Source organism: Amblyomma mixtum, chromosome 2 (genome assembly GCF_055824585.1).
Source record: "Amblyomma mixtum isolate Tamu chromosome 2, ASM5582458v1, whole genome shotgun sequence".
Lineage (NCBI taxonomy): Eukaryota > Metazoa > Arthropoda > Arachnida > Ixodida > Ixodidae > Amblyomma > Amblyomma mixtum.
This window is the reverse complement of record NC_143013.1, coordinates 3,639,453-3,711,541: the sequence shown is the minus strand read 5'-3', so window position 1 is coordinate 3,711,541 and position 72,089 is coordinate 3,639,453. Positions and strand designations below refer to the sequence as shown.

Sequence of the window (72,089 nt, the reverse complement as noted above, 5' to 3'; positions counted from 1 at the left end):
CATAACTACTTGAACGCTAACACATAGTAGTTTCGTTGCATTACGCAGACCATTATAAATGAATGCTGCAACAGCCGAGGGTGTTCTGGCCTCCAGCCGACCCTTGGATAGGCACTTGAAAATTCATGCTACTCGAAACGACTGGTTAACTATTTAGTTGAACATAGCACTCTCGCAACTAAACGGCTTGCTGTATCGCGCTCAAATACTTCACAGATGTGAAGCACTCGAGATGGCTTATATAGGCTCCTCCTCAGCCGGTTAGAATGTTTGGCCTCAGCCAAGTTTCACCCACGTTTGCCCTTTTCACCACGCAGCACATCCATGTTTCGGCTCCGAGGCACCATCAGCTTCTCGAGGCGTCTTACTGCGACTACATAATGTAAAGGTTTAACGTGTAAGGCGGAAACAAAATATATTTTGTTTTGTATTTTTTTAAAGGCTCAGCGGACACTTTAGAACGTCATCATTGGGCATACCCACTCAGGAAACTATGTGTGTAAGACTTCTTAAATCTCAAAGGCCTGTCGATCACGCCAGCGAAGTTCTGCTCAAAAAGCCAATACATGCGCGGCACCACGACGCCACTGCACTTCAGCGTTCCTCATTTACCTACGGGATATCAGTGCACCCCTTTCACTTTGTGTAGCGTTACGAAACGCGTAGAGAAAAAGTGCTGTCACCTTTTATATAATGCGACTGTATTTAGTTTGTGTACAACTGTACACAATGAAGCGAGTCACTCATGTTGAAATGAAAGGGCATAATTCAACTCAATTTAATGTCTATTTCAGCTCCAAAGAGCATTGTGCGTCCGGAGAAAAAAACTAGAAAAAGCTTTACAAACTCCTGAGATATACAATACCAGCAGCTTTCTAGCAATAAGAGAATAATTTACTAAAAAGTGCAATAAAGCCCAACAATAAAGCTTAAAGTAAGAAAAAATATCTGGTTAACACACTTTGATAAACAAAAACAGAGCACTGCACATTGCAAGTGCATTGCTTATCACAATATAAGGCGTCTATAAAATAAAATGTTTAAGGAACACCTTGAAGCAACCACTCCCGTCACATATACAGTAGCCGCCTTGAGATCGGCAAGGGTTTCTACTGTTGGGTTGGAAAAAATTTACCTCCGTTTTTTTTTTTTTTTCACTGAAATTATCAGACAGCAAAAGTTACCTGTCAGTAACAATATTGATCTCCTTCCAATACTTAGTATGCAAAAGTTAAGCGCTACTTTTCGTAGGGGCACACTAATAATTACTAATAAAAATTAAATGCTTTATCCGGTACTAAAACCGCCCTACATCCCCCATCCCGCGAAAAAGATAAGTAAAAAGATCACTTCAATTTTTTTATTATTAATATTTCTTTCCGCCCGTTCATGCATGGTGCAAGAAGGACAACACATCTAATAAAAATACTGAGTTCATCAAATGGATAGCATCTATTAGGACAGTGCGCGGTGGAGGTGAGAGCGTTACCCATGACACTGCGTTAAATCAGACACAGAAAAAAAGCACATCACTTTTCAATCCTTGCTGGCGAAGCTACCCACTTTTTTTTTCTCCTCCTGGCATTCTTTCTTGACTTTCAATGAGAAATAACACCAATGAACGCTCTTAAAAGGGAATTTCATTTTCCAAGAAGGCGAAAGAATGTAGTAAGGCCGATTTTCATTTTACTGAAACTGCATTTTCCTCCAGCAAGAAAAAAAAAGGAGTTAGTTCGCTTGAGAGACTCAATCTACAGCGCAGCTCTCACTCCAGCCAGCTGCCTGATTTTGTTCTTACAAATTCTGTGCACAAAAGGAAAACGGAGGGTCTTCATACTGCTCCCTCCACAGAAATTTTGTCCGCCCAGGCGGTCCTTCAGGATGGCGGCGATATCGGCAAAGAGATGCTCTGTTCCTCGATCATATTTTTATTACAAACAGAAATATTCAGAAGTGCAAAGTGCAAAGATGCTCGGAGTTCATCAAAAATCTTTAGATGATGTATCAAAAATCAAAGCGCAAGCCTTCAAGGGACATCGAGGACAGTTTCATTCAATTCTTATTCTAAGGACCATTGAATTTTTTTTCTCCGGCGCTGAATTCAAAAGCGCGAAGTTGAGGATGACGATGAGACTTTGCGATCACTGACTGAATCTGAAGGGCTCTGTAAGGTAAGCTAGCCTGATGAATTCAGCTGACAAAAGAGTATTGAGGTTGTTGTTTCTTATATTATTGTAATTTTTTTGCAAAAAAAAGGCTGTATCTCTCTTTTTTTTAACTTTATAGTTTTTGAAAGCTGGGCTTTTCGTGGAAGTGCCCTCTTTGGCATTACAACGCGGCAATCAATTGATATAGGTCAACCTCCGTTCGCCCTCAGGGCCCTTTTAACAAACGAGAGGCTGGTTCGCGACAATCCTTGTTAAAATATTGCTCTCAAACAAGTTCCTAAACACTGTAAGGGGAAAACCAGCGGAAAGGACGCGTTCACAAGCACAAGAAGTACACAGGTCAACGCTGGAAACGCTGTTGTCCAGCGTTGTTCTGTGTACTTCTCCTCTTTGTGAACGCGTCCTTTCCGGTGGTTTTCCACTTGCCATGCACAAGCTACACTTCTTCAATCCTAAAGACTGGATTAAATTAAATGCTTTTTCGAAAGGCCTGAACGAATTTCACCTTTTCTATCGGCATCAGCAGATTTTATCATCACCAGCATTTGTACTTCCCTGAGCTCCCAGTTTCCCATTTTCGCTCCGTCTAAAAACATACATATGCATTTTAATAAAGAAACGGGGCACAACACAGCGCCCTAGCAAACTTAGCCGCTGTGTTTCTTATTGTTCTCAATAACAGCGATAGGTAGATAAAATATAATGCAACTCCCTATACCAAAAACCTAAGTGCCGCTTGTAGTTACGAACGTCAGTCTTGGGGTGTAAAGAAGTCCTACAGGACAAATCAGAACCTAAGGCAGTCGCCACAGTGTCACGGTGGCTACGGTTTTCGAGTTCTGAGCACAAACGAGAAATTCAATGGGGGCCCTGTTTTGTTCGGTGTCAGTGCACGTTAGTAAATGTGTACGATTCAAATTGCGAATCGAATATCCTAACATGCCACTTGCAGAATGAATCGAATAGTGCACCCTCACAATTACGCGAAACGAATAGAATTTCATCTGAAATGCTCCAATAGTTTACGAATAATTAGCGTGAAGTTCGAGCAAGACACGCGGTATAGTTTTCATCGACGACTGTTACGAAAACAAGGCCCACACCGCAGCTGCACAGCATTCTGCCGCGACTAGTCCGCGCTAGAGATGTAAAATTTCAAGAAATTTTGAATGCCATGAAAAAAAAAACGTTTTTTTTTCAGGGTTTTTTTCATGAAAAATTGGAACTTTTGCAAAAAGTGACAAAAACAGATTTATTTGCAACAGCACAACGATCAATAATAATGCTCCGAAGTTCAGTCGAATATGCAGTTATAGATGACATACTGTGAAACGAACTTGCTGTTCTATTGCACCGAGAAGATAAATAATGATTTCCACTTCAGGCGAATATGGAGATATATCATATTTGTGGAACGAACTTCTTGTTCTATTGCACCGAGAAAGGGAACATGAAAACTGATCTACAAGTCACTCCATATCAGACTCAGAGTCAGTGTCACTGGATGCGGCACTACGCGCAGGAGCATGGATTGAAGCTGGGTCCACAGCTACGTTCGACTGCACATACACAAGCTTTCGAATTCGTTCCCCTGAAAGCCTGTTGCGAATCTTTGTATAAACGTGTCCGAAACGTGACCAGTTTCGTTCGCAGCTGGCGGATGATGGTGGTATCTGCAGCAGTCGGCAAGCCTGACGAGTTAGCGGCTGGTTGGTGCAAAGGCCTTGCCACCAGGTAGATGGGGCCACGTGCTTCGCTGAAGACCTCTGTCCTGGACCAAATTCCTGCGGATGTCCTGTACTCTGCTACGTTGTAAATCAAGAAGCTAGGCTTGTATTTGGCTAAAACCGCTTACGTCCACAGCAGCCTATGTTATTTATGCCATGTGCGTAGCGCTGTAGAACTTGCAGCCATTTTGTTCTACTTCAGCTGTGAATTCAAGTATTAGTGTGTTTTTAAGTCAAGCCTGGATCTTATATCTGACCTGGCCTTCAACCCGCGCACTCGCAGCACGAACGTTTTAAAAGCACTACCTGGCACCGGCAATGACGACTGCTCTCCAATCGCTCAACGATGCACGCTAAAATGGTTTTGAAAGCAAAAACAAAAATCTAAACTAAAAGCAAGCAGTCATAAAACCTTGAAATTGCATTGTGAAATTTTGTGTGTTTCTTTCCATTTTTCCTCGTGTGAAAAAAACAAACAAAAAAACGTTTTTTCCCCAAAATTGCAGTGTTTTTTCCAGGCCTTCACATCTCTAGACCGTGCGAGATTGGAAGGTCCGTGACGACACAGTCCATTCGTTTCGCGCCTTTCACAGTTCTTGCACATGGCGTTTCAATATTGGATGACGCAGCAGTTTTCATAAGCAAACCACGCGAACTCATAGGCCAAGGTTGATAATAGCTCTCACCCAACTAATCAACTGAGATGTGGCGCTAGTTTTCTCGCTGTTGTCATCAGTAGCAGACGGTAATTTTCCAGTATGCATAACGTCATGGTCGATTAGTCGTAGAGTTCCCTTGTCTACACTGAATTCATGTTGCCTATTCCTTAGTTAAATGAGATCAGTTCTTGCGTGTTTTGAGGGCTAGAGCTGTAAATCCTTAAGTTTAGGGCCATTCCACACCGAAGCGGCTGGAGCTTCGCTGTTTCTTACGATTATTCGCTTATTACGAATATTCTTACTAGTAGAGAATATTCGTAAAAATAATCTATTCGTATTCTATTCGGTTCGATCACTCCTCAGTTCGTACTCGATTTGGTCTTTAGCTACACTATTCGTATTCAATTAGGTTTTCAGCTGTACTATTCGTATTTGATACGACTTTGAAAAAGTACTACGTTCGCACACTCCTAGTGGTTAAAAAACTCTAGGTGGTCGAAGTTATTCTGGAGCCCTCCCCTACGCCGTTACTCATAATCCATGAACATCTTCCAGACGTGAAACCCTGCATACGACATGTCATACCAAATCCCAAGGGATGAAACCTGTCCGGCGGAGACCATTTAATAATGAACGTACAATGGGGCATATTTTTCTTCACTGTTTTCCGGCTTCTTTTCTTCGTTCTCCTCTTGCTGTAAGCCTCGAAAATGGTCTTACTTTTGTTCTCATCATATCGTAAACACATTCTATGGGAGCTGTGTCCTAACCCTGCAAGACATAGAGTTGCAACAAGCGCATGTAATCAGATGTCAGCAGGCCTAACGTGGATTTCCTCTTAACGATTCACGATTTCCTGCTTGTCAGATGTTACGAAAGCCGTGGGCCGAAAGAGCTTTTGATGGTGCGTATCGTGAACAGCGTTAAGAGCCCTGTCTGTATTGGAGCACAGATGGGCTGTTTCGCATGGCTCTTTCACCGTGGGCAAAATCCGGATATTACAGAACCCAAACATGATTTGTGGCATTTACAGCGCTGCAGCCTCCGGAAAAAACGTTGTGCTGCTTACTTACTGTTTGTCTAGAATAGCAATAGAAAGGAAGCAAAAATCTGAAAGTCTAAAATATAGTAACCATATCTTGAGTTCTAATCCTAAGAAAGGTAGGAACACTTTGCGCTTAGCCCAGACGAGTGAGAACTTGGTCTAGCAGCTTAAAAGTGACTTATATAACGCGATAAGTAGTGATAAGTCACCTTAACGACGATAGACACAAGGACACTGGTCTCCGCAATGACTGACCCACTTCCCGTTCCGCCACGTCACCCGTAGAATCTGCAAATGTATTATGGACTTGAGCTCATTATTGTGCTTTAAGTAAGAAGCCCTTATTTCTTACTTCCGATCCCAAATATCACAATGTATTTTACTAAGGCACGCATAATCCTCGTAGCTGTCCAGCTTGCGATTAATCCCTGCCTACTCCGTCATACCAATTTTCCTTTCCTGTTTCTGGCCGCTTCCGCTCTACGACAGGAAAACATAAGCCCCGTAGTCTCTGTCTCATTGAGAATACAGCGAGCATAAGCGGATTCTCTTGAAACCGGGAAAGATTTGCTCGGCTTGATTCGCGTGCGAAGGGAGCTGTGTGTATCCTCCGGAGTGGATACAGAACCTTCTCTTCCAACTCTCGCGCATGTGCGGATGGGGGTCAAGGTTGTAGGGTCTTCTTAGGCACCACGCTCATTACCCAACGCGGAATAAAGCAAAACTGGGCCAGCAAAAGATGTATTCCCTCTCTCTCCGAAGCGGAGCCTTGTCTTATTCAGGCTTTGCTGGAAGAGATGGTGTTCGACTAAGCCATCTGTTGCAGAATCCCCTTGCGTTTGTGGAGTGGTGGCTTTTTCTTCGTGTTGTCTATGTTGCCGAGACGTCGACAGCTGCCTACATTGAGCCTCTCCCTTGTAAAAGTTAACCAAGCGAGAACAGGATGAGAGAGTATAGTTTCCATGAATAACTTGTGCTCCGGAACCTGCTGTGCTTATGCGGAGTGCACATTGTTTCTCACGCCGCTGCTTATTCAAATGGACGCCTTAGAAAGAAACATTTGCTCTGTCTCTTTTCGCGAGAGAATAGGAAAGTGGTCACTCTTGCTGGCTTGCTCAAGACGGAGAAACGAAGCACTCATATCAGAGAACTTCCCTGATAACAGGGAAGAAAATCTCAAAGAGCATATAGCAATGCGTATCGAGTCAGAAGTGCTGAAACCCGCTTGTATATGAACACTGCAACCTGACACAAACTGCCCTCGAGCACTGTAAGCAATAAGTGAAGATAAATGCCCATGGTTTTACAGGAAAAGGAAGCTACAGATGTAAAAAGTGTTTCAACTGGGCATAGCTGGTGTCGCATGACTCCTAACAAGGTTGAAAAAATACCATTGTGTTCCTTGCAGTTTTTATCGGTTTTGTGGTCTCATTTAATATATCCTAAAAACCTTCCAATTAATTTAGCGTCATTTAAACATAGAAGCTTTTATTAGAGACCATTGCTGACATGGGAAGCATTTTAAATTATTAAAAGGCAATGTGCATATGCAATGATCGATAACTTTTCAAAACAAAATACACCGTGGTTAAGGAAATGTAACGCGAAATTGAGCCAAAGCTGGAGGCGTAGGAGATGAACCCGCTTGTGTAATGCTGAGGTGTTCTACTGCCCGCGTTCAAATCGCACATGAGAGAGAGCACTAAGCAACTGGTTTATTAAGTAATATTGACGTCTCCCCTGTCGTACTGTGCGACGTCAGAGCCAACCGCATCTGGCTTCCGCGTTTTTCACCCCTCTCTCCGCATACCATGACAGCCGCGACTCGCTCTCCGCTCCCGGCTTCCACATGTGGCGTCCCTATCCTCGCATACCACTCTTGCTCAACACAGCTGCCTAGAACGCGGACGAGGCACCAGCACAACCTCCTCTCCTAGGCGGTTTGTCACAACTGTGAGATGGTAGTGAGGGTAAATGTGACGGATCCAGCCTACCAGCCGCATGCCTCCTCTCGCAGCTGATCGTGCTGCGGATGTCGCCGTAACCGATATCTCGCTGAAGGGCCCCTAACAGCTCTCGCTGTAAAAAATAATGAAAGTGGGTGAGGAGAGTGTGTGCTAGCAAGAGTTACGCAGGCGGTGATGGCGACGTGTAGCTGCCGAGCACAGGAGAGCTCCCTAATTTCGAGTCAATTCCATGAGCAGCGCTTCGAATCGTGCCCGTGCAGGATTTTCATAGGCAAATTTAATGGTGCTTGACATCATTTTTTCTGCAAGAAAGCACACTAAACGCGTTATCTTCGAAAAGCTCCATACTGGCAATTGTTTACATTTCTGAGGTTAGCAAGGTTGGACAGCGTGCTCCCACAGTGCAGGGTGTTTTAGCGAACACTAAAAAAAATTCCTAAAAATGTGGACTTTATGAAGAAAGAAAACATTCCTAATAAAAATGTGGAGTTTATAAAGAAAGAAAGAAAACATTTTTAGGAACTAAGTGTCATGCACGGCGGACGTCATTTACTATAAAGATTAGCCTAATTAAGTTGTTAATCAGCTAATGTTCAAAGTTAACTTTTTAATCGATAGTCAGTGGTGCAAAGTCATCACAATACAATTGCAATATCAGGTTTTGAAACGAAGAAGTCATTAACTGACGCTCATTACCGCGAGAAAATCTAGCGCCTCTTTCTGATTAAAACCGAAATTGAGCCCATTGGGCGCACAGGCAGCTCGGCACATGCACAATTGCTTCTGAGGTTGGGTTACAATCAGTACGGCGTCAGATTCGAACCACTTGATTTAATGTATCGTCCATGGCGTGCCCTTTCTACTTTATTTGGCTTCGCTTCTCTCGAAATTAACGAATGCTTCATGTGCTCGATTTCGGCTTCTTGTGCGGATAAACAGCCCCGAATTTCTTCGCGCCGCAAAGCTTCAGAGAAGAATTCGATACGAGGTTGCATAGCGCACAACATGTCGATTACCCACTAGCCCGAACCCTAACCCTTCTGAGAAGTATTCTTCGTTTCAAAAATTGACATGGTCCAAGGCTTCGAACTCCCCATTGGCACTTACCAACAGAATGTATTAATTGAAGAGCGAATCGATGAGGAAGGTTAATTGACTGCATAGTTATTACGGTGCTCAGAGTAATTGACGTAGATCATAACTGAGAGATTGTTCCTGAAAATACATTTTTCCATTCCGAACTCTTTATTTTTAGGCTGTTTTGAAAGTGGTCCCCGAAACACTCGGCAGAAATGGTTGGTTTTGTTCACCCCAAGTGCGGAGGCGATATAACGTTATAGCTGCAATAAATTAGCTTAATTTATCCTGTTTTAAAGCATCAAAACCGTTTTCTAAAACGTCTGAGCCGCTTATAAGATTGTCCGTTCTTTAGGACCAATGTCGCGTTATGTATTCCTGTAAAAGTAATTGCAGGATTGTCAGAAATCAGCGCGTGCGTGAAACTTGCGTTGATTTACGAAACGAAGTTAAAAACGAAAGACAACGCTCCCGTATGCGTTTAATGCACCTTTTCTGAAAAGCTGGATCAGGGATATTCCTGATGTTTTTTTTTTCATATAATTGCCGCAGTCAGTGCGGAAAACAAGGCACGCACAGCACAAACGAAAATATGAGGCCTGGAAAATGCAGAACTTCATTTCTTCTTACTTCTGGGTTTGCCATTAAATGCACATTTTTGACCTATGCCTCCCTTTCCTTTTCAATAGAGGCACAGTGGTCGTGGCAGAATTTGGCACTGCGGTCGATTTTGTACCCTCAACGCAGCAGCCAGCGTATATCATCGGCTAGGTCGCTGAGTATAAATTAATCCTAAGTGCCAACCGTTTAGGACTGTGTCAGCAGTCTAGATAATATTGACATGTGGATTGGAAGTAGAAGAAGAAAGAGAGCGCAATCGATAGAAGTAGACGACGTGGAAGTGTAGGTCCGTTTTTTGGTGCCCTCGTTCCATTGTTCGGCTCTTCGTGCCCTCGTTCAGCCGCTGCAGTTCCTTTTCAGTGTAACAACTGTTACACATCTGGTGGAGCAGTGCTGGGTACACTTCCCAACCTGCGCACCCCGCACAGCGTCACTACGGACCTCACACCGGTTCACCAGCGACCCAGCCACCGTCTCCGGGGAGAGTCGCCTGAATTTCAATTTCAATTTTCAATTTCATTTATTTTCCAGAAAATTCTGGCGGCTGCCTGGACTAAAAGCTGTAGGCATACAGCTTGACGAGGCCCAGGCAGCCGTTACAAGGCATAGGAGCAGACTTTGTTGAGAACATTGACATACACACAAAAAAAAATAAAAACGAACACATAGTCAGGTTACAGTTTTCACAAAACAGGACATCCAGAAAGTACAAAATCATCAATAAATTAGAATAGGGAAATACAGAAAACATATTTGCATAAGATACAAGGGAGCAGCTGTACTTGGGCGCGAATTATACGTCGGGAATTATTTTTGAAGAAATAATTCACGCAATGCTTTCTTAGTAGGGTTATTTATGTTTTTATATCTATTTAAAATTACTGGAAGATTGTGCTGTAATGCTTGGAACTTATAGTGCGAAAATGGGGAACAAACCAAGTGTCTGTGTTGCGAGTATTAACTGTGTGATCGTTCTGTTTTAATAGCGCAGTGCCTTCAATCATAGACCTAAAGAATGACGACAGATGAAATGAAAGCAATATTCGAAATTCATACATACTTTGAATTTTTAACACACTGAATGTTTTAAAAGCTTGCCGAGTGTGGCTTAGGTAATCAATATTGGCAATGTGACGTATAGCTTTCTTTTGCAGAAGGTAATTTTTTTCTAGGTTGGCCTTAGTTGTTGTCAACCAGACTAATGAGCAATAGCTTATTTGCGAGACAAATAATGCATTATATATTTGTAGCTTTATTTTACCAGGAAGGAAGGCGCGGCAACGAGCAATTGCATCTGTTACCAACGAGAGGTTTTTTATTAACTTCTCAACATGCGAATCCCATGTAAGGTGTGAAGAAAAAGTTACACCTAGTATGGTGTGTTCGTGAACAATTTCAATTTCTTCACCATCACAAGTGATCTTTTTTTCTAGACGAAAATTTTTGTTTCTTGCACAAAATAACATAACTTTTGTTTTTGCAGGATTAATTTTTAGTAGATTAATATCAGACCATTCATGAAGCCGATTAAGAAGTTGATTGCACTTGGTGACTAGTTCATTCACATCAGGACCAGAGAACAAAATCGTGCAGTCATCAGCGTAAATAATGAATTTTAAACCTTGGCCAATGTTCACAATACTGTTTATGTAGACATTAAATAGTAGAGGGCCTAGTACACTTCCCTGAGGTACGCCTCTGATTATAGGTAGTAGAGATGATTGGTGGTTTCGAATACATACACACTGTTGCCTGTCAGCTAATTAAGATTTTATTAAAGATAAAGGGTTGCCACGAATCCCATAGACTGAGAGCTTATGAGTTAGGATACTATGATCAAGGGAATCAAAAGCTTTACTAAAGTCTATGAAGAGGCCAAGGGTTATTAGTTTCATTTGTATATTTTGCAGCACGTGTTCCTTTAACCCCAATAAAGCTAGCTCAGTTGAACGTCCTTTTCTGAAGCCGAATTGTGCATCAGAAATGAGATGATTCTTCTCAAAGAATCGGTTAAAACGATAGTGCAATATCTTTTCGAAACCTTTAGCAAACGTAGGTATTATTGATATTGGACGGTAATTTTTTGGTAAGTTTTTATCGCCTCGTTTATATATAACTGACACTCTAGACTTCTTCATTGCAGCGGGAAATTCTCCCGATTCAATAGATAGGTTGAAAATATATGTAAGTGGAGCAGTTATGTACTCTAAAATATATTTAATGGGTTTAATTTGGATATTATCAACATCAAGCGCTTTACTATTGTTCAGGGACATAAACGTTCTTTACACTTCTGTCTGATCTGTTGGCTGAAGAAATATACTTTCAGCCCGTGAGTGTCCTATATCTTCGCTAGTTATGTAACTGCTAGCGTGTGCAGAAGATCCGATGAAATGTTTATTGAAAAAGTCGGCAAGAGCACGACCGGTAACTGGGTGGTTTCTATAAATCATTTGATCAGCGAGTGCATCTTTTTTATCTCTTCCTAGTGCACTATTTATTACTCTCCACGCTGCAGCTGGTTGGTGTCTATATATGTTTACAAAAAGTTTTTCATAGTAAGCAACCTTTGCTCGTCGGAGTTCAGCATTTAATTTATTTCTGGCAGTTTTAAATTTTTTTAACGCCTCAGGACTTCGCATTTTCAGAAATGTATGAAAAAGAGCATTTTTCTGCTTTATAGCTTTTAAACGATTATGGGTCACCCAAGGTTTTCTTATCTTTTTTGATACCTTAAAGGTTTTTATTGGGAAGTGTTTGGAATAGATTTGAGAAATAATTTCAAGAAAACTTAAAACTTTGGGCCCCTTCCCCCGCCAACAAGGACGACGCAGCCTCGACCGCCGAGTCCAATTGACATGGCCACTGACACCGGGCCCGCGCCGCCGATCCAGCCTCTCTACCGTCGAGTCCAACTGTCATGGCCGCTGACACCAGGCCCCTGGCGCCGATCCTTTGCCACCCACCGCGAACACCGCCATCTTTTCACGGTGATATGTTCGAAGACGCTGAGGATTGGCTGGAGACCTTCGAGCGGGTCGCCCGCTACAACGGCTGGAGCGACGACCGTAAGCTCCATAACGTGTATTTTGCACTCCAGGACGCGTCTAGGACATGGTACGAAAACCACGAGAACCACCTGTCCACCTGGGAGACATTTCGCCGAAACCTCCTAGCTACATGCCCCAACGCAGACCGCCGGGAGAAAGCTGGAGCTGCGCTTCACTCCCGTAAGCAGCGGACTAACGAGAGCGTCCACATGTATGTGGAGGACATGACGCGCCTCTTCAAGCGTGCTGACCATTCCATGGCGCAGGAGGCGAAGCTTCGCCCTCTCATGCGCGGGGTCAAGCAGGAGCTTTTCGCCGGTCTTGTGCGCAGTCCAACGCGTACTGTTGCCGTATTCCTCGCTGAAGCGACCACCACAGAGACGACGCTCCTGCAACGAGCCCGGCAATACAATCGGGATGTAAGCACGCTTGGGCCCGCGGTTTCTCCGATGCCGCTAGGGAGTGATGGGGCCGTTTTACGTGACCTAATCAGGTCGATCGTCAGGGAGAAATTACAAGCCATCCAGCTGCCGCCCAGCGCGCCATCTGTTACATCGCTGTCTGAAGTCGTCCGGGACGAGGTGCGCCTAGCAGTGCAGCAGCAACAACTCTCTGAGATTCTTAGACAGACTGAGGTCAGACCTACCTATGCATCTGTCCTCTGCCGAGAGCCAGCACCAGGCTACGACGTGAATACCGGGACTCAAGCAGTACAGCAGTCTGGTCTTTCCCGTATGCCTGCTCGACCAGTATATCAGCGGCCACAGAAATGTGATGTGTGGCGTGCACCGAACCGGCGGCTCCTCTGCTACCACTGTGGTAAGGCGCGTCATCTTTACAGGGCCTGCCCGTACCGACGAGTGGGTCTGCGTGGTTTCGCGCCCGACGACCCTTGCCCACGGAACGGCGAACGACCACTCGAAATTGAATCTCATCTGTCGGCCCGTCAGAGGCCTGGGACATACGGTCGCAATGATTCTAGGTCGTCATCTCCGCTGTGTTACCGTTCCCCAAGCCCTCGCCGAGACGCCAGCTATCCTGAGCAGTGTTCTCCCAGTCCACGCCGGGAAAACTGATTCCAGCGGTCTCCGGAGGCAAGGCCGCTGTTGTCGGAAAAATTGAAGATCCTCCGCCGCCGATAGACCGATACGCTGTTTTCTCACAGGGCAGGGTAGCGACAGCATCCGACGCGCTACTTCTGATTTGTGCGTGACAATTTACAGAACTGACGCGATCGCTTTACTTGATACTGGTGCAGACTATTCAGTGATGAGCCACGCCCTCGCCCAGGAATTGAGCAAAGTTTTGACGCCATGGTTGGGCCCTAGCATTCGCACGGCTTGAGGTCACCTCATTAGCCCGACCGGAAGGTGCATAGCCCGAGTCGGCATCCGTGGTTTCGTCTACGTCGGTGAATTCGTTGCCCTGCGCGAGTGTTCGACGAGAGATTTGATCCTGGGCCTCGACTTTCTTCGAAAACATAGCTCAAAAAGGACACGGACGACACAGAAAAAACGACGACACAGAAATTTCACTTGGGAATCACCTACAGATGGCCGTATTCAGTTCTTAGATATTGAATTAGATTTCACCAACCTTAATATCTGCTGGATGTACCATCCACGAACCAAAAACGTCTGTTACGCTTTGACAGCGCGCACTCTAAAGTTGTTAAGTGGGGTATCGTGTCTTCCTGTCTACACGGAGCAGCTACAAAATCCTGCACGTACCGCATGGCCGCTAGCATCCATGGGCAATCCAGGCGCCTGCAATAGGCGGGATTCCCCGTAGACCTTATACTGGCAGTGTGTGAAAGCCTTTTGCAAAAGCTGAAAGCCTCCAAGGTTTCCTGTAGTGAGCAGGGGAGGGAAGAGATCAAAAGCAAGATCCTGTAAACTTTTAAGGTCTGCACTAAGAAAATGGAAAAACGAGATTACTGCACGACGAAACATCAAACGAAATTTACGGAATGTAAGGCGAACGTTGTGTACATAATTCCTATCAGTTGCGGGTGTCATTACATTGGGCAGACAAGAAGATGCTTCATTGAGAGGGCGAGAGAACATAGATTATGCGTATGCAACAAATCAGGAAGTAACCTAGCCGACCATTGCAAAGCATGTGAAACAGCAAGAAACGGATGCTATCCGAAAATAGATAAAACAGAATTCTTAACATCAGCTAAAGGAAAAACAGAGCGTGAAGTCATGGAGGCGTATTTTATAAGAAAAGCTGGGAAAAAGTGCGTCAGCGCACCTTCTATTCATTTACTTGACAGTGAAGTTGAATTCCTTGATGGTTATCTGTAGGTGTGAACCATGTCTTAAGACTGCTTTCCGTAAGCACCCTTTCTTGTTGTTGTGAACTGGAATAGTCCCGCTTTCCTTTGCGTTTTCTTGCTTTTATTCCTTGGCGTTTTATTGGATTTTACTTCATTTGTTATTTCCATTTCTATATTTGCATATCCCATTCAACCCCCCCTCCCTCGTTGTTTTAGCGTGGAGCCCTCTACACTCGTGTTTTTACTTCTCGTTTATCGTTTTCTGTTTCGTTCTCTCTTTATTCTTCACATACATATATTTTGTAGTTTCCTAGTTTAAAAAAAGAAAAATTCATTTTACTATATATAGTATCACAGCCCTTGTCTGTTTTCGGCCTAATTTTCTGCTACCTTTTACTTCCATTGCCATGCCCATAAATGTCATTTCCCCATTGTCATTCTGCCTTTCTTCACCACGTGTTTGTCTTAGTGTGGAGCCTTGTACACTCCCTTCATCTTTTATTCGATCTATCTTTATCTCCTCATTTTTGCCGCGTTATTTGTTAGGCTCTTAACCTTGACAAGCTTGAAAAGCGCATTTTTGCAGTAAGTTTCAGTACGCGATGTCTCTTTTCTGTTCGTTTGTTCCCCCGGCACCGTGTTTTCCTTTTCCCGTGCTTATTTTCCACACGCTGTAACCTTGATTGTGCTCTTCTTTGCGCATGCTCATCGCTTGATGGTGGTGATCGGCTCCTATATATTCCTATATATTCCCCCAGCAATAAGACCGTGAATGAGGTTGCTCTATGCACGTACAGGTGGCCATCACGGGACCAGTACCCCACAAGGCTCCCGAGCACGCGCGCTCATAATGTACCCGTGGCCGCTTCGCCTTCATTGTGCCTTAGAGTGCAAGTCACGCTGGGCGTCCATCGGCTATGGCAGACGCGGCGAAGCCTGACGGCTTCTCTGCCAAACTGACCCTCTTCGGCAGATGGCCGCAGTGTGTATCTTAAGGAGCGCGAAGCACCGGAATCATATCTGTCCATGGACCGTGGATGGAGCCGCAGCCGGATATACGTGTGTCAACGGATGATCATCATGCTCACATAGTCAACAGCAGCTGAACACCACCGCAGGGAGAGCTTGTCGCTTACTTGTTCGGGTTAAGCAGTTAGCCTTTTTCGTTCTTTTGGAAATGCGCCGATGAGGGTGCTCTTTTCTTCTCTTGCATAAGAGGTCTGTCAGTGACGGAGTCCTATATTATTTGACAGAACAGAAGTGAACCTGGAAAAAAAAATTGGGTCCTTCTTAACCACATTCTTAAAGAAGCAAAAGCGATATGTTTGGAAGGTGCCCCATCCAAACATTTCAAATAACCTCGAAGTCTCGGAAGTATGCCCACTCCAGAAAATTAATTAACGTGCATTTGTGGGTAGATTAAAGTAGAACAGTTGGTCGCATAAGCAAAATCTCAAAGAAGAATCTAATGGAAGGGGCTCAAACATTCTAGCCCTCAGATTCTCAAATTTGGAGGAGTTGATAACGCTGTGACCCTCTCGAGCAATCAAGAAATTTCGTTGCGCAAAAGCGCGATGGCTTCTGCAGGAGGACGACCTAAACGATGCCGCGTTAAAACTGAATCGCACCTTGCTCTGAAACATTCGCCTAGCACACTCGTTTGCATGCCACGATTTTAATGCGATAGCATTAGTACCAAACCCAATGGTCTATGTATGAGGCAAAATTCTCTGATTGGTGGAGGCAGTGATGATGTCGCAGGAGTCACGTGACGACCACTGACCAGTGAAAGCGCACCGTCAGATATGAAAATCCGTGACAGCTGGAGGAGGTGGGACGCTGCGAGAGTAACGAGATCGCTACGGGAGAGGGCAAGCGTAGCAGGGGGCGTCAGACTTTCTGGTGGGCCGGTTACGCAATGAGTATATATAAATAAAAAAAACACACCATGACCGTGAGCTAGATTGAAGCCCGTGACGGTGCGAAAAGATCAGCTTCGCTTGCCACTGTATTTGACCACCTTGGTGGCACCGCCATTTTTTGCGCTGGTTACGTAACAACTAAAAAGCACGCAAACCAAAGAGATACAGAATGCACTGTACGCAGTATAAAAGGACTGAAAAAACTACCGATGATTGCGTCATTTCCTAATGCGAAATTTGAGCGCAGCTCATCAGCTCTTTCCGCTTTTCGATAGATTGAGGCAAAGAATGCGAGCAAGACATGTATGCACAATTACAGACAGCTTTTTTATTTTTCAGACATATTCCTTCTTCAAGAAACACCCCCCTAACAGTAAAATTACATTTGAGAGAGATTACAATACAAAAGAATTGTTTGCACTTAAAGTGCACTACCACAAGACAGAGAGGCAAATAAACAAAACACAATTTGTTCACTGAAGTTTAAACGGCGGCTCGGGCGGTAAACGCCCTTCTTATATAGGCTTGCTCCACGTCTGTCTGTTCTTCGCGCCAAGGCAGGCGTGCGCATACACACAGTGTCGGCTGTGCAGTCTCCTCCTTCTCGCGCTGGGCGCGCGTCCTCATGGGTCAAAGGCCGGGAGTGGCTTCGAGGAGCACCTGAAACTTTCTGTAGTGGCGCTGCTGCTGCGCGCGAGGGAAGAGGTGGAAGGCACCTCTTAGCTCACGCAACGCTACGCCCTCTCCGTCAACGTCGCGTAGAAACGACTCGGACAGTCTAGAACAATCGACGGCAATCCTCCCGCGCCCCGCGTCGTGAGCGGTGGGAGAAGAGGCAGCCACACACAAAAGCCTAGTCGCTCTCTTGGGGTTCCTTCTCCGCCGTTTTACGACGCGCGCCGGCGAGAGCCGCCAGCGCGGAGCTGTTCTTTCTTTGTTTCTTGCTAAGGAGGGGAGGAGGTTGTGTTTTTACCCTCTCCTGGTTACAACAGACGACGGCGACGCCGCGAAACGGAGAAACGGGCGCCTTAGAGCTGCGCTCTAAAAAAGGAAAGAAAAGGCAAAGACCGCCAGAGTTGAGCTGGTGAGGAGTTGGCTAAAGATCCCTTAAATGCATGAGTAATTCCATGCGATCTAGCCACTCTTGAAAGGGATTCGAGTCCTGCACTATCTGAACTAACCAACGATCTTGGCAACACCCCCGGGCCGGCTGGGCAGCAGTATCAACGTGATGCGCAGCCTTACGAACACGCCATACGCCGCACAGGCCCAGGAGTATTATCGCATTAAAGGCAACGCTGTCTTCAACTTTTACCAATAGGAACCGGATTCCTTAATAGTTAAGGGGTTGGATCTTTCTTAATGTTCTTCGGAGGATGTCCCAAAAGAACACTCCGTCCCCTAATCCAGGAGGACGGGCTCTACCTTTTCTCGCTTTCTAAAAAATGAAACACAGCACCCCCAGGGAAAGAATTGTCGTTTTTCCTCCATTCATGTTTTACCTACAAAGTCCGTACATAAAGCTTAAAGAAAGACACGCCTCTTTCATTGGTTTAGTTTGGTTTATGGGGTTTAACATCCCAAAGCGACTAAGGCGATGAGAGACGCCGTAGTGGAGGGCTATATAGGCGGCCTATAAGGAAACGGGAAAAACAATGTCGATTATGTGTTTATACAGCTTCTTTCTGTGTACTGTAGATAAAGGCTTTTTAGATAGCCTAGCACGTAAGAAAACTGAGGCAGCAAAGTCTTCCCTTAAATAAACACCTACGGCTCCCGACATGCGGTCGGAAGCTACAACGAAGTCCGACAGCAGTCTTCCTGATATTAGTTGGCCGATTTCTCATTAAAAAAGGATATTTCACGTCGGTAAGGAACAGAGAACGGTTTACGAGTTGTTCACCGTACAAATGGGATAAACCGAGGCAATCCTCTCGACCACGTCGGCAAGATTCGTTCGGCTTGTTCTTTTCCATGAAGACCCCCCTTTTGAATACACCAAACAATATATATAATTTTCGCTCATTAACTCTACAGCAATGCACCACACTAAGCACATACCAGAGTTTGGAAACGAAAAATAAATTACACAGGTTACTTCGTGCAAAAACAGACAAATCCCGCCCTCTTTCTTTCAGAGGTACGCTCGGTCTCTTCCAGTGGGGCTCGCTGTCACTGACGTATCTCAAAGGAACACCCAAGTACCTAAGAAGTTCTGTCAGCCTAGGCATTTTTGCGGTAGTGCCTCGGGTTGCAGGCCATCCACCAAGCAAGAAACCTAGGCATTTAATCCAGTTCACGGCGCTCCCTTTCACAGCGCAGAAACCTTTTATAATTGGCAGAGTTTTCAAAACGTTCTCATAATCCACACAAAACTGGGATTTCATGAGAGTACGCAAGGATGCGCACTTCTCTTTGAAGTGCGCACATTATTGCATTGAAGCATATTATTCCAGGACATGGCTAACAAGCAAAGTTTTTGGCACCGGCCTTTCCTTAGTATTTCGTAACGTCGTCGCTGCAGCTGTGTCGTAATCGGTGCAAATGAGCTGGAATGTGCCGCAAATTTTTTTAGGAACGCTCACTCTCCACGTGGCAGAAAACACCGTTACATGACGACCGCCTCATATTTCTCTTGCTACTGTCCGCACAAACAAAAAATTCAGGAACATGCAGTAGGCACAAATAATTATTATAATCATGTAGAGCTTGATGAGTGAAGCATAAATGCTCTTTAATTAGAGACAGGAAGGAAGGCAAAGGGGCGAATGAAATTATGTACTTCTTTTTTTTTTTTTTGGCACAATCTCCTAGTTTACTTTTCTCTTTTTTGCGCCTCAGTATTTCAGGCAAAATTGTATATTTTTACGGGTTTTTCTTTAAACTTGTTACTTACCACGCCGTATTGCGCCCACGAACTTAAAATGACAGGCAGTCCTTGAGCGCTACTTTGGCAGAGGCGAATAAAATTCATATTCATGAACAAGACCTTTGCAACAAGAGGGATAAAGGATCCAAATAAGAGGAGTAAAGAAAAACAGTTTTTCTTTTCCTTTCCTTGTGCCTGTATCTGCGGCATTACTACTTTTTTCTTGCACTTAACGAGCAGTTAACAGTACGCACTGTCTTCTAAACAGGTTAAGAAAGCACTGTACAGAATTTCCTTGTTCCATATTTTCTGAACTGACGTAATATATTTTGAATCTCCTTCGGGAAAGTTGGGAACCTCGCAATACTCACTTTATGCTCAGTTTTGGGTGGTTGTAGAGCGGCTGTCTCAGTATTGGCCCAGGGCGTAATTAAAAAAAAAACGCACTTTGAGACCTCGAGCAAACACGGCTCGAGAAATGTTGTTTCGGGTCGTTTAAAGGAGACAACAGAACGTAATTTTTTCTTTGCCTAACTAATTTATATATAAACTTTTCAGCGACATTGTTACGTGTCCAGTTTCAATGAAAAGCCCGAAGAGCATCAAAATAGCACTCATATATATCGCAATTTTCGTTGCGGCAGCTTGACAGCACAAGTGCTTTCCGCGGTATCAACAAAGCCACTGTGCATGCTGTTGTTCGCGTCGTTAACGCAGGTATTCAACAGCCCGTTACTGACACGTCTTCCGTGTACTGGCTGCCCACGTGGAACGCACATGCCCGAGCAGCCCCTGTTTTCTATCAACGGTCTCGAACGACTGCACTGTTATTTAGATGCTAGAAGCGTTCATAATAGAAATGCTAATTTTGTTTTTTTTTTTAATTCGCCTGTGCTGATTTTTAATTGCAAGCTTTTCGCATATGAGGTAAGTAGGTATGCATGTAGCGTTTGGTGTGCGCTGTGGTGGACTTCAAAATAATTTTGGAAACCTGAAGATATTTAACGTGAGCTAACATCTCATAGCAGGGGGCCGTGTTTAAAGTTCACCTCTATTAAAATACGGCAGCGGTGAACGGGATTTGATTTAACTACTTTAGTTCACTAGCCGCACATCACAACCACTAAGCAACCGCAACGAGTTTTGGGTTCTCAAGCAGGCTTGAAGAAACTTATACAAATGGTGCTAATTTGAATATAAAATGAGAATTCGAATCAATTGGATCAATGCATTCGAGTCAACTTTCAGTTGCATTAAATAGTCGCAGAAGCTTTTTTTTCAGCTCGACTCGTGAAATATGCAGGACGTACTTTTAAAACTCTCGCCTCCTGATACGTAGAAAAAAATATGAGTACGTTTGCGAGCTTTGTCTAGAAATCAACTCAAAGCAAAGCACAAGTGTAGAGCACTAGTAGCGCATGTTTGGTTTGGCGATTATTTTACATCCAATGGCTCTCATCGAAAAGTAGAAACAAGAGTCCGCTTCTAGAGAAGTTATATTTAAAGTCATGTTTCTAACTGATGCCTTACCGTGCAGCCATGTCAATCGCGCTAAATATGAGGCCATTTTTACATGGTCGAATTCCTCTGCTCTCACTCCATTTCTTTTTTCACTTTCAGACAAAGAAAGAAAAAATTAATCGAAACGTTTTGCGCGGGGCGCTTAACCACCACTGCCAGCTGCCTTGCGGGCGATCTCATTATGGTTTCGACATGGTCCCTGCAAAGGGGCGCCTAACAACCTCACTACTGCGAGTTCACAACCTGCATCGATAATGAGCATGGCCCCTAACCAACATAATTCTTTTTTATGCCATGGCGTTAGAAGCCTCGTCGAGAAAAAAATGCGTCGTCGGTGACATAGTTCTCGAACAATACACCTTCGTGAAACTATATATAACCGCGAGCTAGATGACTCCAAGAGATGTCTGGCTCAGTGCAGACAGACGTGTAGAGGAGCTCGAACACAACCATGAAAGAATGACGCAAAACTCGATATAAAGAAATCAACAGCTTCTAATGTTATCGCATTGCCAATAAATAATGTGATTCGGTGTTCCGAAGAAATTTCGCATTTCCTAGAGGACGAGGACAGGATTGTTTTCTGAAGGAAGCATCCCCAGATCATGTTTCTTGCTGTTAAGTAGTCATGGTTTACAGTGAGCTTAAGATGCCATTCCGTGAGCTTACAGGTTTCTGTTAGAAGCGCTTCCTGCAGACTACAAGAAAAGACTCGCTGAAATATATGGCGAACTCACTGGTGGCAGTCGCGATAGAGTAGTCAGTCTCTAACGCGTTCTTTTCAATCCCTACTTGTGGTCTAACTGCTAACTTGTGGTCTAACTGCGACAGTTGTACAATAGTTGCTATCTGCGTTGCTCCAAAGAAACCAAGGGACCAAGGAAGCAGATTGATTTCATCAGATGAACATGATTTCTAAATCAAGCGCTTTTTGTTTATTTTCGTGGTGGATGGAGAGGGAAGGCGGAGAGCAGATCCAAGAGCACGTGGTGGTTCATTTCTTTATGAGCAGATAAATCGTTAAGGTGAATTCACACGACGATGAGGCCGCGGACGAACCCATCTTTTTTCTTTCGCCCGTACGATGATGGAGTGGAATTAGTTATCGCCGTCGTCTCTTTCTAGCGGTAATGCATATCTTATGCCTTAGAACCGATCATTGAATGACTTGCTGCTTTTAATAATTTTTTTTCATATTTATTTGTCATTGATGACGTCCGCCCTGTTAGCGCCCTTAACTGGGCCTGCGGTATGTTGGAAACACACCAATAAATTATTTTTAATTCGCTTACGCCATCACAGTTACTTCAAATGCTTCTCTATGAAGGTGACTTACCTATTGAGAGTGATACTGAAGGCCGCTTTATATAATGTTTAATATATAAACTTAGGTTCTTAATCTGTCACCTTTTAGGCGATCGAACCGCTATCGATTGGGCCATGGCCGTTTTTTTTCCTGCGCAAGCTCTCATCGCAGCATGTTGGTGTATATGACAACAGCACAAACTTTTATGTGAAAGGCTCAGTTGGTACCTGCTGGTAATCATGGTTTTAATTTGCCATATAGAGCGCTTGGTAAACCGACATACCGATGGCTGGCCTAGAAAAATGGCTTGCCATTGATGAATACATCAAGAGCAGTAGTAAACCTTGTCATTAAAAAGGACGCCCACACATTTTGACACTTTTATTTATTTATTTATTTATTTATTTATTTATTAGAGATACTATCAGTCCGGTCAGGACCAAGATAGGAGTGATACAAGGTACAGATTACAAAAGCGGAACACGACAAACAAAACACCAGCACCATCCAGTCGGTGCCAAGTTTTAACATATCAAAAAATGGAACTGACCTCTAAGCAACAAATAAAAATGCGCAAAAATATCGCTGCAACGAAACAGAAAACAATGTGAAAACACCATGCCCAACACAAATGCAAGGCGCATTATATCAGGCACTATACCAACCAATCACGAACTCCAGCAGAGAACACATCCACACCCGATGCGAGCACCACATTCTCTGGCAGTCTGTTCCATTCTCTCGCTGTGGACAGGAAGAAGGGATGCTTGTAGCAGTGCTTAGAAAACTTTTGTTCTTTTACGTGTCTGCAATGTTTACCCCGAGTGATACGTGAAGTAGTTTCGCTTATGTATTGCTGCTTATCGATATGTACCATGTTGTTCATAATCTTATAGAAAAGAATGAATCTCTTTTGTTTCCGGCGACATTGAAGAGGGCGCAAGTTCGCTAAAGTGTAAAGTGGGGTTACCTGATCTTGTCGTCGGAAGCGAGAATAGATGAAGCGAAGTGCACGTCGCTGCACTCGCTCCAGTTCAGCTGCAAGTGTTTGAGTGTAGGGATCCCACTCCTCACACGCATACTCCATTATCGGGCGTACGAGCATCTTATAAGCCGTAAGTTTAGTATCCTGTGTAGCATGCTTAAGTGACCGCCTAATGAATCCTAATCTTTTATTTGCTTTAGCAACAATGTTATGTACGTGAGTGTTCCAACGCAGGTCTGAAGTAATTGTCACTCCCAGGTATGTATATTCTGTTACTCGATTAAGTTTGTTTTCTTGTAATGAGTAGTCAAATTCGAGTGGCTGATGTTTGTGTGTGATTGTCATACATACTGTTTTACTCGGGTTTAAAGACATTTGCCACTTTCTACACCATTCGCTAATGTTGAGCAGGTAACCATTAAGCTTAACTTGATCTTCAACTGAATTAACATTAGTATAAATAATGCAATCGTCTGCAAATAATCTGGCCTTGATTTCTGAATCTTCAATGAGGTCGTTTATGTAAACAAGAAACAATAACGGTCCGAGTACCGAGCCTTGTGGTACTCTCGATGTCACGTCACACACTTGGGATGCGCTCCCGTCAATACTTACAAATTGCCTGCGGCCCACAAGAAAACTTTCCAGCCAACGAACTATATTTGAGTTTTTGATTACTGATTGAAATTTGCTTAAAAGTTTTCTATGATTTACCTGATCGAAGGCTTTCCTAAAGTCTAGGAATATTATGTCAATTTGCCCTTTCTGGTCAATGATTTCGCTAAAATCGTGCAAAGTTTCTATTAATTGTGTAACCGTCGACATGCCCTGTCGAAAACCATGCTGACACCTATTCAAGAATTCAATATCTGTTAAGTATTGTCGAATGTGCTTTGAGACAATGTGCTCTAGAAGCTTACAACAGGTTGACGTTAGTGCGATGGGACGATAATTACTGACCGTTTTTGAATCTTCAGTCTTGAGAATAGGAATTATTTTGCTAGTTTTCCAATCATCGGGAACCGTGCTTGTTGATAGTGACTTCCTAAACACTAGTACGAGGTATCTAGCTGACCATTCTGCGTATCGCTTCAAAAACAGATTAGGAATATCATCAGGGCCCATTGATTTTGATGTTTTCAGGCTCAACAATAAATTCAGTACGCCTTCTATCGATAAGCTTATGTCGTCAATTGCGCGTGTTTCAGCAGCGAACCTAGTATCCGCTGGCTTGTTATCGTCTTCACTGAAAACACTTGCGAAGTATCTATTGAAAAGATCGCACATTTCAGTCTTATCACTTATAGGTCCGCTCTCTGAGCTTATCTCCGCGACTTTTTTCTTTGGTACTGCCAAGTGTCTTCAAAACTTTTGAGGTGATTCTCGTAGAAATTTTTCCAATGTGACGTTATAAAACTTAAATTTAGATTCTTTTATGTGTGACCTCATATTACTACTCAGAGCTAGCATGTCACTCAACGCAGCCGGATCGAGTGTGCGTCGGTACTTTTTCCTACGCCTGCTGATTTTTCTTTTTAGTTGAATAATGTTCCTTGTTATCCACGGACTGCACGCACGTTTCTTTTTTGTGACCAGTGGCACATAACGAGTTATGCACCTATGGACTAAAGATTTGAATTCTAACCATAGTTCATTAACAGTCACTGATTCGTTACAACTTAGCTCTTCAAACGGGCCAAAGCAGTAATCTAGCTCGTCAAGTACGGCGGTGTCGTCTGCCCTGTTAAAATCTCTATAATATGACACTTCAATCGTCTTCTTTCGAAAAGAAGCAAAGGACAATTTCATACTAACTAAACAATGATCGGAAAGACCAGGTAACACTTCTACCTCGACCGGCTGTGACGAAAGACCTTGAGTTAGAAAAAGAAGGTCTAAAACTGATTTGCTGTTACCCTGTACTCTTGTGTACTCTCGTACTACCTGCTGAAGCCCATGAGAAAAGCACAAATCTAGAAGACCGAGCGCTGCCTCTCGTTCACGTTGCCCCGGCATCATTTCATCCCATTTCACATCCGCAACGTTAAAATCCCCCGCGATTATCGCGTTTTTGTTTTGAATTCGCAAATGGTGTAGAAAGTCGTTCAATGCGTCAATGACGTCTGAAGTTGCGCCCGGAGGACGATACACAGCGCCAATTAAAATTTCATGTGTTCCGCGACAGACTCGGCAAAAAGCGGATTCGATGTTATGAGGGCCTGAAATAACCGTGTGCTGTATCGTATTGTCAATGAACATAGCTAAGCCTCCCCCTCGGCTGCTGCGGTCAAATCTGATGACGCCATACCCAGGGGGGCATATCTCCGTATCCAAAATATCAGGGTGAAGCCAAGTTTCCGTGACAACTGCGACATCAGGTTGGTGTTCTAATAAAACGTGCTCCAGCTCCTCTACCTTATTAACAAGACTGCGTGCATTTATGTTTAGTATATGAAATTCATTTCCGCTTGTCTGTCAGTCTTGAACAGATGGGGAAGCACTCCCCCGGGTAGGCGTAGAAGCACTCTCTCGGGCAGACGTGGAAGCATTTGATAGCGGCTGATAAACCTGATAACGTTCGCTTGTAACGTCATTCCAAGCATACATGACACCATCTATTTTCAGCTTGTCAAAAATTAAAGCCACTTTTTGTCCGTTCTTTCGGCTATCTGCAGCACTCTTCCAAAGGTGTTGCCTTCTGTTCCTGACGATACTTGAGAAATCTTCGTGAACGGAAAAATTTGTATCCTTCAACTTCTTGGTATTTTTTAGTACTTCTACCTTTTCATTGTAGTTGCCAAAACGCACAATTACAGGCCTGGGACGCTCTGTGCTTGGTCGTCCTATCCTATGAATACGTTCGGTGCTCGCCACGGAAACGCCCAGTTTTTCATGAAAAACACCGCTTACTACACTGGTTTTTAGCTGTTCGTACGTTTCATCTGGAACCTCACGAATACCGTAAATGACAACATTGTTTCGACGAGACCGATTCTCGAGGTCGTCGATCTTTCTCAACATGTTATCCATGCTTGCACGCAAACTAGAAAGTTCTTTCTCAGACTCCTCAAGCCTTTTAGCCAATTCGGTCACATGAGATACCACCGTTTCCATGTTAGACAGCTTTTGCTTCATTTCTGATATATCCGCCTTGATTTCGTTTTGACCATCAAGAATAGTTTGCAACAAAGCCGCCGTGTCGGGCCCCGGGTACGTTTCAATATCGCCACAACACAGCAGAATGCCAGAAATGACATCGCAACACTCAACAGCAATAGACAAGAGGGCATGTGGGCTCGGCAGCACTAGCAAACCAGGACAATCGTCCCTAATACTGCTGTAATAACGTTTTTCACTAACCTGGAGAAGGGTGAGAAGTGAATTGTTCATTCTGTTCGCGCCGGTGCCGCCAAGCCCACTGCCGAAATCAGGGACAGGCAGGTTCAAGGAAAACGCCCCCGCCGATAACTTGGTTTTCTCAACACACCTAAATGCTAGGGCGTGGCCTAATGACCGAATGTGCACCGTACATCATACAACCGACATGAACTTTGATGTCATTTTAATGCGGCTGGATAGTGACGCAGGGATGCCATCGTACCTAATGTGACGTGCGATTCATACGTAAAACCCAGCAGTTCGAAGGAGGCGTAGTTTCCGAATGAAAGCGTTCGCTAATCTTGTATGTAAACACTGGAGTGTATGTGACACTAAATGTTTCCTTAAACAGGTTTTATTTCAAAACTAGCAGACTGCATTTCCTTACCAGCTAAAAACCTTATTGTAGTCACGTGATATAGCTAATTACACAAGCATCAAGGCACTGTGCTAGCAGTATTTACAAATGTTTCCTGAAGATTTATCACCATCTGGATTTTTAAGAGAACCAAGGTGAACTCGATATTGCTTGAATGTCAATTTCTTATCGCAAACGACCAGCTAATTGATGGGAAAGAATATCAGTTCATTGCACTAGCAACTAAATTGAAAAGGGATTGTGGGCGCCATTCTTCCGAAGTCAAACTCCTTAGCAAAAAACTATGCCGGTACATTTCAGCCTTAGCTGAGGAGTAATTATTCGTTGAATGCTAATAAAACGAAAAATTTTCTATGGGCTGTACGTGCACGGGGTACGGTTATAGCAGCATTAGCGTGCAGTAGACCAGGGTATGGAGTTTAAAATTGCCTATCCATATATATACGGGCGTTCAGCTGGCGTGGCAAACAGTTTTGACATATGTCATTACGTGAAGGAAGGCAGGACAGGGAGAGGAATGCTGCGACAAGAAAACTATAGTAAGCTGCGAGGCATCTCCAATGAAAATCAGGAAATTTTAAATTGAGAAATTTTTGGTTGGAGACACCTCCCAGTTTACTTTATGAGATCAAGACCAATCAGAGAGACAATACTGTCGAAATGTTTCGTTTTAGGCAAAAATTTTGACCTGAAAAGATACAAACAGTGCTCACCGTAACGAGTCCATCAACATTTTAGTTATAGCAACCGTCACGTGTTAAGCACTTTAACGACGCGCTCTAGGCGAGGGGTAAGCAGTTCAGGCCTTCTCTAATAAATGCCACGTGTGAAAATTGACCCCGCCGGTATAGGACCTAATCGGGACAACGCGGATGATAAAAAGACAACAGCGGGTCGATCAGCCGCTATGATTTATCATATGGACGAGTGAATGAGGACGGTCCCCGGGTAGTAAAGGTATTAACTATCCAAAAATGGATTGCTCGCAAAACACGTTGATGAGTTTCCACAACTTGCCTGGGATGACTGATGAGAATGAGCTTCACCGAACGATTTTCGATGCGGAAAGCAAGACAGAAGCGCCGATGAAGCTATTAGGAAAGTTCCGCCGGTGCGCAACCGTGCTAAACTAAAACAATCGAAGCTCAGAATGGTTTTCTATTACTTCATTTGTGAATTTATCCGCTGCAGCAAACTACGGTTTTATTCTTTATGTGTAATACCCCCTGATGTTATACCCCCGGAATCAGACGGCCTTTAACGTAATAAAGCTGAACTGAACTCGCAGTGAGTTGTGGAGTTTTTAAAGAGTAGTGAGGAAATTCTAAAGAAATAAAGAAAGCATTCCATTTATTATCTTCTATATAAAAAACTTCTGTATCTTTCGGGCACGTTTGTATAATGACTAAAAGACATAACGGTTGTTTATATGTTTTTTTTTTATTCGAGAATTGTGCCATGTGGCGTAAGTTCAAAAATAAGGAATAGAATAGTTGTATGGCATGTGTTAGCAAAAACGTTGCCTAAGGCAACACGCATAAAACCAACGAGAAAACTGTAATGACGTAATATTTAAACTTAGAGAGTAGTTGAAACTACACTGTTCGGTTTAGGAACTGCTGAGCGACCTGTGCGCTCAAAAATAAAAGTAGTGGCATGGAAACCGTTCATAAATGAGAGTCGCGTAAACCTGCACGGCCATTCCTTGTCGTTAGGTTGCATCAGTTTCTAAAGATATCTGACGGCAACGGCACCCAATTTTTCTTCCTAAAAATCGACTCTTGGCTTTTCTGCCATTTTTGACGCTTCCTCGGCTGTAGAAGCTCATTTTTGGTTAGAAAATTAGATTTAAAGTTGACACATTTCTTTCCCCGACATTGGACTCAAACTCGTGGCATAAGAACGAAAAACGAATCTTTCATCCTTGTAAGTGAATGGCAGTGCAGCCATACCTCAGAAATGCCCACACAGAAAAAGCTGTCTTGACAAAACCGTGGTTTTCTCGTAGAAATGGTCTTTGGTGGAATTATTTGACTTTCATGTCATGACCGATTCTGCCTTGCAGAAGCTCAATTTCAATTAGCCTCTTTTTAAGCAGAAAGCTGTGATCTGTCAATACAAGGATTCTTCAATATACGACAGAAATGTCCCTTGGAAGGCGCTTACATTTCCTAGTTTCAGACCGCTGCAAAAACAAATATATACGTTAATTCACACGCTTTTGCCCGAGGGATCGATCAGTAGCGAAACGTTCCGCCCGTGTTTGCTGGAGCCAAAAGCAACGCCACTTCCGTTGAATATTATTTCCGCGAGTCATGGAGTAGAGACGCCCACAGCAAACATCACACAGCCCGTACCCTCACAAGCACGATAAATACATCAGCTGAGGACTTCCACGAAACGCAGCATTTTCATGACAGAGGGTATGTTTGACAGCGCTCTTAATTCTGTCGCACTCCGAAAATAGAAATTCACAGGGACAACTAATTCCATTATGTGCTGACAATGTAATAGCATGAGCAGCTGTTGATGCCTGCAACGGAAGTGGCGTCATTTTCTGGTGATGTCACTTTTCTCCAGCCAGTGAAAATGTTTATATGTGACGTCACTCTCCCACAGCCAATGGCAACGCTGCCGTGTGTTGACGTCAACCAGGTAGTGAATCTAGGCCTCACGATGCAAAGCTCTCCGCCCCCCTGCGCCCCCCCCCCTCCCACACACGCACACTGTACAATACCATTCATTTCTGCTTGTTTTGGGGCAGTCACACATTCATGCTCTGTGTATATGGTTACGTATTGTATGCTATGAGCTGAAAACTGTGACCCGAGCTCAGACCCCTGATGCAGATATACCGGGTGTTACAGGAGAGCCTGCTGCTAATTCTTGAAAATAGATTTTGAGTAAGAGAGAAACTTTTTGTGTGTTGGTAATGTGCTTTGAGAGGTCAGAAAACAGGCGAATCATGTTAATTAGTGAAGAGATTAACTAGTTTTGAGAAGCAAGCTTTTTAACTTCTGCTGATAGGCGCCTGACTGCAAATAGCTACTTGTAGCCTGTCTCGGATAATACCCTCTAATAATAAAGTTAACTATCAGAATTGGGTTAATCAATTTAATAGTTAACATGATGCACCTGTTTCTTTACATCCGCCATCACAGGTATTACTACGGCGCAGAATGCTCCTTTGTATCATAGAAATCCTATTTCCAAAAACTAGCGCCGGTTTCTCTGAAACACCTGGTGTAGCTTAAAACAGAGACGTATACTTTGACAGAAATATTTGGCTAACTTCTCGCGCCCTTTATTTCCGCTTCTGGTCACATTTTCTTGTCATTCTCTCATTTTTTTCTTTCTTATGTCAGATTTTTTTCAATCTAATGACTCTACCCCGTCGCGGTGGCTGAGTGGTTATGGTGCTCGGCTGCTGACCCGAAAGATGCGGGTTCGATCCCGGCCGTGGCGGCTTAATTTCGATGAAGGCGAAATTCCAGAGGCCCGTGTACTGTGCGATGTCAGTACACGTTAAAGAACCCCAGGTGGTCGAAATTTCCGGAGCCCTCCACTACGGCGTCTCTCATAGCCTGAGTCGCTTTGGGACGTTAAACCCCAACAAACCAAACCAAACCAAACCAATCTCATGACTGTGTTGGGGCTGAGCGAACAACGCATGATGAACAGCGGACTTGTGCATTTTTAGTACATACAATGGTCAGCATTGACGAGCCCGGTAGGTTCTGGGGTTAATGTGAGCAATGAACCCGTAGTTTCTTTCCTGTTTTCACCCTCGAACTATCAACCATAAAGCGTGCTTGTGCTGTCAGAATCTTCACATCCGCGAATGATTGAATTGCATCGAATCTCTTCGTTAGCCGTGCGCTCGATGTGTTGTCTGTTGTTGACTGCAGTTTCTGACAGCTTAAAAGAAGACATGTTTCTGTTCACCTAAAAGGCGCTGCCGATAAGTGCAAAAAAAAAATCAAAGTTAAAGGTCCATACCCCTCGGAGAGCCAAAACTTTAAACATGTAAAACTGGTCGCCAAACGGTGTCTTAGAAAAAACTGGTTCTGATGTTGAAAATTTGAAGCCTCTCCAGGCGCCAAAATTATGCATGTCTGTGACGATAATACGGGTTGCACAAGAACTTCCACTAAAGAAGCAATTCGTCCGTGACAGTGGCGTTGAGTGACGACGCAGTATAGTGCGGATAAAAAATTCTCCCTTGTTTTAACCCGCTGTTGCCTATGCGCCAAACTTAGTGAAGGGTCAGAGGACGATTAGGGCACTCGGTAATGCGTTACTATAGCTCGAGTGTTACGAAAGATTCCTGGTACTGAAACTAGAAGTTTTTGTTTCAAATACTATGCCAGACATTAAAAAATTTTTTGCATGAATTCTTGGTATTTTATTTTTTCTCGATTTTATTTAACGAATTAAAGCGTATCTTCTATTTTAACAATGTTCTTCAGAGTGACGAAGGGCTGTGTAGGGGAGTGTTACATGAAGAATCATGTATTCCAACTCTATAAGAATGCTCGATCCCTACTCTACTAAACTGAGCCAGATTCACCATGCGTGGCCTTAAGCGTCATATTATATACACAGTGTTTCGGATTATCCAACAGATATTTTTCTTTTAAAAACAGTGGAAGATTAATCAGTGCGTTGTCTGCAGTTTTATTTTACGCGACGGCAGACATTATTTATGTGAGAGAGTGCGTTGAAAGGGCTAATAATTAAGTAAAGTTTAGTGATTATTTTTTATTTTTAGATTTATGGCACATGGCTACACTACGAAATTGAAGGCCGTTAAATCGAAGGTAAGTCCAGTTTTTGAAATCCCAGAATCGGCATCATGATTCGGGATATCAAGCGTGGAAAAAACACTTTTAAGGTCTCTTCAAGTTGGTTTTCTCCCGTTGCGTACTTCTAATCAAATGAAGACAGAGTTTGCGTCCTTTAGGTCGTAGATGATGTTAACGCGATTCCTTTTGCGATACCACATGCCACAGCGCCATTTTATGAAAATGTAACGTGGAAAAGCCGACTTAACTAGCTGTCGAAAGCATATTTTCTACGCTTTATACCTCAAACTAATATGCTGATTCAAAAATTTTATATACTGAGTTCGCCTTCTATTTTGAAGGCTTTAAATTTCTCATTATAATCTTGTGCCCTAAAACCAAAAATTAAAGAGTTGATAAGTTTATTTCGTTTAATTACTGGCCATTTCGTTTCCCTATATTTACATAAATTATGTCCTTCATGCATCACACTTAGCCTGCACAGACAGGAGAGACGTATCTTTCACGGATTTTCAAAAAACAAAAAATCTGTACTGAATAATTTGACACACCCTGTATATCCGAGGTGGCCCGCCGTACCTCTTGTCATCCATCATGTGCACATTGGCGTTAAGCGTGAAAGGCTTCCCTATATGCACGGCACCGAGAGACCCCCGCTCTCAGCGGCAAAGAAGACTAAGTGGCCGTTGGAGAGCCATTTTCATAGGGTGGAGAAGAAGAAGAGCAAAGTGAGCTCGGCACACAGTCTCCTGATCCTGCTGCAACAGCACGTAACCTGGCCCCACGGGATTTCCGCTCAGAGCCGCTGAGAAGGCGAATCGTCTAAGGGGGTACGTGGTGTGGTGCGCTTGGCCTCGTCCCATGATCCTGCAGTAGCACCACCATCAACACCAACACTCAGCCGGAATACGAGCCAGCCTGGCCCCGCACGATATACGCTCTGAGCCGTAAAGACGAAACAGCCGCGGCCGTATGCCTCGAAAAATAATTCTGAACCAGGCACTGTCGCTTGTATGACCTTACTACAGGGGCAAGATCAAAGAGGGTACGTTTGCCGCTCAATATTGCCATGAAATGGGTATCATTAAAAGCTGCTCGGATTCAGCCATTACAGATTTCAGATATAGATTTTAGAGCAACATACCGAAGCAAGATTAAAAGCGAAGAAACTGCGCGGATAGTAGACTGCATCATAGAGCTAAAAGGTGTGCTATTTATACGGTTTAACATCCAAAAGCGACTAAGGCTACGAGCAATACCGCAATTTTTTGGGCTTCGGGTAGTTTTGACTAACCGGAGTTCAGTAACATGCACTGACATCGCACAGTGCACGGGTCTCCAGCACTCCGCCTTTGTAGTAATGTAAACGCTGCGGCCGGCCTCGAACCAGCATCTTGCGGTAGCAGCCCACCATCATAAACATTGAGGCATCGCAGCAGCTAGAACTAAAATAAAATACATTGGTACCAGCGTAATCCGGATATAAAGAACAAAGCAGATCCGGTACTAGGCGGATGAGTCATCGTCGAACATGTTGTCAAATCAGCAAGTCAGCGAGCGACAAAAATGAAAGTAAAATAAGCAACAGAGGTCCGCGCTTCCAGGATGTGCATCTCTGTCCAGATTTTGCATTTTTTAGCTAGGATTTGTACATAGTGTTTTTAAGTGCTCTCACTCTAGCTCTAGACCACGACCCACGACCACCATATTCGTCTTTTCCCGAAGCAGTATGATCTTTTGCGCTGCTCAATAGATATATATATATATATATATATATATATATATTTTTTTTCAGCGTATAACTGAAGCATAAATATCATGGTAGCTGAATGCCATGTCACTCAGGCAACAAAAGCCACCACAACTTTTCTATTCCGACGAAGCCTGTTGTCCTCTGCCGTCACGACGGGAATTTGAACGGAATACGGGAGCATTTCCCGAGAGGGCGGAAGTCTTCCACCACGGAAAGCTTGTTTCTGGAATCCATTAAGCATTCTCATCAGGTACACTATGAAACCTGACCTGGTGAACAGAAGATTCAAATGCTTTCTCTCTCTCTGCTTTTTTTTTTTGTTCATTAGACCATGTCTTGTTGAGCATGAAACCCCGCCAAGCCCCATTTCGAACAAATATGCGTTTTTCTATGTTAGAAACGCGAGATCTAGCATATCACTTCCACGGACACTAAAACACTTTCTGAGAATCCAAAGAATTTAAAACTTTTTGCATCGCGACGCACGCATGGTTTTCTTGATAAGTGAATGCATTTTTGCAAGATGCATATTAGCACGCTCTGCGCTTGGAAGGCTGCCTTGACTGAAGACGTGTGCTTTCATTAAAAGCGCAGCTAGAATTGCAGTAATTGATATCCTGCTCATCGTTTTCGCGTTACGCGTTGAAGTGCGGCCGCAAACGCGCAATCATACAGCACAATGTTGAAGATAGCTCGTGAGCTATCGTTTAGTGATGAACGGAGCACATGATGCTAAAGGGGCTCGCTTTGTTTAAGGAATCAAGATGTCCGCCAAATTTTTGCTTTTCAATAAGAAGTTCAATACCGACATACAATTGGTACATTAGTACGCTTCAAATCGTTTGACATGTTCACGCAGTTTGCCGGAATCGTGCAAAAGCCAGAACAGGTGACTGAGGACAGCGAAATAAGAAAAATAACACCCTGAACGTAAGAGGCTTTCGTTGTTTTTATGTAATGGATTAGCTCAGAAATACACCTGCAGTATTAAATGTGCAAGTATCTGTTTTCAAATTTCTGCCACGAAATGAAAAATTATCTCTAAAACGACTGTCCAGTTTTTCTGAAATCATTCCATTTTCAAAATGGTAGTTTTTCAAACCAATCCGCTGGCTCATCAGAGCCACAGGTGGTTGTAATGGTCATAAAAAAAGAGAATGACGGCGTTTGAAATGACTATATTGAGCTTGCTACGTTCTTGTAGATGGCATGTCCGGGTGTCTGCATAAATAAAAGAACTTACGTGAAAATTATGAATATTTTAGTCGCGTGGGGAAATAGGGGTGTGTTCGCAAAGGTGAAGGGCGTGTATCTATAAAAACAAGAATTACTAGTATTACAAAAACGGTGAAAAGAAACTGCACTACCATGCTAGCAGGGAGGTAACTTTATCCTTAATGATTGTCAGTACTCTAAATCTCATGAGATCGGGCAGAGGTAATTTGTAGTGGCTGAATCAAGAGCGGGGACACCGAGGTTGATTTCTATTGGCGGAGTATCTTTCAGATTTCGTGATTTTGGTGGTGAGTCAATTAGTTGTAAATTTTTCTTGCTTTTCATTTTGCTGTAAGGTTATTTTATAGGGGTGTGCGAATAGTGGTTTTTTGATTCGGAGCGAATTCGAAGTGAATAGCAATTTTCTTCGAATAATTTCGAAGCGAATAGTTCGAATAGTACTTCTGGCACTAAAAAGAGGATGAGTGACAGTAGGCATTTCCAAAACCATTTATTTTCAAAACACACGATGCCATTACACACTGCACTGAGGCTTTATTTAAAACCACACTTCAAAATTTTAACACCTAGAGTGAAGAACAATTTTTACTGGCAATTTATACTGGAAGAACAACTTTTACATTCCCAGACTTGCATTCCCTCGAGCAAGAATGGAAACGGCTGTACAAAACTCGCGCCGCAAGCGAAACGTCATTCGCACCGCTCGCGCGTCCTGGCAAAATTGTCCCCGGTAGTACTTCCGAGCAGCACTCAGCATCGCGCTTCCATCAAGAATGCTCTCAGCCTCCAACGTATCGGAGTGCCCGAGTTGCGGCGACGGAGTTCGGCACACCACCGAAGATGGCTCAATGCCCTGATTACGGCGGCGTTCCGTTCCCATCAACGCGAAGCAGTCAGAATAGCAAGAAAAGACGCCAGTCGTAGATGCCGAGCGTTAACGGCAGTAATCCTCCACGGGTGCACAATAAGCTTAGCGTTATCACACGCCAAAGGCGCCCTTCCCATTGACGTAAGTATACACTTTGGCGACATCGAGTCCCCGTGCTGCCGCTGAATTTTTCGCGCCTCCGCCGGTAATATGATGGCTTGCTTGACAGCTGCCGAGAACGGTCGCTCATGTTCGGTACGCATGATTCGTCACCTGACTGGGTGAAGCGATAGCGCGGTAGGGCTGCGTGTTTATCTTCGCATCTGTCCTATCTGGTAATCTTTTCCGCAACTGTAACGGGAAAAAAAATCGAGAGGCGGTGGAGCGGGCGCGGCTTCGGTGCTTATCTGATCTTCCAGCCAGCGTCTGCGGCGGACGCGGTTGTTGCGTTGTGTGACGCGCGTCTTTTTTCGTTTTTCTTTCTTTCCTCTTATCTTTGAACTCTCCTTTATCTGCACGTGGCAGCGGTGGTGGCTCGGCTAGAGCCAGTCGGCAGGCCCCTTTCCTTTTCATCCTTCGCTCAGTCGCAACAACAACAACAGTAAACTGAGGTTTCTTGTTTTGGAGCTCTTCCTTCTTTGCGTCTGCCTCGACACCGTGGCAGCGACGCGGCTAATGGCAGCCTTAGTGCGGAGGCTCGGAGACGGCCAGAACGCAGGATCTTCCGCAAGAGCGCGTCGCCCTCACCTTTATTTCGTTTGTAGCTGGGTTCGCACCCCGACCTGGTTGTGATTCGTGTATTGACTGACCCCCGAGCGTTGAAAGCGCGATAAAAAAAAAAGCCATCTATGCGGCAATACTCGGAACTGAAACCACATAAAGCAAGCGGGCAAGCGCCCCAGAAAACTATTCGCGCGAGGCGAATACTTCGAAATTTCGAATACCGAGAATTCGGTTCGAAGCGAATATCGAATACCGTGCTATTCGATCGAATATTCGAAATTATCGAATATTCGCACACCCCTATTATTTTATATTAATAGAAGTAGTGTTGGTGGCATCTGGGGCCGGTTTCGCCTGATTTCTTCAGGGAGTCAGGCCCTTATAACTAGAAGTAAGGCATGATGTTGGGCTAGTCGGTTCATAGTGATTGCCAAAAAAAAAAATATCTGCACGAAGACGACGGGACAAGAAGAGGCACAAAGACGCACACACAAATTGTGTGCGTCTTTGTGCCTCTTCTTCTCCCCCGTCCTCCTCGAGCAGATTTTTGGCAATCCTTAAAACTAGTTTCTTCTAGCTTGTTTCTTTAGCTGTAGAAAATAAGCAGTTATGATTTCGACGAATGTTCCGCTTGAGTATCGTGATTTACTTGAAGTCGACCTGCAAGGTGCCACCGCATCCTACCATCAATCTACGTTCTCTCAGTAGCACCCAATGCCAAAACTCACCTCTCCCACTCATCCCCGCTAGCTCTACCTCACATCCACTACTACTGACTCTCACGTCCACTCACGTTCATCCTCTCGTCCCCATACCCGCAGTTCCCACTTACACGCAGAAGTGTGAGTGTGGGTGAAGCGAAATCAGCGCTCTCAAGTGTGAGAGCACTCATCAAAAACATCTTAAAATACAGCATCTTGTTTATATCCTTCTCTCCTGATACTGTGGTCCGACCTGCTATTTCTCTTCATAAAGCCTTAACATGGCGCCTAACCTTGCCCTTTAACATTGCTTATCAACTGAAATCGGTACCCACGCTATGGCAAGCAAAATAGCAGGTACCGAGGGAAACCTGTATTATAGCATGTTATAACTAAATTGTGCTTGCATAAGCAAAAAACAGCACGAACATTTCACCGAAGGAGCACCTAAAATTCGGGCAGAGAAAAAAGTAAACACGTTAAAAAAAATTCCGACGATTACGTTACTTCCTAATGCGAAATTTGAGCGCACCTCAGCTGTTTCAGCTTTCCGATAGATTGAGGAAAAGAATTCGAGCAAGGCATGTATGTACAATTACCGACAACTTATTTTTCACACATATTCCTTCTTGAAGGAATAGTCCACTAACACTTTTTGATTGTCATGAAGGAAGCTTTGTGGTCGGAGAAATAGATGGATATATGCTTGACTTGCTGCACCAATGCCTAGTTCCCAAAAACGAGGTCTGCGCAAGTATTTCGCGAGGTTGTCACAGCTGTGGGAGCCGTTACGAGCGAGAGGAACAGGTTGTTCTCCCGCATAAGTGGAAAGAAATTCCCGCTTCTCTCTATATCTATATTAAAGTGTCCACTTCGGTGGCGCGAACGGCAGGGACTTGTCGGCGGCGGCACTTAGCCTGTGCCTCAGCGACGCGCACTCCTGGATCATCTCGACGGCAGCGACGGGAAGCTTCCGCTTCGGAGGCACACGCCTCCGGATTCTGGCGGCGACGGCACTTGGCCTCTGCTCTGGCAGCTCGTTCAGCAGCAGCGGCAGACGAACGACTTCCACCGGTTGCCTCGCTCATGGCTCACAAATATCTTTCAGAGAGTAAACTATCTACATAGGCAGGCGGTTTGCACTGACTAATGGCGGCGGCTATGCGTTTCGGCTCGGGCGGTTGTCACACAGCTTAGCGCACTTGTTGCGTGCGTTCCCGAAACCCTTAGAGCGTGTGGGGGTAGCGCTCTCAGAAACAAAGGAGATGCCCTCGACTCAGCGCGGCAAGCTCAGCAGAGACCAGCTACCAAGTGACAAGAGGTTTTTGGTCGTTTGGTGCCCAGCTTTCGCCGGTCGCAAGCCAAAGAATGGGTCGGGGACAATGGTTCACAAAACAAAGTTTATACAGCAGTGAGACGGTACAAAGGATTTCATTATCACTAGTACAAGCACATACAAAGTGATTAACAAAACAATGCAACTCATACAAAGTTACACTTGAGAGAGATTACAATACAAAAGAATTATTGCACTTAAAGTGCACTACCACAAGAGAGAGAGGCACACAACTAAAACACAGTTTGTTCACTGAAGCTTAAACGGCGGCTCGGGCGGTCAACGCCCTTCTTATATAGGCTCGCTCCACGTCTTTGTTTTTCGCGCCAAGGCAGGCGTGCGCATACACACAGTCTCCGCTGTGCAGTCTCCTCCTTCTCGCGCTGGGCGCGCGTCCACATTGGTCAAAGGCCGGGAGTGGCTTCGAGTAGCATCTGGAACTTCCTATCGTGGCGCCGCAGTCATCGCGCGAGTGAAGAGGTGGAGGGCATCTCTTAGCGCACGCAAGGCTACACACTTTACGTGAACATCGCGTAGAAACGACTCGGACAGTCTGGAACAATCGACGACATCCCCCCCCCCCCACACTGCGCCGGCGACCGGTGGGAGAGGGGGAAGCCACACACATAAGGCTAGTCGCTCTCCAGGGGTTTCTTCTCCCTCGTTTTATGGCGCGTGCCGGCGAGAGCCGTCCAGGCGGCGCCGTTTTTTTTAGAGCGCAGCTCTTTGGCGAACGTTGCTGCGTTTCGCGGCGTCGCCGTTGTCCGTGGTAACCAGGAAAGGGTAAAAGCGCAACCTCCTCCCCTCCTTAGAAAAAAAAACTCGCTGTGGCTTAGCTTGGTTAAGCCCGGTAATTGCGAAAGCAGTATCCGTACCTACGCCATGGTACAGCTGGTAGTGTAGCTGGTGGTGGTGCTTGTGGTGATGCATCGGTTATACAATCCAGTGCAATCCACTCCAATCAAATCAAATCCAAACCAATCCAATCCCATCCAATCTAATCCAAACCAATACAATGCAATCCACTCGACTCCAATGCAATGCAGTCCAATGCAATCCAATCCACTCCAATCCACTCAAATCCAAACCAATGTAATATAGTCCAAATCAATCCAATCCAATGCAATCCACTGCAATTCAATCCACTCCAATCCAATCCACTGCAATTCGATCCATTCCACTCCAATCCAATGTAATGTAATCCAAACCAATCCAATTAAATCCAATACAATACAATGCAACCCAATGCGATCCAATCCACTCCAATTCAATGCAATCCAATCCACTCCATTACAGTCCAAACCAATGCAATCCAATGTAATGTAATCTAATCTAAACTAATCCAATCCAATCCAGTCCAATCTAATCTAATCCAATCTAATGCAATCAAGGTCAAATGAAGGTCAATGGTGGTCACCGCCGCGGCACGGCAAAGGCGTGAAAGTGCAAGTAGTATTGCTTTCGCAAATGAAGGTCAATGGTGGTCACCGCCGCGGCACGATGGTGGTCACCGCCGCGGTACGGCAAAGGCGTGGAAGTGCAAGTAGTATTGCTTTCGCAATAAAACAGCGCCGCGCGGACGGCTCTCGCCGGCGCGCGTCGTAAAACGGGGAGAAGGAACCCCTAGAGAGCGACTAGCCTTGTGTGTGCGGCTGCCCCCTCTCCCACCTCACCGACGCTGCGCGCCGGAGGATTGCCTCACTCGCGCGACAGCGGCGGAGCCACGACAGAGTTTCAGATGCTCCTCGAAGCCACTCCCGGCCTTTGACCAATGAGGACGCGCGCTCAGCGCCTGAAGGAGAGGGAGACTGCGCAGCCGATGCGGCGCACGTCGGTGGTGGCAGCTACACCGCCCCTCCTTCGCCAGATGTCTGGTTGCAGTCGAGTGAGTGAGACGCATGGCTCCGAAGCAGCCCAGTGATTCCGCGCCAAGCGGTTCGGGAAGCGGCAGTGCGTTGACCAGAAGGCTTTCGCCAAGCACACTTCAGGACTTCCAAAGTGTCTTCGGTATTTTTTGAGGAACGGAGATGCACAGTCGAGTCCACTTATAACAATTTTTAAGTGCTGCGAAAATTCTATTGTAATAACTGATAACCGTTATAAACGGGTTGTACGAAAAAAAACAACTGCAAAGAGGGATCACGGATGGCAAGTGACATGCGAGCTCCACCGAGGCATCGTTTTGGTGGCCCCGAAAGGGGCCTTGTAAAAAATACGTAAAGGATGCCGCGGCCGCCTCTCAGCTTGAGAAACCCCGAAGAAACGCTGGGGTGAAATCGCCAAAAGCATCTCGCCACGTACTTCTCACTGGCTTGCACGAGAAAACCCCATGTCCGTTAGCCTTGCTTGCCTCACGCGAAGCTCGCTGACATCCTTCTCCATGGCATCCAGGTACTCAACGTAGTGCAGCAGGAAGTCCCTCGCGAAAACGAAACCCCGGAGGGACTGACACCATCGGTTCCGATAGTGCGTATTTCTTAACCAAGTCACACGCTTACTTACTGTCTTTGTAGTCCTTCACGATACTGCACTTCGTCTCCAAATCGATAGCATGCGCTTTTTTTTTTCACCGGCAACGTCGTCCGATAATCAGCTCGCGTATCAGCCATCTTCTGTTTCGGAGGCGATTCAAACGAGACGGAGAAACTACGTGGCCAGGAACAACTTCGACGCAATCAACTAACACAAACAACTAAATCCGTTGGCAAAACTGCGCAGAATGCGGGAGCGAACGAGCAGCACGCTGCAGCGCTGTCGGCGCATTCAAGGTCCATTCGTGTTTCGGAGGGTGGCGCTGCGTAGAGCTATGGGCGCAGCCCATTTGTGTTCGGAGGGGAGGAAGGGCGGCGGGAGAGAGGCGCGCGAGGCTGGCGATGCGGAGAAGGCTCGAAAGCAGGTTCTATTGTATGAGCGTACGCCGGGGAGGGTGCAGCGGCTGGAATTTCTTTCTTTCTTTTTTCTTTTCAAGGATTGCGCAATTCACTACTTTTTGGCACGAGCGTTCAGGAGCCAGTCTTCATTGTTATAACCGATAATGGGGTATGGGGGCATTGTAGTAAGCGGGTTATTTTACCATAGAAAACATACAAAAGTGGACGGTGCAACAGCTTTTCATTGTTATAACTGATATATTGTTACCGGTATCATTATAAGTGGGCTCGGCTGTATCTGTCTCCCACAGCTGCGAAACCAGTAGAGCGGGGGCGTGGAAAGCAGAGGGTAAAACTTCTAAATTGGTTTTTGAGGAAAAGAAATGCGCAGTGTCTCTCTCACAAATCTCGGTGGACACCTGAACCAGGTGCATAACTTCCCTCTTGGAACAGTGGACATATCAATCGTGCTTCAACTTACGTGGGGTGGCGGTAGTGACAGATGTGCGCTGCATGCTTTGGCATTGACAACGTTGTGCCAGAAAGGCTGCCACCTGCCAGGGTGGCAGGGTGCGTGAGGACTTCAATGTAGATATAAAGACAAGCGGTAATTTCTTACCTCTTATGCGGGGCTCCCACAGCTGTGACAACCTCGCGAAATACTTGCGCACGCCTCGTCTTTGAGAACCAGGCATTGGTGCAGCAAGTCGAGCATATGTCCACCTATTTCTCCGTCCACAAAGCTTCATTCATGACAATCAAGAACTGTTAGTGGAGTGTTTCTTGAAGAAGGAATATGCGTGAAAAATTACAAGTTGTCTGTAATTGTACATACATGTCTTGCTCGAATTCTTTGCCTCAATTTATCGAAAAGCTGGAACAGCTGATGAGCTGCGCTTGAATTTCGCATTAGGAAGTAACGTAATCGTTGGCAATTTTTTTAATGGACATAGAATCTTAGGATGTTTGCTGATTTTTCACTTTTTAACCAAGCTGAAGGATCTGTACAACTTGAGGCTGACACAATTTACGTGCCGCTGCTGGCAACTAAGTAGCATGAGAATTTAATGTGAGGAAAGGCCGCTTGTGTCTGTTTTTAATTAGCTACAAAGCACAGTTTGCCTGAGATGTGTAAGTTATGAAATCAGTAGTTTTGAATTGTTTTTATCCGTTTTCTCTGATTTCATCTCTGTCTAGGCTCTGCCTGAAAAAAAGACATAAGAATACTGGCTGCAACGACGACGAGATTCTGGGGTCTGGTCCATGAACTAGGTCACTGGAAGCCACTAATACATGTCGCATACAATGTCGCAGGTCCGCCGTGGTGACTCAGTGGTTATGGCGCTCGGCTGCTGACCCGAAAGACGCAAGTTCGAACCTGGCTGCGGCGGGCAAATTTTGATGGAGTGAAATTCTTAAGGCCCGTGTACTGTGCAATGTCGGCGCATGTTAAAGAACCCCTGGTGGTCGAAATTTCCGGAGCTCTTCACTACCGCGTGCCTCATAGATGAGTCACTTTGAGACGTTAAACACACATAAAAAAAAATTGCATAAAAGTTCGACGCTCCTCTCAAACATTTTATATTTACCTTATAACTAGTGTAAAAGCCGCACTTTTAGTGCTAATTTTGAAGGTGTAGCTCATACAGGAATAAAAAAAACTGTAACTTATTTTTTTCATTGCTAGCAAAAACTGCTGATGGTGGCAGTGCTCATGTTCATATAGCTTTTTCTAGCCTGTAAAATTTTCCATGAGAGTAGCCTCTTCTTTTATGTGATAGCAGTAATCTGTAGGTACTGACCAACTACAGTTTTTCATCAATGTCTTTTTAAAGGTGCCTTGAAAATTCATCTTAGGAGCGAAGACATGCTGATGTGCACTACTGTTACGCAGTCTGAGAAAGCATCCACACCTTCATGTGAGGTGTCTTTTTCAATGTCATTGTATAGTCGCAGCACGTCTGAAACCTTCAGACCCACAGAACGTGTGCTCACAGACGTTGTAGAGGAAGCACTGTGCTCTTGATGAGAGGGCATGCTCATGTTTGAATTGCATCAGCTGCAGGTTGATTGCTTGGAGTGTCAGTTCATTACACCAGTGTCACAGAGGTTACCAAAAGCGTCTAAACGTTTGTGCATGCGACACATTGCTGCTTTTGTTTATACTGGGATTAAGAAGCTAATACTCCGTCATTGAGCAAAGTTGTTGTAGTACTAAACATTGCTCGTCGGTACGATCTGTGATCAGCGACTGCACACATTGTACTCTGTGGAAATGTAGATTAGATTCTGACATGTTGCAATGGTAATCTCCGAAGAGATTATTTTTGTGATCTTAAAGTTTCAGTTGGTGTGTGGTTGCAGTAGCTCGTTCACTTGAGTCAGTTATGCTACTTTCTGTTTTTCTGTGGAGGTGCCGTGTCTTTCAGCTCAGGCTTCTCTTTTGGCTTCGTTTTCCAGGTCCACCTGTTCTTCTGCTTCATGATCTTCTCTCTTCTCTGCACGAACGAGGAGGCGTACAAGGCATTTGGTTTCTACAACTCCAAGCCCATTTTCATTGGGCTGATGCTGATCTTCATGTACATTTTTTCACCGTACAACACTGTGAGTGGACCACACACACAGCAGTGAAGTTTTCTCTTTAGTGTACTTAATGTCTGGTTCGGCATAGTCGGTTGTTTTGTTTTTGAAATGTATTTATTCTGGTAGTGTGCAAATATTCAAAATTTCGAATACTAGTATGCTTGATATTCGGTTCATATTCATTTCAAGGAATTGTTATTCCAAGAATATTTGCCAGGGATCGACTACCACACCAAATTCGACCGTGGCAGAACCACATTATCTGGGCAGGTTAAGAACAGAAAAAAGGCATCTTCTTCGAATCCTTCTCGAGAACCGATCACATTTGAACACTGCTTTTCTCGGACCTCATGCGAAATTCCGAAAGAGGGATTTCCCCATGTATGGCACCTGATGCGAGCAATACGGCCACCACCACCACCCACTTTGATCCTTCCATAGTTTGTTACATACGTACAGCCCACACCCATGACGCTTTTTCTGTCGCCTTCTTAAATATTCCAGCGTGAGCTCCGCCACTTGTTTTGATCAATTTTGACATGCGGGAAAGCCCACTTGCGAAATTTCTCATGAGGCTGCCGAAGAGGCCGGTGGAGTTGTCCCAGCAAAGCAAATGGTCGTGTGAAAATCTCACCTATTACTCGCACACCTCTTAAGTGTGCGTAATGGCAGGCATGACGACTTTAGGAGGGCCCCTGTCGTGAAGCCATAAAATAGCCTGCCCACGCAGTTTCGGTTTCTGAACTTCGGCACTAGCCCATGATGATGGCAGCTGTTGGCCCGCGCTTTTGCCAGTCGCCTAGCTGAACCCAGCTGCCCCCTACTTTCGGATGTCGACATTTGCATTTCTAGACATTTTTAAAAACTTATTTTTAAAAGTGCTCTCACCTTTTCGCGGTTACAATGTATGTTCCTCTCGCTTATCTCTGCACTTTTTCTCCAGCGCGCCGAAACTGCGCTATTATTACAGGCTTCTCGATGCTTGTCTGATGGAGCCTCCTCGTAAGGCTTCGCCACATTTCGGCATTTCGGGCATTTTTCTGGGGGAGAGAGGATTTTTAAATTGACCGATTTAAATTAATTGATATCAAATTAATTAGGTTTTACTAGCCGTCATATTATTTTTAGTTGCCAATCATGTGTCATTCATGGATTTCATCTCGTTACTCACTTTAAAGATTTTATTACAGGTTGCATAGTGTTATGCTGTCTAATCAAATAGTGAACATTTCTGGGCACATCACGTTTCTTATATGGTGCTGAGTCAGTCTAGTTTTCTTTATTTTAGTTGCAAAATCCATACACTGTTTTCAAAAACACAAGTGCAACAACATTTGCCTGTTTACCTTCTTCCGAAATATTTTTCATGTTGAACAAATATTCGATATTCAAATTTTAGTTCATGTTCATAGTTGATTCACATTCAAAAATTTCAATTATCACATAGCGTAATATATTCCTTCTGCTTCCTGTCACGTTGCATGAATATGTATTATTGATACAAGCCTCTTCGCATCACTTTCTTCATTTTCCGGCAAGTACAAGCAAGGCAATATGCTTTGCCATTAACGAGTTACTATATGGCACCTTTTTTTTAATTTAGCATTTAAAGAAATGCATTATTTTTAATCAGCCAGCCATTCTGGTAGCTACTGTTTTACTCTTTTTGTAGTGATCGCAGAGCACTTCTTTTAGGCATGTTGGAATACACTTTGCCGAGTGGCGAACTATTGAACTGCTCGTGCTAGTGTACTCCCATGTCACTGCATGCTAGAAATAGCAAGCTGCCTTTTGGCCTGCCAGTTCTAGTTCTGAGCCTTGTGGGCAATTCCTCTGCGCGGGGGCGCACAGGCAGTCACTCGAGGCAGGACTTTGTACAAAGGGTTTATTCTCACATCAGGGGGGCCGGTCGTCGTCGTGGCAGCTGGGTCAGGTGGTCCTTTCGCGGGGCTGGTCCAAGAGCGAGAGCCCGCGAGCCTCTCCGGTCTCGCCTTATAAAGGCTTTCTCCCAGCCTCGCCCCCCCCCCCCCCGCCCCCCACTCGGGAAGAAGGGGTCCGAGGCTACCCGCGGTGAGCGGCGCGAGATTTGACTTGCCCGCGAGCAGACCCTACATCTCCCCCCCCCTCAAACGTCCGTCCCGGGGTCCGCCAGTAGGCGTTCGACGACCTCCGGGTCCGGGTCCATAGAGTCGTCGCAGGGGGGAGGGGTGCTCGCCAGGGGGCCGCTCACCGCTGGCTGGACGGGCTCCTCACGAGCTGCCTGGGGGAGCGAGGCGCCTGGCTCCGCTGGGGGCCCTGCCGGCAGCGCCCTCCAAAGCTCCTCGGCCGCCGGGGACAGCAGGTCTCTCTCCTCCAGGGTCAGGCCGCGGAAAGGCAACGCCACTTCCTGGAGGTCACCGCCGCGAAGGGGCTGCGCCTGGTCCCGCCACCTGGACCGCGCGCAGTAAGAGATGGCCGCTTCGTTGGCGACCGTGGTCCAGGTGGCCACGTGCCGCAGGACCCTGGGCCGCTTGGGTTGCGGCTGCTCGGCGGCCGAAGCGCCGGCTGGGTGCTGAGGGGGGCACTGCGCCTGGTCGTCTCTGGCCCTCTTGCGTCGGCCTGCACCACTGGGAGGTGCTCTCCAGTGGTTAGGCATGTGGTTTGGCGGGCGGTGGGGGCCACCGCGGCCGTGGAACCTGCGCCACTCGCGCGGCTCCTGCCGCCAGCCGGGTGGCGCGCCTTGATGGCGGCCACCGTTCGACGGTGGTCTGCCTTGCCTTCTGGAGTCCGAGCCACGGGCGTCGGTCCGCTGGAGCTTCCTAGAAGACATACTGAGAGGGCGAGAGCACTGCGAGTGATAATTGATCGAGAGACACGGGTGCTACCTGGTCCTCAAGTTGTAGCGTCGGTTGCGAACCGCACCGCTACCTGCTCGTCCTCCCGGGGGTGAGATCGCCGCATCGCGCTGATTTTCCACCGCTTCGCAGCCATCGTCCTTGCGAAGGTGGAAAGCCTTTAAATCAGCGACATGCACCGGACCGGCGGTTTCGCCGTTTGTCAACAACCGCAACTGGTAGGTGAGCGGCGTAGTCCGTGCCGTAACTTCGTACGGCCCAGCCCACTTGTGCGCTAGCGACGCGGCGAAACCGCGCGCTGCGTTACTAAGTGGGTGCGTTCTCTTGAGTACTAAGTCGCCCGTGTTGAAAACGACGTGACGGCGACCTTTGTTGTACTGATCCGCCTGCTCCATGCGCGCCACATCGAGGTTTTCGCGGGCTGCTCGCTGCGCTGCCTCCAGGCGCTCCCGGAGCCTTGCCGCGTACTGCGAAAGCGGAGGGGGCGCAGGCCCCGCCGCGTCGAGTAGGGCATTCTCTAGCGGAAAAGCGATCTCTCTCCCAAAATTCAAGTAAGCGGGTGTAATACCCACTGACCTGTTCACGGTTGTCCTTGTAGCGAACGCCAGTTCGGACAGCCGCGCGTCCCAATCTCTGTGCTGCTCGGTCGTCGCGACCAGCATGCTCTTCAGATTTCGATTCACCCGCTCGGTTATGTTGCTCTGAGCGTGGTAGGGACTCGTTCTCCTGTGGCGGATTTGAAGCGCCCGACAGGAGTCTACAAAGACTTTGCTTGTGAAATACGAAGCATTGTCTGTAATCAGGTCGGAAGGGAAACCGAAACGAGTGAAAGTCTCCAACAGTTTTTCCCAAATTCGTTCCGACACAAGCTTCCTAAGGGGGAAAACCTCAACCCACTTGGAATAGTGATCCGTTATTACCAGGATGAATTGATTTCCGCGCGCGGACCGAGGGAGGGGTCCCATGATATCGCACGCGACCACTTGCCACGGGTAGTTGCTAACTACCGCCTTCATCATGCCAGCGGGCTTGCCCGCCCGAGGCTTGGCTACCTGGCATACCGGGCAGGTACGGACGTATCCCAGCACATCCTTTCTCATGCCTGGCCAGGTCGCGACACAGCATAACTTGTCGTAAGTCTTACTGCCGCTGCCATGGCCTGCCAGCGCTGAGTCATGGAAGTACTGCAGGAACCGTTTCCGCAACCTTCTCGGGACCACGACTCGGAAAGGGGATGCTATCGCCGCTTCCTCGTCAAGTTGGGGAATATAGCGGAGCAGCAAGCCATCATCGCCCAGCAGATACGCGTCGTACTTGCCCTCAGCGTTCCCGGTGCAAGCTGCGCTGCTCGCAAGCTCCTTCAGCACCCGCTGGCAAAGACCGTCTGCTTTCTGGGCCTCGATCAGCTCTTCTCTACTGACCGCTACACCCCAAGACAGATTTCTTTCTGCCTCGCTCCTAGGCAGGCGAGCGGTCGCCGCCACGAGCTGCTGTGTTTCCCTTCCGTCACAACACCGTGCGGGACCTTTGTCCGTCTCCTCTCTTTCCAAACCGGGCGCGACACTCCCGTCCGCCCTCTCCTCCTCTCCAACAGCGGTGACGCCACTTTTTACAAAGCTGGGCTGCGCCTCTGAAGCGCTTTCGCCAGCATTCCATGGTGCGCGCGATAAAGCATCGGCCACCTTGTTCAAGCTGCCCCGGCGGTACTCGATGGCGTACGCGTAACGTTGCAACGTCAGCGCCCATCTCGCGAGTCTGCCTGCGGGGTTCTTGAGCCTCTTTAACCAAGACAATGCCTGATGATCTGTCTGCACGGTGAAGACCGCTCCGTCTAGGTACATGTCGAACTTCGACAATGCGAACATGATCGCCAGACATTCCTTTTCGGTCACGGAGTAATTCCGCTCCGCCGATGTGAGCGTGCGACTAGCGAACGCGACAGTGCGCAGTTTGCCCTCGTGTTCCTGCAACAAAACAGCTCCAACACCGTAGTCATTAGCGTCTGTCTGCAAGACAAACTGCTTGTTCAGGTCGGGGAGGCGCAGACTAGCGGTATTCGCTATCGCGCGAGCCAAGGCAACAAATGCGTCACTCTGTTCCTTGCCCCAGACCCACTTCAAGCCTTTACGCAACAGCAGGTTCAGCGGCCTTGCAAGCTCCGAACAGCGCGGGATGAATTGCCTGTAGAACGCAACCACCCCCAAAAACCTCTGCAAGCTTTTCACATCCATGGGGCAGGGGTAGTTCAGAATTGCCTGCAGTTTGTCATCATTTGGTCTCAGTGTGCCATCATCCACGACAAAGCCCAAGAGGCTCACTCTCTTCGATGCCAACTGCACTTTCTTTGGATTGATGGTTAGACCGGCACGTCTCATTCTATCGAGAACAGAATTCAGGTGAATGAGGTGCTCCTCGAACGACTGTGAGAATATCACAACGTCGTCGAGGTACGCCATGGCGTAGTTGAACCTTGCATCGCCCAGCACGATGTCCATCAGTCGCATGAACGTGCTCGGGGCGTTAGACAAACCAAACGGGAGTCGAGTAAATTCGAAGAGCCCGCGGTGGCAGGTGAATGCGGTTTTCTCAATGTCACCTTCGGCCACCTCAATCTGCAGGTACCCTCTGCTTGCATCTAGGACTGTGAAGAACCTCGCGTTCCCTAACGCGTACATCACAGCCTCGATCGACTGAAAAGGGTACGCAACCGTAGGCGTCAGTGAGTTGAGCTTACGATAATCAACACACAGCCTGACCGATCCATCTTTCTTCGGCGCTAGAACCACTGGTGACGCCCAGGGACTTTGTGAGGGTCTCACCGCACCGGTATCAATCATCTCGTCAAGGGCACAGTCGAGAAGCTGCCTCTTATGCGCACTTAACGGCCTCGGGTTACACCTGAAAGGGCGCGTATCACCCGTCTGAATCTCGTGCTGAAGCAGGTCGGTTCTGCCCGGTTTCTCCGTGAAGCAATCCGAAAACGGGAGTAAAGTTTCCGCGAGCCTTCGGCGCTGACTACTGGGTCCTGAGAAAGACGCAATAATCGCTTCTAACGGGCCACCGTCTCTCAGCGTCTCGAGGGAGCTCACCTGCCTTCCTGTCGCACAGGTGTGGACACCCACCTTTTGTGCAGGACAGCCGTGCAAGGATGCGCTTTCGAAGGGAATGAGGGGGGCGAGCTGGCTGTAACGATAGCCATTCTCCCCCATGTCGAGCACAATGCCTTCGCTCGAGAGAAAATCCCTTCCCAGAATTACTGGTATCGACAAGCCAGGCAGATAGACGAAGCGATGTCTCCGCTTTCTGCCATCAAAACGCATCGTAAGACGCACTGCTCCCTTTGCCTTTGCCGCCCCAGCTGCTAAGCTTAACGGGGTTTCGGCCGGTCTGACACGGATGTTACCTATCCGGCAGGCCTCGTACACCTCGTCACCGACCAGTGACAGCGTTGAGCCCGTGTCTACGAGTGCAGAGTAGCATCGACCCGCTAACTGCACTAGCATAAAAGGGCTTGAGCGCGGAACGACTCCCTGAGCTCTACAGGCGAGCGGGACAAAGGCCTCCCCGTCGCCGGCGCGGGAGTTCTTTTCCTGACTAGCGCCTTGACAACCATGAAATTCTCCCGCTGACGGTGAAAGGTCGGTGCCACCAGACATCACCGCCAGCGCCTGGCGTTTCCCTGCATACGCCTAGCTTGGCATTCGCGTGCCACGTGGCCGGGCTGGTTGCAATTCCAGCAAAGCCGGTCATTCACCCGCCGCGTGGACGGAGGACCCCTCGTTCCACGAAGCGGTTGGGGACGACTCTCCCCTTTCTCCGCGCATTCCTGACGCTCGCTCGGCGCGTGGCCTGTGAGGCCGGCACGGCGCCGCTGCTCGAATGCGTACGGGTCCAGCGCACGAGGGACAACAGGGGGTTCCGCCTGCCTTTCCACGGCCATTACCTCGGCGCGCCGAGCCCTCATCGCGCATTCTCGGCCTCCATCCCATGCGCATCCCGGTTCTAGCGATTCGGCCGGCCTGGGGGGCGGCTGGTAGCGCAGTTCGGCGAGTAAATCCGCCTGCACGGTCTTGGCCTCCTGCGCTAGGGCCTCGAGGTTTGTAAAACTGCGGCCCCGCAGATACGGCTTGAAGCGTGGATGGCACTGCCTGATCACACGCGCAACCTGATCTCGGTTGGTTGCCGTCGGGTCTGCCCTCTTGTACAGCTCTTGCATTGCGCGTACGTACTCGAGGAGGCTTTCCTCTGGGTGTTGGGTGCGCAACGCGAGCTCCTCCAGCATACGGCGCTCATAATCAGGCGGCAAGAACTCGGCGCGGAAACGATCTTTGAAATCCGCCATCGACTGGAAAGTCGGCTGGCAGCGCCTCCATCGCGCCGCGCTCTCGACGAGTGCTACAGGCAGGACATGCCCTAGCATTACGTCATCTGGGGCGCCCAGAGCCGTCTGGTAGTCCTCGAGTTGTTCTAAAAACTCGTGGACTGATTTAGCGTCCGTGTACCCGGAAAAGGAGGGGACCTCCATATTTATCCGCGGGCGCGATGATGTCGCCGATGCTACCGATGCTGCGGCCTGTTTGGCGCCAGCCACCGAACCGAGCTGACGGGCTAATGCGGCAAACATCTCAGTCACCTGCCCCATTACGGCCGCCGCGTCGGCCGTCTCACTACCGGCTGCCCCGCCATCCAAAGCCGTGGCCGAAACATCCTTTCTGGGAGGCATAGTTCGCGCTAACTGTCCGGCCGCACCGGCTAACTGCTCATGGCAACAAGAACATTCACATACACAACAATCTGTCTACAAACACGCGGAAATACACAACAGAAAACGCCCGAAAACTACATAAATAACACAAAACCCCTAACAAATTTACGACACTACACAAGTCGCTACCCCGCGAACATTCCGCCCGACCCGCTCCTTAACCCTATCGGTCCGGCGTGGCCCCGAACAAAGAGGGCCTGCCACGAGTCTGGCTGCACGTCCCAAAATCGGCAGAGAAATCGTCCACAAGGTGTTAATTAAAGCCGCACGCTGGGCGCCATTATTTGTGGGCAATTCCTCTGCGCGGGGGCGCACAGGCAGTCACTCGAGGCAGGACTTTGTACAAAGGGTTTATTCTCACATCAGGGGGGCCGGTCGTCGTCGTGGCAGCTGGGTCAGGTGGTCCTTTCGCGGGGCTGGTCCAAGAGCGAGAGCCCGCGAGCCTCTCCGGTCTCGCCTTATAAAGGCTTTCTCCCAGCCTCGCCCCCCCCGCCCCCCACTCGGGAAGAAGGGGTCCGAGGCTACCCGCGGTGAGCGGCGCGAGATTTGACTTGCCCGCGAGCAGACCCTACAGCCTAAAAGAAAGTCTCAGCTCTTTTCTGTTCATTGAATTCTCCTGGAAGCTTATCCCTGCCCTGTGTTCTGTTCCAGCTCGTTGACTTCATGACATGGCTGAGCCGGCATTTCGAGTTCCAGGCGGATGCCTTCGCACGCGGCATGCATCGTGCTTCATTCCTGCGAAGCGCACTCATCAAACTGAACCGGGATAATCTCAGCTTCCCAGTCTATGATTGGCTGTACTCAACGTGGCACCACTCGCACCCGCCGGTGCTCGAGCGAATTCGTGCACTCGGCAAAGTTGACTAAGTCCCACTGCCGGCCCCGAAAGTCCTGGACTGTACTGAGTGACACTATGTTTGCGTGCATTCGTTTCATGCTATGTCATAAGCTGTGCAGTAAGAGGCTGTACCTGTCAGCTGCGTTTGTAAATGGAACCAGGAACAGTGCCAGGAAATTTGTAGTGAGGTGGCACGGAGGAGATGATGGGGCAGGGGGAAGGGATGACTAAATTTTGGGTTGGTATGATGCCAAAGCCTGGCAATTTATTTCAATATATGTGGAAATTTTTTGTGTGACAGCTGCCACCCCTCACTACCCTTGGCGTTGTCAGCTATGAGTGCTTCTAAGCCTTGTATGTGGGGAGGAACGCCGTTAGTTTCGCATGACTATTGGTAACGAGGAAAATGCTGGAATCTGAAATTTAATAGCTAGGTTTCAGGGTATTTATCTTGTGTGCCATCAGCAAGTATGCTTTTAATGTGGTTTATTTTTCTCTTTGCTTAGTGACAGCATACCTTGCTGGTTTTAGTGAAATATTTTCATTTATATTATGATAATTTCCGTATGGTTGATTCATCTTTTGCAGTATTCTGCTTCAATGTGGATGTGGAAGCAGTTTCGATGTCTTTGCGTGGTAATAAATAATTTTTGCTTAAATTCAGGTTGCCAAGAATGTTGATTTGCAGTGGACTTTGCTAGTGTGTTGTCATGTAGTGTTGGCAGCTCACAGAGGGTTCAGCATGCTCAAAAGGGAGACTGGTTATTGGGTAAACCTGTTCCCGCAAAAGGAACTCGAGGGTGGGTAGGCAGAATCATTGGTCGTTGATGAAACTCTTGCGTCCCATGGCCGGTCTTCACTTAAACGTATTATTGTAGACCTGTAGGTTGTTTAGCAGTGATCAGGATGGTTCGAAAAATGACATGAGCATGTGTTGGGAATAGCGTATTGCTGTGAATGCCTATTATATTGAATGCATGACAAACAGCTTTCCTGAACGGTAAAAGCCAACTTTGTTTTTCGTGGCGAGACAGTGTATTGTCAAGTCCGCTTATAACCAACCTGATGGCCTTTTAGATTATGTTCATTGTGTCCGAGGTTCATATTAAGTGCATTTCCCACATTGTTGCCAAAAATAGGAAGTTGGTGAAAAGTGGTGTGGTGCATATCATGTGCTCCTCAACGAGATCTTTGCTGCCGACGAGCTCCTTTTGGAACGCAATGTAATCGAGGACGAAGCATCCACGTCAACTGGTGATAGGTCAGCTGCCTCGCCTTTTCTGCATTTTCCTGGCAGTTGAGAAGCGTTAACATATCATGTACAGTGGCTTAATGAATGCATGACTATGCAGTATCAACATTGTCATTTGCACCAACAAGGCCATCCAGGCAACACAGGTCCAGCCAACTGTGCTATTTGACAGCATCGTTTGTCATTCGTCGACTCTCAAACCCCACACTTTAGTAAAGTAATTCATGATGCATTCCGCATGAGTTCCAATCATTTCCACAGTGGTAACACAGATTATAACTGGGGTGTTGCCATCTGGCTGGGCAATGGCTGGAATGCACTGAATGACGCTGTGTTGACAAGCCACCTTGAGCGTGTTGAAATCTGAAAATGGGTTCTTGAAGAAATGAAAAAGTGTAATAACTGCCTCGCATCTCGGTGGACACATGAACCATGCAGTAAAGGGATAGAGGAGGGAGTGAAAAAAGAAAGGAAGAAAGAGGGGACGTAGTGCAGGTCTGTGGAATAATTTCGACCACCTGAGGATCTTTAATGCTTTGGTTTGGTTTGGTTTGGTTTATGGGGTTTAACGTCCCAAAGCGACTAAGGCTATGAGAGACGCCGTAGTGGAGGGCTCCGGAAATTTCGACCACCTAGGGTTATTTAATGTGCACTGACATCGCATGGCACACAGGTACCGCGGCTGCCGCTGCCGGGTTCGAACCCGCGAACTCTGGCATAGTAGCCAAGTGCCCTAACCAGGTGTGTAGTCGCTGGATTTTGCACGTAGAAAAAGCAAGCAACAAAGATGGTGAGCAGAGCATGGTCACCATTGCTTTGGAATAAAGCTTGTGGGGCGACGCAGAGTTGTCCCCAGTGTGACCAGGACCTTTCAATTTCCCGGTCTAACTCAACAACTGGGCGAACAGGTCGCATGTCATCAAGACCTTTTGCATCGTGCTCATAGCGTCGGTATAACGTTCATCATCATCATCAGCCTGACTACGCCCACTGCAGGACAAAGGCCTCTCCCATATCCCTTCAATTAACCCTGTCCTGTGCCAGCTGCGGCCGACCTAGCTCCACAAATCTTATCTGGACACTGAACTTTCTGCCGCCCTCTGCTACGCTTCCGTTCCCTTGGTGTTATAACGTACGTGGCACCAAAGCATCGTGGTTTTCGAGATTTTCAAATGGTGGTAGCAGCACAAATGGCGGAATGTTGATCGGCCAGGCGTCTCGCGTCACGTAATAAGCAAACATTCGTTCGTAATAAGCAAGAATTCATTATAACTGCAGCCGTTATAATTTTGCTTGACTGTATTTCAGTTCTTGCATGCCGAAGAAATTATGTACTGTCGTGTTACTTTAATTAAGAAGTTTCTCACGCAGTGGACCATTCAGAGTTTTTTTCAGTAGCTACTCGCAGCAACCTGGTGCCATGGATTTCATTTGGTTTGTTGTTTTCTGTGCACGTAATAAGAGCTTTTATGGAAGGAATTCTCGAACACCATTAAATGAAGATATGTGGGATGTCGCTTTTTTGTGGAGTAATGAATTCGACCTATTTTTCATTCAAATAAAGGTTTTGGAATTGCTGATTCAGTGGAGCACGCCATTTTTCGATAAGGTCTTCGCCAGCGGCTCTGCAACATACACGCCACCAGTGCACTGGCCTTTGAGCGCTGTCGTAGAGGAGTGAAGGTGGTTGTTGGCACCAAAGGTGTATTGTTAAGAACCCTGCTGTTATGCTTTTCACAGGAGCACTCAAAACAACAAAAAGCAGTAGCCAGGAAGCGCGTGCGAAAAAAAAAAAAACTCCGTTGCCTGCCGCTTTTTTTATTTTACTGCTAGTATAAGGGGAACCTACTTCTCTGGAAATTGCAGGGCTTTGTCTTCTCGCGATCGTTTCCATGCAGACCAAGGCGTAAATACCCTGCAATGGTTCTCCGTCTGCCTGAGCAGCTGTTAGTAGAAGGGAGAAAGCATCGAATAAAGCATACGGAGCGGGCCAAGTTACGGCACGCGTGCGCGCTTCGGTACTGTTTTCCCGGCGGCCGCTTTCATCACACATAGCCCTCCTCTATCAGTGCCTAGAAACTTATTTTTAAGCTTCAAGCAACAGGGAAAACCCAGATAACAGAAACATTCCTCGGAGCCAACTTTTGCAACGCGTTCTTGTGCAGCTCTGTCCGCGTAGCGTTTGCCATGGCCCAATGGGCCACGAATATTCAGTGGACATCCCGTTTGAATCCGAACGTCCGTGGGTTGCACTGGACGTCCGTAGGACGTCTGCCGGATGTTGTTTCTTGGAAATATTCGAAGTGCAGCGTTAATGAACTATCGGATGTCCGGCTGATATCTGCTTTTGGACATCCGCCGACAGCGAATCTGCGGATGTCCCGCGGATTCACTCTTTTTGGACTTATGAATTTTTCAGGCGTGGGCGCGGTCGTGTGCTGCACTTTTTTTTCTCTGACTGTATATATGAGTGAACTTTTTTTCTCTGACAGCTGTTATGAGCACACATGGAAGGTTCATTTCTAAAGTGCATTGGCGCGTTTTGGGGAGATAAATATTTGTTATCTAAAATAAATTGTAATTTTTCTTTACTGAATTGCGCGGTTTCTTGTTTCGGCCGCCATACTAAGGATCATTAAGGATAGCACTTGGAATCCAGTCAAAGCCAGTGAGCAGTGGCTGAGTCGGACGCCTCCTCTGCCTCTAGGAGACCTTTTTGTGTGTGCTGAGCAATCTGCTTTACGCCTGCTTGCAGTTTCACTGTGCTGTTGAAATATGTATTCTTATAACAGAGTATGCATATCTCAATTTAGGTCGGACTAGAATTAAATAGAAAGTGGCGCAAATCGCAGGTTACGTTTTAGATATCCAAGGATACGGATAGCTTCAGTGGTGGCATTAATAGCATAGAAGGCCGAAGATACATGGTCTGTTCTGAAAGTAGTAGGACTGGTTTTTTCCTGGGTGAACCGGCGGACGAGAGGTGGCCTGCTCATGCTGGATCGTTGAAGGGGGATATTGGGAATGCAGGAGAAAATCGGCAGTCGGCTCTCGGCCGTTGAAGAGAGGAGGTCGCTTGTATTGTGAACCCCTGTCGAAACGTCTCGTCACGCAGAATCGTCGAGCGTTTACTGGATCAGCGATACGCGATCAAATTTTGAGTAAATCTTAGTAAATCTTGAGTAAAACGGGCAAAGAGACTCACAACATGATTAAGGAAGTCTACGGTGACGCTTCCATGGGTAGATCAGGTGTTTTTGAGTGGCACAAGCCTTTCCGAGAAGGTAAGGAAAGAGTGGAGGAAGACGACCGCTTCAGACGCCCTTCGACAGCAAGACCAACGAAAATGTGTAGCGAGGGAAACATTTACTTAACAGTGATCGTAGAATGAGTATCAGAATGATTACTAATGACTTCAGCATTCCTCAAACCCAAGTTTTTGGGATCGTGACAGAAAACATTTCCATGAGGAAAGCGTGCGTGAAGTTGGTGCCGGGAGTGTTGTCAGAGGAGGAAAAGGCCAACCGGTAGGATCATCTTCATCATCTGAATGAGGACCCTGATTTTTTGTCCAGCAGAAGGCGGCAACGCTGCCTCAGGCCCCCTACAGCCTCGACTTGGCCCTGCCAGACTTTTTTCTATTCCCAAGAATAAAATCGACGCTGGAGGGGAAGCATCACGGATCGGTAGAGGTGATTCAACAGGCCGTGACGAGGGAGCTAAACAGCATTCCGGTCCAGGCGTTCCTGGAGGCGTACGAAAACTGTAAAACTCATTGGCAGCAGCGTGTAGGAGCGGAAGTGTGCTACCTTGAAAAATTGTAATCGTTTGTACTATTCCCTTGAATAACTTTTGTTTAAAAAAATCAGTCCTACTACTTTCAGAACAGACCATGTATATCATGACCCTCGACGACCGGCTCTGCTGCCGACCACCACAGCCACTTAGCCAATCAAAGCGGTGCTGTTTTCGCTTTGTTCGAGCGTATTCAGAGGCGATATCAAGAAATGAAGAAAGAGAAGATTGTTTTCATCATTACGCCTTGTCAGGTACTGCATCAAAGGCTCGCCCCTTCTCGGCCAGCACTTTGCGGCCACGCTGAGCGCGATGAATGGCTTAAAGCGGCCGTGCTGAACCAAAAGTGCGGAAGACATGAGGAGTAGGCACGCAAAGAACGCTCGCAGGATATTTATTATGTGGCGTAATCCTATCCGTAAAGCGCTGGAAGCCACACACTCGCTAAGCCGGACCGAACCACCTTCAGTGCTGTCTTTCATCCCTCATCCGCGAACGAAAGCTCTTCAGTAAAGATAGAGGCACTGCCAGAGGCATCAATGAAGAGCTCGAAGCTCTTCCTGGCTTCAGCTTCTTAAAAATCGGTTGCTTTTCATCCACTCAGTGGTACGAAACACAATCAAATGTGCAGAAGAAAGTCAGAATATAATGTTTCTTCTTCTGAAAAAAAGAAACACTAGAATTGTGCAGACCGCATCGCAATGGTGACAACGTACTAAAAAAAGAAAAATCAGCTCAGGATTTTTTTGCAAACGGAATGGTAGGTTTCGAAGTCAGACATTCCCGTGGATCATTCCTGTTGTGGATGACTCGGGGTTAATTAATTTGGGCAACCGTAGATTCTTAACGTGCACCGAAGACTTTGTTGCGTATGAATTATCGGTTCAAGTCTATCGGATAAGGGAGTAATTACTCATTTACATCCACCCGAGCGTAGCCATAAGGCTATAAAGGCAAGCTATACAGCTTTTTCAGAAACGTCGTAGTTAAAGAAAAATTCGTCCTGGTCCGGGGTTCGAACTCGGGACCACCGCTTCACCGGAGCAGTCGCTCTACCAATTGAGCTAACCGTGACTTTTTTTTTTCTTCAACATGCTATTTATTACAGTTCTATGTACATGAACTATATACAAGCCATTATGAAAACAGTGTTAAACAATACATATTGAAAAGACCATGCATTAGAAAAGGGGCAATGCAGAGCACATCACTAATAGTGAGTGCCACTCCGGTTCGTACTCAGTCTGGGCATACACGTCTCTTAGATGAACAACCATTCGACTGAAGTGATCCTTTGTAGACACAACAGGTTCACAGTGTCTGTCCATCATGCGGGTTTTCCAGAGGCTGTGCAGTCCAATGAGAAAGAACATGTCCAGGGGTTCATCAACAAATGGCAGCGCAGTGAGATATAGCGAACAGAATGTGGAGTCAGATGAATTCTTTTTTTAAATGTGCGTTGCAGGATATCCCAGAAGAGTACTGCATCTTTGCAACTGATGAAACAATGGTCAATTGTTTCTAGTTCATCACAAAGGCGGCAATTAACGGTAGACACAAAAATGCCCTTTTTCTCTAACCATGTTCTAACGGGCAACGTACTGGTGTGTAACTTAAAGAAAAGGGTCTTTGTGCACGGCTAGACTGGCATCTTACGTACTCTTTTGAGTACGTCATGCCCAGGTAAACCAAAATACAGAGAGCGGTACATGGGCGGAGGGAAGAGCACACTAATCAAATCCTTATACAACTTTTTCCTCGACACTAAAAAAAGGAACTCAGGAGAAAAACGAACCAGTAGGAAACGGACAGCCAAATACACCTCTTCCATTATGCCCCACAAACACGGACGGTCACAAACATTGGAAGACACAACGAGGTAGGGTAAAACATGAACTAAATTTGTTTGCAGGAATGAACGTACTATTGGGTGTGTAGTGTCACGGAAAAACATGTAACGTGACACTATCTGTCGGACATACAGGTGAACTAGACCAAGGCCACCAGCGCTTACAGGCCGAAAAAGGTTATCACGCCTCATAGATTCAAAAGACGAATCCCGCACAAAAGTAGCGAAAACTCTGTGAAAACGCTGGATAGGAAGTCTTGCGCAATGAATAATTTACAGTACATCTGTTTCTCGCCACTAAAATATATTATGAGCTAACCGGGACGGCAAGCTCATGTTAGGGCGAGAACGAATTGATCAATAACTCGAAGTGGGAACTGTGTTGGTCAAATGTCAATGAGTAATTACTCCCTTATTACAAATCTACTCCGCCTTGGGGGATTCCTCTGGTTGGCTCAATTGGTAGAGCGACTGCTCCGGTGAAGCGGTGGTCCCGGGTTCGAAACCCGGACCAGGACGAATTTTTCTTTAACTACGAAGTTTCTGAGAAAGCTGTACAGCTTTCCTTAGTAGCCGTATGGCTGCGCTCGGTTGGATTTCAATGAGTAATTACTCCCTTATTACAAATCTACTCCACCTTGGGGATTCCCCTAACGATTTGACCAAGTCTATCGGATAAACGCCATCGCTGTTGGGTACCCATGTCCAGCATTCTTGGACGTGGGTTCAATTTTGAACATTGGAATACTCTAAGGTACTGTTCTGCAAATATTGAAGTTAATGGCCCATCCTTCCGATGCATAGAAAAATATTTCTTTTAAAGTTTTTCGATTTCCAACAATGGCCTTCGCCAGAGGCCAATCTCTCTGAGGCGAAGGCCATTGTGTTTATTCAGTGGTAGTCATGACTCATGCGTGACATCATCACTGTGTTAATTGCTTTACAAACCCGCTATCACTGATCACTCGTCATCCTTGGAAGGCAATCAGCAGAATTTTTTTTCCTTTTCAAAGGCTACCGAGTACGTTTTTGCGCATGCAATCTTGGCACTGGAAAATAGGATTTCAAGAGTGACTACTAACTGAGAATTTTATTTCTAAAATTGTGGGCAGTGTATCGTGGAAAATCGAATTTCGGAAATACGGCAGCTTGCAGACAGGGTTGGATTCGTCCTCCTGCATCGGGCGCACTAAAAGCACAACACAATCGCACTGTCTCTTTTTGTTAGGGTCTCCCGTTAACAGATGAGGATTCTCATGGGCGATGGCAGGGTTCCTTCCTGTCGCTAGCATGAGCAATTTTGACTCCGCTCCTCCATTACAGATCCGTGCTTCTCTGCCTAACTGCAGGTTGCATTTATTTTTTTTTCTCTCCCTCCATCTCTCTTCGCCCTGGCCCGGCATGGTAGCAGGAAAACTATATACCCTCCCTTAGCAACAGCGAGGTCTTTGGGATCGGCCAAATCACATCTCTCACGCAGAAAATGGCGCAAAACAACTCTATATATAAACTCTATATATATATATAAAACTCTATATATAAAATGGCGCAAAACAACTCATCTGTTATATATTATAGTCCATTTCTTCGAATACGGAAGTGCACTTCGAGCTTGTCCGCTCTATAGCTGTAATTATTTTCCGTCTTTTTTTTTTCTTGATGGGAGGGTGACTGGATGGAGCCGGAAAGCGCTTATCACGGGTGTAAAGGAACGAACACAAATGCCAGCTTATTTCCTAGTAATAAGAAAAAAAAAGCAGAAGTTTATCCGGCCTCCGTGCAGTAATTTTACTTTTAGTTGTCAACTGGAGTTTATGAGCTCTCAGATGTGCTCTTGAAGAGTGTGGCTTTAATCTTTCAGGTTCCCAGGGAAGAATCTTGCCAGGCAAGCTTGTTTTCTTTTGGCTGGTGCGTTTGTATGTGATGTCACTATGTCGCTAACGTTTGTAGTTATGATAAGTGAGCAGCTCACGAGTAGAGATGCAAAATTTTAAGAAATTTTGAATGGCATGAAAAAAACCGTTTTTTTGGGGGTTTCTTTCATGAAATATTGGAAATTTTGCAAAACTTGACAAAAGCAGATTTATTTGCAACAGCACAATGATCAATAATAAGGCTCCGGTTTTCAGTGGAATATGCAGTTATAGATGTCATATTGTGAAACGAACTTCTTGATCTTTTGCACCGAGAAGATAAATAATGATTTGCACTTCAGGCAAATATGGAGATATAAATATCATATTTGTGGAACGAACTTCTTGTTCTATCGCACCAAGAAATAGAACATGAAAACTGATCTATAAGTCACTCCATACCGGACTAAGGGTCACTGTCGCTGGATGCGGCACTACGCGCAGCAGCATGGATTGAAGCTGTGTCCACAGCTAGGTTCGACTGCACATACACAAGCTTTCGAACGCGTTCCCCTCAAAGCCTGTTGCAAATCCTTGTATGGACGTTTCCGAAACGTGACCAGTTTCGTTCGCAGCTGGCGGATGATGGTGGTATCTGCAGCAGTCAGCAAGCCTGACGAGTTTGCGGCTGGTTGGTGCAAAGGCCTTGCCACCAGGTAGATGGGACCACGTGCTTCGCTGAGTCCCAGACCTCTGTTCTGGACCAAATTCCTGCGGGTGTCCTGTACTCTGCTACGTTGGAAATCAAGAAGCTAGGCTTTATTTGGCTAAAACCGCTTACGTGCACAGCAGCCTATGTTACTTATGCCGTGTGTGTAGCGCTGTAGAATTTGCAGCCATACTGTTCTACTTCAGCCGTGAGTTCAAGTATTAGTGTGTTTTTAAGCCAAGCCTGGATCTCATATGTGACCTGGCCTTCAACCCGCGTACTCGCAGCACGAACGTTTTAAAAGCACTACCTGGCACCGGCGTTGACAACTCCTCTGCAATCGTTCAACGATGCACGCTGTAATGGTTTTCAAAGCAAAAGCAAAAACCTAAACTAAAAGCAAGCCATCATAAAACCTTGAAATCGCATTGTGAAATTTTCGATGTTTCTTTCCATTTCTTGTCGTCTGAAAAAAACGAAAAAAAAACGTTGTTTTTTTTTTTCAAAATTGCAGTGTTTTTTTCAGGCCTTCACATCTCTACTCACGAGCGCCTTAACCGTTAACCGCGGGGTTGCCGCCATCCGTAAAGAAGCCCAAGGCACGCCCTTACGACTGAATTGCTTTGTCCGTGTTCACACTGCTTAGATTCTGTCTGATGTTTTCGGCCCCTCCAAACGAAGTACGGGTGAGACATGGAAACAGGCGTTAAATATCCTCCTTGTTTTCCAAGTACGACAACATATTATCTGGACTGCTGTCACAGTCCTAAACGGTTTGGACTTTCAGTTAATTAATCATCCGCAGTGACCTGGCCGAAATGCACGCTGGCGGCTACGTTGAGGGTATAAAATTGACCATAGTGCCAAATTCTGCCATGACCACTGTGCCTCTGATGAAAATTAAAGGGAGGCATAGGCAAAAATTGTGCATTTAATGGCAAACCGAGAAGTAAGAAGGGGCGCAGTTCTGCATTTTCCAGGCCTCATATTTTCGTTCGTGCTGTGCGCGCCTGTTTTCACCCACTGACTGCGGCAATTATATGAAAAAAAAAAACATCTATTATATTCCTCTTCCATGTTTTCAGAAAAGGTCTATTAAATGCACGTACGTGAGCGTTGTCTTTCGTTTTTAACTTCGTTACGTGAATCATCGCGTTTCACGCACGCGCTGATTTCTGGCAATCCTGCAATTACTTTAACAAGAATACATAACGCGACATTGGTCTCCAAGAACGGACAATCTTATGAGCGGCTCAGATGTTTTAGCCAATTAACCATTTTGAAGTTTTAAAAGACGAGAAATTCAGTTGATTTATTGCAGCTATAACATTCTCGTCTCTGCGCTTGGGGAGAACACAACCAACCATTTCTGCCGAGTGCTTCACGGGCCACTTTCAAAGCATCATAAAAGTAAAGAGTTCGAAATAGAAAAAAAAAGTATATTCAGGAACAATCTCTCAGCTATGGTCTACGTCAGTTACTCTGAACATCGTAATATTTATGCAGCCCTCCGCACTGATGCGCTTCTTAATTAATATGTTCTCGTGGTAAGTGCCAATTGGGAGTTTGAAGCCATGGACCATGTCAGTTTTTGAAACGCAGAATCCTTCTCAGAAGCTTTGTGGCGCGAGGAAATCCGGCGCTTTTTATCCGTTAAAAAAAGCAAAAAAAAAACTGCGGTGATTACGTTACTTCCTAATGCGAAATTTGAGTGCTGCTTATCAGCTGTTTCAGCTTTTCGATAGATTCGGCAAAGAATTCGAGCAAGAAATGTATGCACAATCACACACAACTTGTTTTTTCACACATATTCCTTCTTCAGGAAACTCTCCATTAGGAGTTCTTGATAGTCATGAAGGAAGCTTTGTGGTGGGAGAAATATATGGATATATGCTCGACTTGCTGCACGAATGCCTGGTTCCCAAAGACGAGGCCTATGCAAGTATTTCGCGAGGTTGTAACAGCCTTGGGAGGCGTTACGAGCGAGAGGAACGGGATGTTCTCCCGCATAAGTGGTAAGAAATTCCTGTTAGTCTATATCTAAGTCCCCGCCCACCCTGCCACCCTGGCAGGTGGCAGTTAAAGGCTGATCGCGAGTTCGCTCACCGTTGCCAGCGCTAACGAATGCCGCCCACAACTCTCTCTCATCACCCCACGAACGTATAAGCGCGATTCAGGCGTCCACTGCCCAGGGATGAGAGAAGCCAACAGCCACAGAAACCAAGGGGCACAGGGGATTTTTTAATTTATTTATTTTGTGGTGTTGATCACTTTATAATATTACTAAATGTGTTATCGCTTAGAGGTAATTGATTAGAAAAGCAGAAGAAAAAACAACCACATGCCGCCGGTGGGATCCGAACCCACGACCTCCGAATTACGCGTCCGGTGCTCTACCGCTGAGCTACGGCGACGGCTGTCAAACCTTCTGCTTTTGGGGGTATTTTATGTTTACAAATAACCAAACCTTGGGAGTGTTCACCAGCGCCACCCACGTTCTTAAGCGGCGGACGTAGCACGTCCTGAGTTACCGCTGATTGAAATTCATCAGGCCAGCCTGTATAGCCATGTGAAATGATCAAGGGAAGTTTGTTGAAGAACTCTTGTGTGCCCTAAATGTCAATCGGAACATAACCGAAATAAGACTAAAAGACATTGCATTGCAAATGGAAACTGCTTCAGCGCTGTCAGATTTCTTCGCTCACAACAGGACTGTCGCCAAGTACCAGCTTTTCTACTTTTGAGGTTTTTGTGGCCCGTTCATGGCGGAGCTTTCACAAGGTGTGTCGATGAACACTGTAATTCTGGATTTAACAGCGCCACAATGCTACGTAGACAGCACGACCCTTCGTTGTTTCCAACACCATACGGCGGAATAAGGCTACTTTTAATCATGTCCTTGAGTCTGTTGTCCTGCGTGGTACATCGAGACGGTGCGCTGAGGCTTTCGATCTCTTCTCCGAAACCCCTGGATTCACTGCGCACATGGAGGAGACCTGTGAACTAAAGGAACACGAAGCTGTGGAGGCGATAGCCTCAGCAAAGAACTTCTTGTGGGATAATTATTTCGTGATCAGGGGTGTTGTGCAGCATTCGGCTACCCTGCACGTGGCACGAGCGCTCAGTGCAATGAGCTCAACACGTACTGCTGGCGTGCCAATGTGCGCCACGTCAGTCGCCGATGTGTTAGCCTAGCGACGGTTTTGTTCTCTGCCTTCCTGTTCATGACCATTCGCCATTGGACTGCCCCTGGCTCCACAGTCCTCAGCTATAACCACACAACAGGGCTCTTTAAAAGGACGCAACTGAGAATATGTCTCAGCAATGGTGCCAAACTTAACTTTGGTGCAAGTTGTGCTTCTACGCTCTAAATGTACAACGTTTACAGTGCCGTTCTGTGTGTGATACATTTCAACTTCGCAACTTTCATGCGCCACCTGAAAACACCAGGTGGCAATATATATAGAATACAAATACTACGCCATGATGCACCGTGGCTAAACGGTTGTTCTTCCTCGGTGGATTTCGCAATTGTACTTTGCGAATTTTATTGCTTAGTCGTTTGAGCGAGAACGAATCTTGATGCAACAGTGTTCTTTCGCCCGAAACGTAAAAAAAAGTTGACGACAATTACGCTGCTTCCTAATGCGAAATTTGAGCGCAGCTCATCAGCTGTTTCAGCTTTTCGATAGATTGAGGTAAAGAATTCGAGCAAGACATATATGTGCAATTACAGAGAACTTGTCATTTTTCCCACATATGCTTTTTAAGAAACACTCCATTAACAATTCTTGATTGTCATGAAGGAAGCTTAGTGGTCGGAGAAATAGATTGGTGTAAGCTCGCCGTACTCCACCAATGCCTCGTTCTCAAAGACGGGGTTCTCTGCAAGTACTTTGCGAGGTTGTCACAGCTGTGGGAGGCGTTACGAGCGAGAGGAACGGGATGTTCTCACGCATAAGTGGTAAGATAATTTAACAAAACTTCTGTTTGGGCTAGATGGTGCATAGCTATAAATGAAATGAAATTTAAGCGCACACGAAAAACGCACACAAGAGGAGATACACACAGGACAGGCGCTAACTTCATCTGATTTATTCGCAGGTAAGAGAGCGAAAATATATACATAAAATGAGACATGCGCAGTAAAGAAACAGATCGTCATATCACAATGCGTGCTCAAGGTATCTGTATTCTGCCTGCAAAAGATTAACTGATGTATCACTCACACAGTGAATTATTAGAAGCATTTCACATCAGGAAGAGGGGGCATGACTGTGTGAGTGATACATCAGTTAATCTTTTGCAGGCAGAATACAGATACCTTGAGCACGCATTGTGATATGACGATCTGTTTCTTTACTGCGCATGTCTCGTTTTATGTATATATTTTCGCTCTCTTACCTGCGAATAAATCAGATGAAGTTAGCGCCTGTCCTGTGTGTATCTCCTCTTGTGTGCGTTTTTCGTGTGCGCTTAAATTTCATTTCATTTATAAGTGGTAAGAATGGTCGGTCGGTCGGTCGGTCCGTCGGTCGGTCGGTCGCGACTGACAGAAGGATGAAAAAAATTGGCGGGGGCTTAGCTTTGGTTAAGCCTGGTAGGTTGCGAAAGCAAAAGCGCAGCGCCTCCAACTGAAGGAACGCAGTGCGCCGCGTCTACAGGTCACGCGTGGCTACCGGCCGCCGCTGCGCGACAACTCAAAGCGTCTTCGGTAATTTTTTTTATATTTGGTTTTGGTGTTGTTGCGACAGAGAGAAAGAAAACAATCTACAGCTGGTATGACGTAACAGCGGCAGTAGCGCCACAGGTACGCAGCGCGGCAAACACACACCGTGTTTGCCGCCATAAAATTGTTTACAGCCATCATTCCTTCACACTACCCCTTACAAAACCGGCCCGCACATCTCACCGATTGCATAATCACCTCAGTTTTAAGCGCCTTTCGGGAAGGACCACTGCATTCAACTCATCAGCCCTGCCCCGTGCAATCATTTATTGGAATAGTCTTCCTGACAGCATTGTTCACATCTCAGATCATGTTATTTTCAAAGAAAAAATAAGTAGCATTTTCTTGTGAAGTGTGTTCTGTAGTGCGTTTTTCAATTTAGTTTTTCAATTTAGTTCTATTTTCTGGTTGGTTGCTTGTTCTTTGTATAACGATGTTAAAATAACCATGTTCTACTTGCTTCTTTTTCCCACCCCAGTTATGTAACCCCCCTCACATAATACTCCAGTCGGAGCCCGTGAGGTAGTTGAATAAATAAATAAGTAACTGCAGCCGGGCTCTCTGAAGGAGCGAGTTGGTCGCTGTTACGACTTAGCTTGAGACCCGCGATGATCACGGTGGCGGCAACAGCAGCGGAAATTTCGAAAGGTCGTTTGACCCCAAGATGACTGCACCAAATAAAGGATGACTAGCTGGGAAGTGGCCGACGGAGCTCTTCCCACCCTCGTCTCGGTGCGAACGACCTTCCCTTCGGTACCCCGCAAGAAACGACCGTCGATGGACAGACGACAGGGAAGAAGGGCTCCACCACGTTGAGAGGAACCGGAACGAATCGGAAAAACAAGCGCAGATGCGGCCGCGGCGCCAGCACGTCTACGCCACACCTGTGTTCGATGGACACGTGCTGCTTGCAGTAATGTTGCACCGCAGTGCGAAAGAGGTGCAGACTTGCGTTTCCTCCTCGCCAGTTTCCACGCGTAGACTCTGCACCAGGTGCCTCCGTGCTGTGCCGATCTGTGTGGCGTGTTGAATTGCCGCCTGGAAGGTGCGGAGCCTTAGGGTATTTAACCAGCGCCCTAAGTGAAAACGAACGCTCTGGGCCCTGCCGAAAAGGCCCATCCAGTTGCTCGACGCTATGAACTCCTAAATTTTGACTCTTTGCTCTTCTATTCCATTTCAATATGTGAATAAGTGTCTTAAAAAGTGCCATTAAACCCGCTTGTTTTTCGTTCCCCAAACTCCGAAGCTTCAGACGAACGAGCCCCCAGGGAGACGCAACAACTGGTCACGCTACCCGAGCTATGATAGCTGGTGGCAGCGGTGGGATGCTGCTACCACGACTTATAACAACTGGTGGCAGCGGTGGGATGCTGCTACCCGAGCTATAACATCGCCCATATCTACAGCTGCTATGACGTCACAGCGGCAGTAGCACCACAGGTGCGCGGCACGGTGTAACTGCAGGCGGGCTATTTGAAGGAGCGAGTTGCAAGGTCGCCCATGTTCACTCCGCTAAAGGTCAAACGTAACTGCGGCCGGGTCACGCGAAGGCTTGAAAGTGCGAGTAGTATTGCTTTCGCAATAAAAGGAGAGTGCACGGGCCTGCCGACCGGCTCAAGCCCAGCCACCACCGCTGCCACGTGCACATAGAAGAGGGTCGAAAGATAAGAGGAAATAGAAAAAGAGCTAAGTGGTAAGAAATTCTTGTATGTCTTTATACATTAAGTCCCCACCCAGCCTGCCACCCTGGCAGGTGGCAGTTAATTGTTGATGGCGAGAGTTTGCTCATCGCTGTCAGCGCTAACGCATGCAGACCACATACCCCTCTCATCACCACACGTACCTATAAGCGCGATTCAGGCGTCCACTGAACCAGGGAGCCATATATGCGCGCTTCCTTTCCTTAAAATGATGGGAGTGTAAAATGTTGCCAGCGCCAATGAACACAATGAACACCGACGGCCAATGGCTTCAGCGCCGCGTTTCTGGCACAACGTTGTCAATGCCTGCAGCCCACATATCTCTCTCATCACCTCACGAATCTACAAGCGCGATTCAGACGTCCACTGACCCAGGGAGCCAGTTATGCGCACTTCCTTTCCCTAAAATGATTGGAGTGTAAAACGTCAACGCCAATGCCAATGAACACAACGAACGCCGACCGTTTATAACTTCAGCGCCGTATTTTTGGCACAACGCTGTCAATGCCAACACATGCAACGCAAATCTACCGCTGAAAGCACGATTGAGGTGTCCACCACTGATCTGTGGTGTCCTCCACAGCTGGTTACAATGTACAACTGCGTCGCCGTCGCCGTCAGCGCGAAATGCAGAAATGGGCGCCAGAGAGCTGCGCTCTGGAACGATATTGAGCACCTGAGGCGCCACCCGCCACGGTGGCTCAGTGGTAAGGCGCTCGTCTACCGAGCCGGAGTACCCGGGGTTAAACCCGACCGCGGCGGCCGCGTTTCGATGGAGGCGAAACGCAAGAGGCGCCCGTGTACTGTGCGATGTCAGTGCACGTTAAAGATCCCCAGGTGGTGGAAATAATTACGGAGATCTTCACTACGGCACCTCTTTCTCTCTTTCTTCTTTCACTCCTACCTTCCTCCCTTCCCTTACGGCGCGGTTCAGGTGTCCGCCGAGATATGTGAGACAGATACTGCTCCATTTCCTTTCCTCAAAAACCAATTTTCCAATTTTTACCATGAGGTGAGCAGGAAGCTCGATGAAAACGCGAAGTCCGCTGGCGGCAAGTTACAGTGCTCGCGGCGCCAAATTCGAACTGCCAGCGACAATGCCACATGTCAGGCTCATTATTTTGCTTCGTCGCTCGCTGAAACCAAAAGTATAGACATCGGCAACTGGAGGGTCGTTATTTTCGAAAGCTTCGAAGCTAAATAACGTTAAAAGTGCAAGCTATGAATGGCACGGTAAAGCAAATGGTTCGAATTTAGCGCCGTAGTCCTTTCAAGTTGCAACCCACCATCAGCAGTCGTTGCGCTTGTGCCGAGATGCCTGCAGTATGCACTTCATGGGCTAAGTTTCGGTTTTCTGCAGAAATAAAAAGGCGCCAGATTTCCTCGCGGTGGTGAGCTTCAGAGACCGACTTCTTCGTTTCGTTGGAATCGTTTTCTGAGTACTTTATAATAATAATAATAATGCCTTTATTTTCCATCACAAGGATGAGGGAGGCAGAGAGAAAAAGCTAGGGGTGTAGCTTGACGAGCTCTCGCCTCCCCAAAAATAGATATAAGTTGTACAGGAAAAATATGCAGACAGCATAGCAGCATACCAGCAAAGCTTAAAAAAAGAAAGAAAAACGTGGCAGTAATACTAAAGAAATAAAGGAAGCATGAACAGAACCTATTTTTTGACACAGCTGTAACACTTTGTAACGCGTAAAAATCAAACGTAAGGCAAAATTACACAAAAATTACAAATTGCAAAATTGTAATCACATAAATTTAAACACAATTACAGGAATTACAATTTACAAGTTACAAAATCACAACCACAAGAAAAATTATACAAAATTACAGAAATTACAATTCAAAGTTACACCCGGTTACATATACTTGAAACAAAGTTTTGCAACTCTTTTTTTTCGAATTTCCTTTTGGCATTAGCCACTGACTGTATTGCTTAAAAAGTTAACTTTGAATCGGAGTTGATTTACAACTTAATTAGGTAATTTTTATTGTAACTGCCGTCCATTCTGAATTTTTTACTAAAAATATTTTCTTTCTTGTTCAAACTGCACCTTTTTAGGACTTTTTGTAAGTTTTCGCTGAAACACCCGGCTTTGTTGGAGCACACTGTCCAAACTTGCTGACCTCCGAAATATGAACAGTTGTCAGTATGGAGCTTTTCGAAGATAACGTGTTTAGTGTGCCTTCTTGCAGAGAAAATGATGTCTAGCACCCTTGAATTTGCCAATGGACATCCTGCATGGGCAGGATTCGAAAAGCTGCTCATGGAACTGACGTAAAATTAGGGAGCTCTCGTGTGCTCGGCAGCTACACGTCGCCATCACCGCCTGCGTCACTCTTACTAGCACACACTCTCCCCATGTCATCCTTTTTTTTTACAGCGAGAGCTGTTAGTGGCCCTTTCAGCGAGATATCGGTCACGGCGACGTCCGCAGCACGAGCAGCTGCGAGAGGAGGCATGCGGATGGTAGGCTGGATCCGTCACATTTACCATCACTACAATCTCACAGTTCTGACGTAACCGCCTGGGAGAGGAGGGTGTGCTGGGGCTTCGTCCGTATTCTAGGCACCTGTGTTGAGCACGGTGTAAGAATATATTTAGGTGTTGACACTGGCCGCCCGCCGCGGCGGAGAGCGCGCACAGATTGTGTTCGCCGTCTAGTACATGCGCCGACCGCAGCGGCGCGGGGGCGCTGCGGAGCAGAGGCCCTTCGCTTTCGGTGCGGCAAGCGGCGTGCCCAGAGCCGTATATTCCCTTCTCCGGCGTGCCCTGCTTTAGGTGCCCTTTTAGGCTGCGTTGGTCGATGTTTTGGGCTGAGAGAGTGCATCACAAGCTGTGAACACCACGATCTCAGCTTCCACGTCGTCAGCTTCCATCGTGGACGAGCAAATTTTGCTAGAACTAGCTTTTTGTGTCGCGGTTTGGCACAAGCCGGATTGACAGTTGTGGAAACGCACGTGGTGGCGCGGGCCGACGCCATGGACGGTCGTCGCGGCCTATGTGCATTGTGTCTGTGATCTGTTGTTTGTTGCTGTGACACACCTGTCAACTTCAGCCGGGTCCAGAAGTCTGCTAGACGCAATTATGGGTAAGAAGTGCTTCGTACCGAACTGCAGTTCGGGCTACCGGAGTTGTCCGGATCAAGTTTCACTTTTTAAAGCTCCGTCGGTGCCTGCTCGCTTAGAACTTTGGCGCCGGGCAATTCCCAGAGCAGATAGGATATTGCAACCGAGCGACCACGTCTGCGCGAAGCACTTTCCCGAGCATATGATATCAAAATCGTACTATGCCGAGTTCAATGCCAAGGTACTTTTAAATGTACCGAAGAAGATCCCGGTGCTGTCGGCGAATGCTGTGCCCAGTATTTTTCCCGGGTGTCCGAAATATCTGACAAAACCGACAAGGTCAAGAAAGCCTCCTAGAAAACGACAGTCTACGGCCACGTGTGGCGATCAGTCAAGCAAGCGGCCCGCTCCCGCCGCTGTCGCACTGCCCGTTGGGACGGTCTGTGAAAAAAAAAAGGCACCGATCCATCATCGAGCCCTCAGAAGAAACTGCAGACATGTGAGTGGAGTGATCAAGGAACGTGCCCTTCTCCCACCATGGAACTTGGAGGCACCTCCTCAAGTGCCACCTCCGTCTTCCTTGGCGTTCATGACGTTAAGGTTTGTTCTCTTCTGCACTGCTCCGGGTACTTAATATTCTAGGTGCTTAGTGTTCCCTGTACATAACTTTCTGCTAACCGTATCGGTCCTCCCGGCATGCCATAGATACCTATAGGTGCCCCTGGATAACGAGATACAGTTGCTTGCAATACAGGTTAATAGTAACTGCCCAGCCCAGGACATTAAATAATTTAGCTGTTGTTAACATACAGCATGATTAAGCCCTTAGCTTTTGAAGCAGTCCGCGAAACTTTTGC

General features: G+C 46.4%; 1 protein-coding gene across 1 annotated transcript; it reads left to right on the top strand.

The window, feature by feature from the left end:
* The first annotated feature begins 41,411 nt into the window (after nt 1–41,411).
* On the top strand, nt 41,412–52,296 carry LOC149358251 (CAAX prenyl protease 1 homolog). Its single transcript, XM_089567535.1, has 3 exons — nt 41,412–41,432; nt 43,708–43,851; nt 52,081–52,296. The coding sequence occupies exons 1-3, from the start codon at nt 41,412–41,414 to the stop codon at nt 52,294–52,296; spliced, it is 381 nt and encodes a 126-aa protein (XP_089423661.1).
* Nucleotides 52,297–72,089: the final 19,793 nt, after the last annotated feature.

Bases quoted from the DNA above. Each gene is read 5' to 3' on its own strand.
- LOC149358251 (XM_089567535.1), top strand. From the start codon at position 41,412: ATGGGGTATGGGGGCATTGTA. The intron at 41,433-43,707 runs GTAAGCGGGTTA...TTCGTTTTCCAG, and splicing joins TGGGGTATGGGGGCATTGTA to GTCCACCTGTTCTTCTGCTT. The intron at 43,852-52,080 runs GTGAGTGGACCA...GTTCTGTTCCAG, and splicing joins TTTTTTCACCGTACAACACT to CTCGTTGACTTCATGACATG.